This window comes from Xiphias gladius, chromosome 12 (assembly GCF_016859285.1).
Source record: "Xiphias gladius isolate SHS-SW01 ecotype Sanya breed wild chromosome 12, ASM1685928v1, whole genome shotgun sequence".
NCBI classification, from domain to species: domain Eukaryota; kingdom Metazoa; phylum Chordata; class Actinopteri; order Istiophoriformes; family Xiphiidae; genus Xiphias; species Xiphias gladius.
This window is the reverse complement of record NC_053411.1, coordinates 19544157-19607000: the sequence shown is the minus strand read 5'-3', so window position 1 is coordinate 19607000 and position 62844 is coordinate 19544157. Positions and strand designations below refer to the sequence as shown.

The window sequence follows — 62844 nt, the reverse complement described above, 5'->3', positions numbered from 1 at the left end:
GTACTGAAGCACAGCTTCTCGTAGCTGAGTGGCAGATTTCCACACAGTGAGTCCTAATCCCTCCACCAGACTCTGCCCCTCAGCACAGAGAGGGATGTTAGCGCTGACTACCAGCTTCTTCTTCTTGACTGTGGAGGTAAACTGCTGCCCTCCACAAGTCATATGTAGAACTCCACCGGTAACCCTAAATCCTTCTGTACAGTACAATAATGAAACACTTATGATAGAAGATGTAGAAAAATAACTAATAAATAAATCAATGAGGAATGAAATAATCTTCAGAGCTACAGTGTTGATTTAGGGACATGATTTAATTTTAGGTTTAGATTAAATGTATATTCGTTTTAGTTATGTCTCAGTCGTTTGGTTTTTGTCAGTTTTTGTCACAAAAACTGAAAACTAGTTATGGTTTTCATCAGTGAAATTTTAGTCGCGTGTTCTTCTTTGTTGTGTACAGTTACCATGGTTACAGCTGTTTACCTGTTGACAAAGTGTCCATGTGACTCGTCAGACCGACTCTCCTCAATAAATCCAGTTCTCATTATAAACTCCGAACCTAGCATTAGCATTAGCATGAGCACAGCTACCCATTCCCTCCAGTGGAGAGCAGTGTCTGGGTTTATCTTGATGAGGATCTAGATCGTTGGCCACTGACTCTAATCCTGAACGTACTCACTCCCTCTGATAGCAACATAACCCAGCTGACTGAAAGCAGTGTTAACGTTACATCCACATACACAGCTCTTCATGACGTTAGACTTCAGCTCTGCATTTGATACAACTGGTCAGGGCATTCTTCTCAATAGACACAACCTACAGATCTAGGAGCAGACAACTGTATTTGAGAGAATTAATTTTAAAGTCCTTTAACGTAACCTGCACCTTCATATATGAGTGACTGCCTCTCATTGTATGTTCCAACAAGAACTCTCAGATTAAATTCAGTAACGAGACAGAACCGGCACTAAACTGGCATTGTCATTAATTGCAGAGCAGCAGGTCAAACAGATAAATCCGCTTCTGAACAACAGATATCATTGATTATTGGCTGCTGGAGGAAGCCGTTTTACTGATCAAGTGCTACACTGTCGTTTACTTTGTATTCACTGATGAAAAATCTCAAACATTCTTATTTAGTTTTGTCGTTAAAAAAATGTCGTTGACAAATAATTTCCTCACAGCTCTCGTTTACAAAATTAACACCGATTCATCGTTGCGTCATCGTTGTTTTTATAAATATTCAGTCTTTTCAGACACTGCAGCAACACCTTTGGCACACACCTGTACAGGCCTGCTACCTGTACAGACAGGAAGTGTGTATAATATCACACTGATATAAAACCCTCTTAACTGATCTGAAGTCTGCTTAGGCTTTACATAACCACACAGTGATGATGTCATGTCTCCCATCATGCACCAGGGCAGTGGATGTTTGGCCTTGATGGAGACTGAAGGACACACACGCTCCTGCAAACACACACTGTTACACACTGATGCACGCACACAATAAACCGAACTGAGCGTGTGTTAATCTGGATTAACCAGAGAGTTGAGGTGGATTGGACTGTAATCTTTCGACACACACACACAAACACACACACACACACACACACACACACACACACACACACACACACACACTGGTCTTAATGTACTTTTGAGGACTGTTTTTGACATCATCTTAAAGGAACAGTACAACATTTTACTAAATGAGATGAATATGAGTTTTATCTCAGTGTGTCCAGTACTTCACTTTAATGGTCACATGACCAGAGTCAGAGGAATTAGTTTATGGTACAGCATGAAAAAAAAAAACACTCAATACACAATGATCCTGGACGTCACACCACTGTGCATTCATTGGGCCGACGTTTTTATACACAGCAATTTACAACACCCTGAAGTCGTTTTAACGGTGTTGCGTTCGCTGAACAAAGTGATTCATGATTTGTACTTCTTCTTCTGTTAATTTACGCTAACATTTTATATCACAACTCACAAGAACTTTTACCTCTGTTAATTCACTTCAGAGAAACTGTCACAGTGATGTGAAAAGTTGTGAAGGTTAATAACCAGGCAGGCAACAGCGTTCTGGATCAGCAGAGGCCAGGAGGGAGGGGCAATAGTCCAGGTGGGAGATGACAAACACCTGGATGATCACCTGGGCCTTCTTCCTGGTGAGGAAAGCGTTAATCCTCATGATATTGTAAAGGAGGAACAGACAGGAGCTGCAGATCTTTTGGAGCAGTAGGCAGTAGGTAGAGGGCTTTTTTTCGCCTGAGTTTCACCTCTCAGGCAACATAAAGGCTGCCCTACATAACCTATCGAGGTTGCTGGGGCTGTATGCACCCTGAAGGGAATACACGCAGACAGTACTTGGGGCTGAAAAAAAGGTTACTGCCATCTGCATTTTCTGATATTTTGATTTAAAGGAAATATTCTCTTAAAAGACACCAGTCAGAGATCGGTTTAGTAAAGATGCTAAGACAACGTTCTCTGTCAGAAAGTCTCAGGTCTCAGTAAAGGAAACTGGTTTACACTAACCTGGTTTCGGTTTGGTTTATTAACCACCGGAGGATACTACCATTATTATGATACTAAACCTTTGTCTAAAAGTACAGTGTTCAGACGAGGTCTGAGTTGTCCCTGATTCTATGAACCAGGACACATCACAAGGCTTCTGTCTGTCAAGACAAGGATCAGATCCTGGTCCTCAGGACTAATGTGATCCTGTTTAATCTGCAGCAGAGGACACGTTTGATGACATTAACTCTGCAGGAGGAAGCCTTTAACAGGCTCATCTCTCAGACTGACTCCAGGTCAGATTTAACGTTACTGTGTGGAGGGTCTTCGCAGTCTAATCCACTTGGAAATCTGCACATTTAAGTCAAGTCTGTAATTTAAGGACCAGTCTGAAACTCTCTGATCATACAGAGACTATATATGATAGAAAAACAGGTTTTATATTTGTTTACAGTGTGAAGCTCCACTTGAACTAGAATTTAGTCTGTAGGGGAGGTAGGGGGATTTTAATTGAGAGAAGGTCATTAGAAAGTCCAAACAGTTCTTCAGGAGGTTAAAATAGATCTTGAGCAGGTTGAACCTGTTCCAGTGGACCTTTAGGGGTCCAGGGCCATTCAAGAGGTTCAAGAGATCTTTGAGAAGACACCATCAATCCTTAAGGGGGATTCTATTAATCCCTGCGAAGGTTTCAGAGGTCATTGGGCCTTGAAGGGATTTAGAAAGTCATTTGAAACATTCCTGTGGTCTTCGAAAGGATTAAGGAAGTTCAAATGGTCCTGGATGTTTCAGAGGCAACTTTAAGAGGAATAATGAGTCTTTCAGTCAGTTCCAATAAATCCTTGAAGAGGTTACGGGATCCTTGAGGTCCCGAAGAGCTTGAAAAGTCCATCAAGAGATTCAGAGGTCATTGATGGATTCTCAGTGCTGCTTGAATCAATTCAGACAATCCTAATATTCCTTGAGGAGGATCCAGGGTCCTTGAAGATGTTCCTGGGAGCTTCAGGAGGTTTTAGGTGCAATTGAGCAGGTTCAAATTGTTTTTGAGTGAATTTCAGAAGGTGTTCCACACCTCAAAGGGATTCTGGGGTCCTGGAACATGTTCCTTTGTCAGAGTTCCAATGTTCCTGGAAGAGGTCCCAGGGATCCTTCCAAATGTAAGTGGTCACCTTGAAAGTGTTCCAGGAGTCCCTGAGTCAGGTAACTGTTCAGTCTTGTTGCTATGGCTACCTGCAGGTAAATGGTGAGAAAACTGATTTTTTTTAGAGACCTCTGTCAGCCAACCAGAGACCAGGATTCTCTGTTGCCGGGGTAACAACTGATGCATAATTAGTAAAAGCGATCAAGCAGTTTAAAGTGACTGAGAGAGAGCTGACAGAGACTGGACAGAGAGATTACACCCTCCCCCCTGTCCCCCCCCCCCCCGCCCCTCCATTTATATTGAATGTAGGTCATCAGAAGGGGGTGGAGCTAAATACAAGAGGATTATATAGATGACATTTGGGTCGGGGGGGGGGTGAGGAAAGGATGTAATGTACTTTACTGTATAATAACATAACTCCTGCTCTGCCTACCCACCCAGGTCTGATCCTGCTCTTCTACCTGGTCTTCTACCTATGCCTGGCAGGAATGTTTGTTCTCACCATGTACATCATGCTGCTGACACTCGACGACTACAAACCCACCTGGCAGGACCGCCTGGCCACTCCAGGTAAAAAAAAAATCAAACACACGTAAACAGAGAAAATATACCCCACCTCCAGCACCTGCAGTAGTCTGCCTGTACTCCAGTGTTTCCAGTCACCCACTTATCCAATTTAGAAGCACGCAGGTCTACGATAAAACACCAGCAGACAGGTGTAAATAGAAAAAAGTTTTGGATCGTTACGTTTACTATCAATTTATATATAATGATAATAATAATACAATATGTATCATTACTGACGATGTGTGATTCAGTTTGAGGAATTGCCACACTGTCGTGATTTACAGGGACACTGATTTATTTACTGCCACATTTCCAAATGCATTCATGATAGAAAAAAAAAAAAAAGGTCCTTGATATTAACTGATCACCACCGGAGCTGAAGAGGGGGGCAACTGTGGTGACGGAGACGGACGAGTGGCCCCTCTCTTGAGCTCTGGTACGATCAATGCAGGTTGATTTAAAACGCATTGCCACCAAGCAGCTGGGAGTATGGCGGACCCTATGGCAGAAAAGCCCAGGACGCGTCCAAGAAAAGTTTCTGATGCTCCAGATAAAATTGAAACTCGGCATTCGGAGGAAGGCTTACGGTCTGAAAAAGAAAGTGGTCGACGGCGACGAGAAACACGGATTGCCGCTGGGGTGTCTTTTCCTGGTTGGAGAGCACTGGAAGAAGGGAAGGGACCGAGCGAAGACACACTGACGTTGGACAGGTCGACGTTTGTAAACTATTTCGACGAGGCAGTGTAGCTATTACATTTACACTACCTAAATTATGGACAATTTTCTGGGAACTGTGTAAATTTCTTGGCAGTATTTGTGGAATTACTCTCACTGCCAGAAGGGGGAGACAAAAGTTCGACACTGCAAGTTTAAACTTCCTCATGCCCGCTGATCACCGTCGGCCCTAAAACCAGTTTACAGACTCTTTACAGCTGGACTGGTGTGGAGCGTCAGATTGAGGTGTGTACACACCTGTCTACTATCCGGCAGGGCTCAAAAGCCCAGGTGTGGGTTACGAGAAGCGTGATTGGTCAAGGAGACTCAGACTCTGTTTAGGGACGGGGTACCATTATCATTATATCGAATCTGAATCCAGTTGTGAATTTGCTCCTCAAATCTGAATCCTTTCAAATCCTTTTACCGAATCTTGTTCAGTAGTTTGTTTGGTGGAATAAAAACAGCTGTTATAAAATTTCAACTGTTTTTCTTAACAGAGGATAAAACGTAATATTTAAGAATCTGGCTTCTTCTAATCGGGTAATGACACAACTGGTCATTCTAAATGTGATTTATGGACCAGTTCCCAGACAAGACATCGACTCCAACAGAAACGACAGTATTGAACTATCAAACCTGAACCGTGGACGTTCTGCTGAGCTGACGGGTTGTAGAACTTTAACCGCATATTTTATCTCTGCTCTGGGACGTTCATTAACCCCGTCCTCGCTGGGGGCCTGTGCTGCAGCTGCACAAGTAAAAACAACACAGTGAAAATAATATTCTTTCTGTTTTATCATTCGGTGAATATCAGCTACATAAATCTCTGAAGTTTTGAAAGGACGCTCTTAACGTTACCCGAGGGTGAGCTGGTCGTTGCTACAGGTCACAGGCACCTGCGGTAGGCTGAGGCCGAGCACTCGCCCTCCTCAGGTTATCAGAAGTAACACAAGTTCTTACTTTAACATAATAAAAGGACGGTAAATAAATATTTAAACAGCGACACGTCGTTCCTCCCGTAGATATGAAAATTCCCGGTTGTTCCGTTGACTTTGAAAGTTTCAGCCGGTCGGCCATGTTTGTTGGTAACAACAGCGTCGCTGAGTTGTCACACGCTTGTTTACATCTTCAGCATTTTTTATTGGTCAACGTCTGTGGTGTCTGAGAATGGACAGAGACGAGAATGAAAGATTAAACGAGATCTGTTGGCTGCAGAGCCTGATGAATCAGGGTATTTTAACCTGGTTAGAGCGGCGCAGGCTGTGATTGGTCAACGAGGTTCAGGCTGTGATTGGTTAAGGGGCATGCTGTTTTCATGTTTCAGGGATGATGATTCGTCCAAAGGGCGATCAGCTGGAAATCACTTTCTCGGTCTCGGAGACTGAGAGCTGGGACGGCTTCATACACAACCTCAACACCTTCCTCTCTCGTGAGACACTCATGACTTAAGATTTATTTTAATAAATTAATTCAGTGAATAATTGATTCCAATGTCGTGATCAATATCAGTCAGGTTTTATATTGTAGTCTGTCTCTCTATCTGTCTGTGTGCAGCATACAACGACAGCTACCAGGTTCAGACCAATGATAACTGCTCGCCAGATCAATACTTCATTCAAGAGGACAGTGGAGAGGTGAACCTGTCTGTCTCTCTACTCGTCTCTCTTCCTAACTGTCTCATACTTTACCTGTCTGTCTGCCTGTTTGACTACCTGTCTTACTTCTCTCTACACACCTGTCTCTCTCTCCACCTGTATGTCCACAGGTGAGGAACAATCCGAAGCGTTCCTGTCAGTTTAATCGGACTATATTGGAGGAGTGTTCTGGGATTTCGGATCGTTTCTATGGCTACAACAGAGGTCAGCCCTGCATCCTCATCAAACTGAACCGGGTACGTCAACCTCTGACCTCTGACCCCGATTTTAAACCTGATCCAAGTTTCTACAGATGCAGACTGTGTGAGGAGAATTGGAGTCAGAAATGGTCCTGACTGAGTCAGATCTGAACTCACAGACATGAAACACATGTTGATATGATTCAGTGTGACGTCCACTTCCTGAGGACGTCGTGATCGCTGATGTCCCGCCAGAATAAAGCTCCAGAAATCCACTTAGAAACCAGAGGAAAAAGAGGCTGCAGAACTTCATTCAGAATCTTCCCGTTTTTAAGTTTCCTTCAGTATCGCAGTGACCCAGTGACAGTTGTCTGAACATCCACGGCTACGCTGAGAACAGGAGCTGATCACAGCTGATTCAGCAGCTTTTAATGGGACAGTTTGACTGAATTGAAACAGACAGAGGCTAAAAAACATGGAGTTTGGTGGGTGGCGTTGGAGTCACACACACAAGATGGTTAAAAAACCAACTGTACCAGTAGAACCTGTAGTATTCATGCGATACTACACAGTTTGTACTGACAGTTTGAGACTAACTGCCCTCTTCTCCTGACCTGTCCTTCTGTCTGTCTGCCTGTCTGTCTCTCCAGGTGATCGGTATGTACCCGGGGAAGGACGGCCAGTCTCCTTATGTCACCTGTGGTGCCAAGGTCTGAACATGTCTCCCTGTCTGTCTGTCTCTCTGTCTGTCTCACTGACTGTCTGACTGTCTTTCTCTCTGTCTGGCTGTCTCTCTGTCTGATTGTCTCCCTGTCTGTCTGTGTCTCTGTCTGACTGTCTATCTGAATGTCTCTTTGTCTGATTGTCTGTCTTTCTGACCGTCTCTCTGTCTGACTGTCTGATTGTCTCTCTGTCTGACTGTCTGTCTCGCTGTCTCTCTGTTTGTCTCACTGTCTGTCTGACACTGTCTGTCTGTCTCTCTGACTGTCTGATTGTCTCTATGTCTCTCCGTCTGTCTCGCTGTCTGATTGTCTCTGTCTGTCTCTTTGTCTCACTGACTGACTCTCTCTTTGTCTGAATGTCTCTTTGTCTGACTGTCTGTCTTTCTGACTGTCTCTCCGTCTGTCTCGCTGTCTGATTGTCTCTCTGACTGTCTGATTGTCTATGTCTCTCCGTCTGTCTCGCTGTCTGATTGTCTCTGTCTGTCTCTTTGTCTCACTGACTGACTCTCTCTTTGTCTGACTGTCTCTTTGTCTGTCTGTCTGTCTTTCTGACTGTCTCTCTGTCTGACTGTCTGTCTGATTGTCTCTTTGTCTGTCTGACTGTCTCTCCGTCTGACTGTCTCTCTGTCTGGCTGTCTGTCTCACTGTCTCTCTGTTTGTCTCACTGTCTGACTGACTCTCTTTGTCTGTCTGTCTCTCTCTCTGTCTGTCTGTCTGTCTCTCTGACTGTCTGATTGTCTCTATGTCTCTCCGTCTGTCTTGCTGTCTGACTGTCTGTCTCTGTCTGACTGTCTGATTGTCTCTCTGTCTGTCTGACTTTCTCTTTGTCTCTCTGGCTGTCTGTCTGTCTCGCTGTCTGTCTGTCTGTCTCTCTGACTGTCTGATTGTCTCTATGTCTCTCCGTTTGTCTTGCTGTCTGACTGTCTGTCTCTGTCTGACTGTCTGACTGTCTGATTGTCTCTCTGTCTGTCTGACTTTCTCTTTGTCTCTCTGTTTGTCTCACTGTCTGTCTGACTCTCTCTCTCTCTGTCTGTCTCTCTGACTATCTGATTGTCTCTATGTCTCTCCGTCTGTCTCGCTGTCTGAGTGTCTCTCTGACTGTCTCTCTGTCTGTCTCTCTGACTGTCTGATTGTCTCTATGTCTCTCCGTCTGTCTCGCTGTCTGATTGTCTCTCTGTCTGTCTCTTTGTCTCTCTGACTGACTCTCTCTTTGTCTGTCTGTCTGACTGTCTCTCTGTCTGACTGTCTCTCTGTCTGACTGTCTGTCTGGTTGTCTTTCTGACTGTCTCTCTGTCTGTCTGTCTCTCTCGCTGTCTGACTGTCTATCTGTCTGTCTCTCTGACTGTCTGGTTGTCTCTATGTCTCTCCGTCTGTCTCGCTGTCTGATTGTCTCTCTGTCTGTCTCTTTGTCTCTCTGACTGACTCTCTCTTTGTCTGACTGTCTCTTTGTCTGACTGTCTTTCTCTCTGTTTGGCTGTCTCTCTGTCTGATTGTCTCCCTGTCTGTCTGTCTGTGTCTCTGTCTGACTGTCTATCTGAATGTCTCTTTGTCTGACTGTCTGTCTTTCTGACCGTCTCTCTGTCTGTCTTTCTGACTGTCTGTCTTTCTGACCGTCTCTCTGTCTGACTGTCTGATTGTCTCTCTGTCTGTCTGTGTCTCTGTCTGTCTGAATGTCTCTTTGTCTCTGTCTGACTGACTCTCACTTTGTCTGACTGTCTCTCTGTCTTTCTGACTGTCTATCTGACTGTCTCTCTGTCTGTCTCTCTGACTATCTGATTGTCTCTATGTCTCTCCGTCTGTCTCGCTGTCTGATTGTCTCTCTGTCTGACTGTCTCTCTGTCTGTCTGTCTGTCTCTCTGACTGTCTGATTGTCTCTATGTCTCTCCGTCTGTCTCGCTGTCTGATTGTCTCTCTGTCTGTCTCTTTGTCTCTCTGACTGACTCTCTCTTTGTCTGTCTGACTGTCTGTATCACTGTCTCTCTGTTTGTCTCACTGTCTGTCTGTCTCTCTGTCTGTCTCTCTCTCTGTCTGTCTATCTGTCTCTCTGACTGTCTGATTGTCTCTATGTCTCTCCGTCTGTCTTGCTGTCTGACTGTCTGTCTCTGTCTGACTGTCTGACTGTCTGATTGTCTCTCCGTCTCTCTGACTGACTCTCTCTTTGTCTGTCTGTCAGACTGTCTCTCTGTCTGACTGTCTGTCTGTCAGACTGTCTCTCTGTCTGACTGTCTGACTGTCTCTCTGTCTGATTGTCTGTCTTTCTGACTGTGTTTCTGTCTGTCTTCATCTCGTGTGCTTTGTCTCCATCTTTTCGTCCCTCCATCTTCAGAGGTACAAAGTGGGGAGAGATGAGTGGGTAAGAACAGTAGAACATAGAACCTTTGACCCAGCGTAGAACCAGTGTTAGAACGTTGCACATGAGCAGAGGTTCTCCTGTAGTTCTCCTCCCTGTCTGGAGTGTTTAGAACAGTGTGTTATTTCCATGTCGGAGCAGAGTGGCCTGGTGTTTTCCTGGGACACTCTGAGGTGGTTTCCTCTGAGTGGTCGGGTGTTGGCTCTACCTGGAGTCATGCTGTCACAGTCAGACACAATTACACAGCAGATCTGAACCAGAACCAGAACCAGAACCAGAACCAGAACGTTGTGAAGCTGTGTTGTAATGAATTTTTCTACTTTTTCTCCTGCAAATCAACAGGCGCACATTAAAACAGTTCACACAGTCTCATGAAAAATCTTGGATCAATTAAAACTGCCCGCCTTAGGACTCTCAGTGTCTCCATCCCAAACACTTGGTGTCCGGGGCAACGGCTGCACATGTCATGGTTTTAAGGGTCTGGCCAGCGTAACACCTGAGCTCTGCATGTTTAATTACAGGACAGGTAGACAGGTGGATCATCACCAGGTGCACTTTTACAGCGCTGCATTCGCTGTCCCATCTGTGTGGATAATCTGCAGGTTATTGATGACTGACTGATCAGAACTGAAATTCTGATCTCTGTGTGTCTTTGTGTGTATACAGAGGGAGGACAGTGATAAGATCGGGCCTCTGGCGTATTATCCTCCTAATGGGACCTTCAATCTCATGTACTACCCCTACTACGGCAAGAAGGCTCAGGTAACACACTCAGTACACTCTAAACACACACATGATATGTGTATCCAGAATCCAGTAGAGCCAGTAGATCCCCGGTGGTGGTCACATTATAGCGCCGCCATATCTCTACTCTGCTGCGTCTCATCTCCCAAATATCGTTTTTAATGAGTGTGTGATGTGTTCAATGTCTCAGGTGAACTACACTCAGCCACTGGTGGCCGTGAAGTTCCTGAACGCCTCCCTGAACACGGACATCAACGTCGAGTGTAAAATCAACTCCAACACTCTCGCCGTCGGCAGCGAGAGAGACAAGTTCGCCGGACGGGTCTCCTTCAAACTACGAATCGACGACAAATAGACACACCTGCAAAACACACACACACATTTACACACACATGTTGAAGCTGCACTAACTCAGATGTTTAGTGAAACCAGTGAGTCTGTCCTCGTCCGCACAGTTTCCCCGTTAAAGCCTCAAACTGACCTGTTCACTTTTCATACAGAATCTTTTTTATTCCAGCTTCACGACGCGTTCACTGACAGTCTGAATTATTTTGTCACACGATCCCCCGTAGCCGTGCAGACACATATTTTGCATTTTGTCATTTTCTGTGATGTGATCCTACGACAGCCTCAGTGCAGTTTTAACTCGAACACACCCCGACCCTGAAACGGACCAATCAGTATGCACACACGCTCTGATGTCACCGCCACTGAGGAAGAGCCTAAAGAACGACAGACGATCTATCGTCCTATCAATCTGCATGAATCAAAAACCAAATGATTGATTATTTACTCATGTCTTTATTTATGTATGTATTATTTGTTCCTTTATCTATTTGGGTTATTTATGATAACTTTATTTTTTACAACGTTGAAAACATCACAGATCAAAGTTTAGATTGCAGAAAGTCAGTTTAACAAACTTCTGATGGGTTTCTGTAAATGTGACATCGGGTATGACTGGCTCTGACTGGCTGTTCAGAAACCAGTTTAGCGGTTCCCACAAATCTGGTTTTATCGGTCGGTTCGGAAACAAAACAAACAAGCACTAAAATCAGTTCAGAGACTAAACAACAAGCCACAAGAGAAACCAGTTTAGAAAACAGTCCTAAACCATTTTAGCTTAGAAACACTACAGAGTTACAGAGATGTCACAGACCACATCGAAGGAGAAACCAGTTCAGAGACACATCTACATATTGACAAAATGTCACAAGCCATTTGAGAAATTCGTTAATGAACCAGAACAGAAACCATATCATAACTAGTTCACAATCCAGAAACAGTTGACAAACTGTTACTGGATTCTGGAACCAGTTTAAACAATCAGCATAAACAAGTTGGGGACTGGAACAGAAACCAGTACACAAACCATATCATTTATAGTTCAGAATCAGAACCAGTTCAGAAATCAGGCCAGAAACCAGTTCATCAATCTAAACACTGCTGAGTTCAGAAGCTTGAACAGGAACCATATCATAATAGCGCAGAAACCAGTAAGAGTTGATCACAAACCATTTCAGAAATCATAGCAGAAACCAGAACACATATCAGTTCCGAAACCAGTTCAGAAATCAGGGCAGGAAGTAGTTCCTCAATCTAAACACAAACCACATCCTAAATAGTTCAGAAACCAGTAACGGTCGATAAACCAGATCAAATCCACCTCAGAAATTATGCCAGGAACCAGTTCAGAGGCTGGTCTGTCTCTCTCGGCCACCTCTTTAGTTGCCACGGAAGCAGGCGAAACCGATTGTAGCTCTAGTAACCATGGCAGCAGTGTTGTTGTTTGATGTCATATATTTTGTTGTTTTTCCTCTTTCATCTGTATTTTTTCTTTGTTGGTGCAGCAGATTGGTTCTTTAGTTAATTAGATAAGTCATTAGCGGATAACTTAACGAGTTAGTGAATTTAATTAATTGGGTAGTTAAAGAGTTAGGAAGTCTTTATTTGTTTACATGTTTGTTTTTGTTTACTATTGTCATCGTGGGGCTGAGTAGGACAACAGTTACCGTGACAACCGGGCCACGTGACACACGCACACTTTCTCCTCACCCGTCAATCACTCTGTCGTGCCACGTTGAAACGCCGCTCCCGCACCTGCACTGCTCTCTACCAATCGTCTTCCTTTAAAGATGGATCAGCCAATCAGACGGTCCCGCCGCAAGATGTCATATGCTTTTACTCGTTTGTGATTGGTTTATTTCTCCTGCCTGAAAATGTCCTCGTGTTTAACAGACGATGAAAACAGAAAAATTAATTAAACAGAAAAACAAAAAAAACAACGTTTCTGTGTGATTAATGTGGGTTAATGGACGACGGGGCCATGATACACACCGGAGTGTTTCCAGGACTGAGAAGGCGAAAACCTTTTGTGGCAGCTGCCAACGAGATGCTGCGGGACGGGCATCAGGGTCGTTCCAGGCGCACTCACCCAGAATTCAGAGCATTTCCCCAATAATATATGGGTTTTGATCTTAGTTCCTAAGATCAATATTTTGTCCAGACACATGGAACAGGATGTTATCATGTAGTGTGCAACAAACCAAACCATTACAAGCTGAACCCAATGAAAAACAGGCTGAGTAGGTATCACACAGAGACAGAAAACCTTGAAGGCAACATAGGACAAATATGTACGCATGAAATAAAACCACAGAATGTCAGATTACAGCTGTTTTCAAAGAAATGTAAATGATGGAGTAATAGGAGTTCTTTAAATCTTTTAAATAGCTGCAATGAATATTAGCAATTTCCCATAAAAAGTTTTAAGGAGATTAGAATAATCCTCAGGAAAATAAACAGTGAAAAAATCTTTGAAGCTTTGAAGTTGTATTTAGAAAAATCTGTGGCACTCAGTCTTTTATGCAGGACCAAGTAACTTCTAGACGTGATAGAACTTTATTAATACCACACAGAATCAAAGTGTGGCTGCAAGACGGTGAAAACTACTGGAGATATTAATTTTTGAAAATGAAAGATTCTAAAATTAATTTGATTATCGTAAAACAATCAGCAAGAACTATTTACATGAACACATGTTGTAAATGAGCCTGGGAAGAGAGTTTCTGGGAAGTTCGGTACAAACTTCAACCGAATCCAGTGAAAAATCAGCGACTGGTGAGGCTGAGAATACAGAGAATCACAGGACAACCTCCAAAAATTCATAACTACAAAAGTATTTGGAGCAGAGCTGTAGCATTTTTTTTTTTTGCAAGGTCCCAGGAATTTAATAGAAATTTCCCATAAATGTTTTCAAGAAAATCAGTGATGTGAACCGGGAGGTCCTAGGTCAGTCGGTGTGGAATGAGCCACAAACTTCTTATTTGGGGCAACTTGCTGCAGTGACACCGAATCTGCCTCTGACTGCGACACCTGCTGCGGCTGCTGGCGGGACGCCGTGGCCGAAAATTAGCAGCTGCTGTAGCGTGTGACAGGATCTGTGGCAGCTGCCATCGGTTTGACTGAACCTCGCCGTTGTTTGTCCCGCTCTGAGCCGAGCACCAAAATACCACGCTGAAGGGAAAAGCCAGTTTCGGGGTCGGGAAGACACTGAACAGGGCACTGCCGGCGCTGGTGTTATTCAAAGTGATGGCGTTCACAACAGAGCCACTAGGTTTTCTGTAGGTTTGCTGCAAGTTCATCATTACGCACCTGTTCTGTCAGGTGACGGGTACGTATGTGGTGAAGGTCTGCACGGTGAGCGGTGTAATGGGCTGCCGGGTCTGCCAGCTTATAGGGTATTAAAATGCCTCCCCGGGGTTTTTCTGTTGGAAGTAAATGGGCTTCTGAAATATGCGAGTTACCACAGGGATGTGGAGCTCAGACACCATGTCGGGGTTACATGGGTGGAGGAAATCTGGCAAAAGCCAAACCTGAATAAACTTCTTGCTTATTTGAGAGATGCCCACATTCCAGGACTCTCCGGGGTCCTAAAGCCAGAAAACACCAAACTCCGCTCAGACATGGTCATACATGTGTGTGTTACATAAGTCCAGCGGCAGGCAGTCTGTTACATAACAACATGAATTACAGAGCTGGGCATCAGGGAGAGAGATCGGCCCCGACTGCAGCAGCGGAGACCTCAAATGGTCTGGATGATGTATTACACCGGGTCAGACTGAAGAGTGTGGTCACATGAAGTGAGGAAATCTCCAGGTCGACCAGTCATAAGCACAAACACACAAGGAGCCTTTCCACAAACCAACACTGAACACTTAACGTATCCCTGAGTGCAAGACTGGACATAAATGCATGGATGTGTGGGTGATGAACGGTGGTCCTGTGCTTGAAGTCTGTTCTAGTGTGAACTGGCCCTTTATGCTGCTGACATCCATTTAGAGGAATGAAAACATCATCATGTGAGGACAGATTAACGCCTCCTCCCCCTCCCCTTCCTCCTCCTGTCCTCGTTTACCTGTCTCTGGACATTAATCTGTACCATACAGGAGCCCTGGGATCCGCATCAATAATTTGATATATAATTTGGTTTAATATATATTTTTAACGTGGCAAATACTGAAAAAGACTCACTAACATTCACGTAAAACCAGTGGCGGAGGAAGAATTTTGAATTAAGTAAAAGTTCCGGTATCACACAGTAAAACATCTATTGTAAGTTAAGGTTCTGCATTAAAATGTTACTTAAGTCAAAGTACATGAGTATGAGCAGCAAAATGTACTTGAACTACAAGTACTCAATGCAGTAAAATGGCCCCTGTGAGTGTATATGTTATTTTCATTATGGATCAAACTATTGGTTATTTTCCTGAACCGTTCATTTATTGTTTGTTGTTGTAAAACACGAGAAAATCGTCTTGTGTCTACAGATAAATACAGTGAAGGAAAAATAGTTCAGGTAAAGTACTGGAGTAAATGTACTCGGTTACTTTCCACCACTACACAAAGCTGCAGACGGGCCTTTTTCAGCAGCCCCTACTTTGGTGTCCTGATGAGGAAGTGTCAGCTCATCTTCTATTGATCCCGTTTCATCGATCAAATCCGATGCCGTTAGCTGTTTCTATGAAACACATGAACACTTCTGTGTGAGCCCAGACTTTTGAATAGTGGTGTATATTTGCACATGTATGTGCACAATGCACACATCCTGTACATGACCTCAGGTGCTGTCATGTGTGAAAGTTATTAAAAGCTACATTCTCTTATTTTGCTGTGTTCATGATTCAAAGATTATTTATCCGTTTCTATTCCTGTACATTTTCGTCCGATCTTACCAGTTATGTCGACATATACGTTGCGACCGCTTGTTCTTTGGCCTAGAGAACTGTGCGACGCACCTGCGTAAAGTCACCTGAATTACTTTCAAATCAGCTCCGTTGCTCCAGATGTTAAAACTCAAATTTAAAATAAAGTTAAGATTTCAGTCTAAACTACGATTTCTACAGGTTCAGCTATGTCTTTAAAAAAAAACCCCAAAACGAAGGAGACATTCATGTGCAGAAAATCAGTGATGGGTTTATAATTAATGATAAACTAAGTTAGGGCAGAGCTACGGGTTTGTTGTCATTTCTTCAATAAATCAGAAAGTGTGTCAGAGAGTTTTCTGATGGTTTATTGTGATTAGAAAATGTCCAACTCCAGTAAAGTGACATAAATCTGACCATCACACAACCTGCGAGCCCAAAATCAATCAAAGAACTGGATCATATTTGATTTAAATCCAGAGTCATTGAGGCAGTTTGTGGATAGAAGTGGCTGTAAAATATTGATTTCACACAGTAAAGCAGCATATCAGGGTTACGTGAAGCAGAGCTCAGATCCAGCTGGTACAGCAGAGTCCAGATCGAACCCGATCCAGGACTGTCAGAGTGATCGCCACGGTCCCGATGATGATTTCTGAGAAAACCTGAACATCTCAGATATTCAGTGCACAAACAGTGAAAGACAAAATGGTGAGACAACGACCAGGACTGTGGTGAACAATATGGCAGTCCTGGACCAGGTTTAGACCAGCAGAGACCATCAGAGAATCAGCTGTTCAGCCAGTCCAGCAGGTGGCAGCACTGAGGGTCTGCTGAGCTGTAAACAGAAAGCAAGTTGAAGCAGCAGCTGATTTTTCTTCCATCTGACAAACAGCGACGGTTGCAGAACCAGGACCAGGTCCAGGTCCAGGTCCAGGACCAGGACTAGGGCCAGATGCAGGATACAGGACCGGGCTCAGTTAGTGGGAACCAGGATCCGTCCTGGTTTAACGAGAAGAGAGAAGAGACAAGGACAGGGTGAACAACAACTACAAATACCACACGATTAAAACCGGTCTAAACTTGTCTGAACTGGTTTAAACTGGTCTTAGATGAGGTCAGGTTTCAGGATCCTGTCTCAGTTAGTGGAGACCACCATCTGCCCTGGTTTTAAAGCACCTCATGGCCCCAGTCTCATGACTACGTCCTCATCGACCTACAAGCAGTCCGAGGTCCTCGGGCAGGAACCGGTGGCGGGTCCCATGTCGATGTGGAAGACTAAAGGGAACCAAGCTTTTGTTGTTACGGAACCTCAACTAAGGAACAGTTGCAGACTGGGTAAACTGGTGTAAACTGGTTTTAGACTGTGTAAACCGGAGTAAACTGGTTTTGGACTGTGAACTGGTTTTAGACTGGATAAAATGGAGTAAACTGGTTGTAGACTGTGTAAACTTGAGTAAACTGGTTCTAGACTGGGTAAACTGGTTTTGGACTGGGTAAACTGGAGTAAACTGGTTTTGGACTGGGTAAACTGGTTTTGGACTGGGTGTCCTGCTCTGACCTCGGGCCTTCCTCCTGTAGTAGATGAATCCAGCCAGAGATAAGATCAGACCCAGGATCAGTCCTGAGGCTCCGATGGCGATCTTGTTCCTCTCTGACTCAGGCATGGACGGATCTGAGGACAGACAGGTAGAGACACAGACAGGTGAGCAGACAGACAAGTAAGCAGACAGACAGGTGTACAGGTGTAGAGACAGACAGGTATTTACCCCAGTCAGTAACCAGAGGTTCTTTCAGGCTGGCGTGCTCCACCACACAGGAGATCTTCTCTCCAGACCTGCTCCAACACAGACCAACACATCACTGTTTCTGTCACACTGCTGATCCAACTGGACCCATCCAGACCCAACTGGACTCAACTGGACCTGGACCTAAGCGCCCTTGGTCCAAACTAGATCTGAACCTGGACTCACCTGGGAGCGTACTCCAGGTGAGAGTGGATCTGGTAGTACCAATCACCATCTGCCAGCTCATCAGTGGAAGTGACATCAGAGGTGACTTCCTGTCCGTCTCTGCGCCAGCTCACTCTGATCTGTTTGGGGTAGAAGTCGAAGACGCTGCAGACCAACATGGCGGGATGTTTACCAGCAGGGGGCGTCGTAGAGTGCAGTCTGACAGAGGGTGCAACTGAAACACATTATTGTTTCTTTATTATTGTTGTTATCATATTATTCAGATGCATTAGTAGAAATATTATTAATACTACTAGTAGCAGTCAGTATTAGTATCTCTCTCTTCCAGAGTGACACACATGGAAACAACAGTCTATGATGGGACTGTTGTCGTCTTAATACTGACTTTATAATATAATATCCAGAGAGCTGGAGGTAAACAGGCGCCACAGATGGTTTTACAGCAGCCGGCGCAGAAGAGGCACCAGGTCAACTAGTACACGCCTGTATTTAACTACAACTATAACTAATATATAAAGAGGAATATTAATATTAAATGTATGTGAAATCTGATGTAGCAGCAGACAAACAGTGGACACGTTGTTGTGTTGTGCTTATTTCAGCTGAATTTGATCCAGACCATAACTGAACCGTAAAATCACCGAAGGTTGTGACCTGCACTCTTGCCTCCGCTGATGAGACAGAGTCTCTGGATGTATCTACATCAGTATTACCACCATTTGTAATATTCATAATATTGATATGATGTGGCATTAATGAAGAGTTGGAAGGATATAAGACAGAATGATGTAGAAATATGGTTTAGTCTGAATTTAAAAAGGGTTTCTGGGGAACTGAAGCAAGAAAGCAAATAATAAAATGATGATTATCGTTAACAGTGTCATGGACAGCAGCTGCCCTCCTGCTGTTTCCTGTAACATCTGTAGCTCCAGTAGCGGGGTTTCGCCACCAGGTGGCGACACAGCCCGTCACACTGCTATTGCAGATGCGTTTGCAGCGAACTGCCGCCGTTTCTCACTGTTCTATGAAATCATTTCTCGTGTATCAGGACTGACGAAGCCGCATGAATAATAAAAACATATCGGGAAGTTTTAAATCAGTTTCTACTGTGAGAAGTGTGTTAATGAGTCTGAGGTTTTAGGTGAAGATGATGATGGTACACAAAGAGACGATGGGATGCCTGCTGCATCAAAAGACGGTTTACCAGAAGTCTGAGGAAGAGCCTCGCGTTGCCAACGTGACAACAGCGAGTAAAATCCTGACAGAAGTTAGTTGGTCTTTCTATTTTCAACTGCACACTCACCGGACTTAGTCAGAGCAGCTTGGTAGTCAATTCCAACGTTGCGAAGACAGTACCTCTCCCTCTCAGCTCTCATCCGGTCCAACTCTGGACCACTGTTCCAGCGCTCTGCGTTCTTTACACCATAATCAGTGTATCCAACGTGCTTCCCCACAGTGCTGTTGAACCTGATGTACTCCATCTTGTTGTAATAGTAAGACCGGATATACTCGATGTCTTCCAGCTTAGTGGAGCTAAACAAACAGCTGGTCACCGTGTAGTGCCAAAATCCATCTGAAGGACGAACAGAGTCAGAGAAAAGTATTGATCGGTGATCAGTGTGTTGATCCTACCTGCTGCGTGGACGCTGATGAAGTATAACCGGTGTGTATTGATCGGTGATCAGTGTATTGATCCTACCTGCTGCGTAGACGCTGATGAAGAGGAGGGAGAAGCTGAGAAAGGGCGAAGCCATGTTCCTCTGTTCACTTCACAAACACTGACACAGTCTGACTGAGAGCTGCACTAAAAACCAGAGGACACGATCACGTGACCTGCGGCATCACCTGTTGCCAGGAAGACGACTCTGGCAGAAGTCGGGTCCTGCTACAGAAACACAGAGTCAGTTAATGTTTTCGTAAAGGTGAGATCATCACAGGAAACGTGGAAAGAAGCGTTGACACTCGCTGGTAACTGTCAGTGAAGACATTACAGCCAATGTGTGAGTTTTTTCAGTACAACACACTTAATTTTCCTCAGACAGGGAGAAAGTACAATCAGCTGTATGTCAGTGTATAATGTGAACATGCCGGAAAAAACCTGGAGGCTTTATCTCATAATTATGAGAAAAAGGTTCTGATGGTTACCAGTCATCACAGAAGACAGAGGCATGGCGGTGCTTTCACTGCCTCCTTGGCTCGAGACACGAGACATGGTCATAGGAGAATAATGAGGACGGTACCGTATTATTAATACGTCACCTAAAGTCACAAAAACATCACCAATGCAAACCAACGACAATTTAACATCGCACGGGATCAAGAAAACTGAGGTTAGACACCGTCCCGGGGATTTTTGGCTTTTGGAAGTTTCCTTTTAGAAACAGAAACGAAAAATAGAAACGTTATTTTGTTATAAAATGCAAAGACAAAAAAGCAAAAACTAAGCTGCGCTTTGATCCTGTTGTCAAAAACTTCTGATATTAACTTGAAATTAGACTTGATTTTCTTTCTTCATTTGTGATTTAAACAATGACAGTGCAACAAGTCAAAAAGTAAAAAAAGCAGCATTTTGGGTCATTTTTGGCGACAGGAAGTACCGACGTCACAGTACACTCGTGGATCGTTATGTCGTTTTCAGAATTGAAAGTGTCAGGAAAGAGGACGCGACCTCTGAAAATCACCTTTCAGGTGAAAAAAATCCGGTCAAACTTGGCTGCGTGAGTTAAGATAATATAGTCCAGGTTTTCTGTCATTAACACATTAACACAGAGCTAGTTAACGATTTAACTAGCTGGTTGGTAAAGTTGTCAGCTCGCTTCTCGTTTGGCGAGTCACATGACTAAGTCATGCAGTTTGTGTACTGTTTGGTTTATGTAACTGTGTTCATGTGTGATTAGTGTTAATGAACTAGCGTCACACATCAGTAACACGGCGCCAGGCGAGTCATGTGATACAGAGACTTGAACTCCTTAAACAGGTCTCAGCTGTGACTCCGTCCCCTGGCGGAGCCTCTGGTGCTTTCAGCACTTTAGACCTTAGTCCCAGAGGTCGCCATGAGGTCCTGGCCGTGGACCTCATGGCGACCGTGGGGGTGTCCCCCCACAGCCACTGAAACATTTCAGAGGTAGGCGCCTGTTTTTTCTGTGGAACATTTATCTGTGCTGTCGAAACTACAGAACAAGCCAAACATAAAGCGTCATAAATGTGTTCCCGGACGACGCGTTGGTAGGTGAGAAGTCAGCCGCTAAATAGAAGAGTTGGTGCTTCCATGTCAAAGTCTACCAGCAGTTTCAGCAGCAGTGAGAGAGCCGACTTATCATCCTCACTGCCCGCGGGCTGCAGAGCAGCACGACGGACTTAGTCCCCTGGAGGTCACAGCACGGCAGCCTGAATCAGGCCCAGTTGAAACCCATGTTCCCTAAAGCCGCCTCCACTCAAATCTGTGTGTTGCTTTTTGTCCCTGGTCGTTTGTCAGGATGTTGAATGTGCAGTTTGTGTTTTTTCTCAGTTAGTTGAAAGTTTCAGTTCAGTCTGCTCTGCACAGGTTTCACATGCAGCAGTTCGTACATTTCTCCGCAAACCGATTCTCTGTTCTTAGCTTGTCCTGTTCCGTTGCATTCTGGGGTTTCCGATCAGTAAATATCGATCATCTCAGTGATGTTCGTAGACTAACTGTTGTTCAAATTACTGACACAACCTCCAGTTTTTAAAGGAAAATAATACAATATGGCCCAGAGCTTTTCTGACCTGCATCCTCCTCCTGCTGTGGTTCCACCTGGACCATGAACAGTTACACAGCTTCTATTCAGACTCATTTTCAAATACAACAAGTTGTGTTTTACTTAATGATCGAGTCAGTGACGTGGTTGAGATATTATGCTCATTTGCTGACAGCTAAACTTTGATAGATTTACAGTAGATGTACATGGAAAGATACTCACCCGAGGCCAGTTTAAATCTGAATACAGACATTTTTGTGAATCAGACAGTAGCTTTGTCACAGCCCCACGCTGGAAACAGCTTCACAGATTTGTGTGATTAAAGGTTGTGAGGAGGCAGAGACTGAGGGATGATTACATTCATAATCAGAAAATATAAAATATAAAAGCTAACATTAGCTGTACACCAGGTCCTGCAGTCTTCTTCACCCCTCCCTCCAAAATCATCCCTGGTTCCCTGGACCGAACCTTTTCATATCAAATCTTTCAGTCATACGACAAACCAATCTCTAACATTATCATTTACTCAGTATTTCCTTCTTAAACCTGATTATCTCACACGTCTCATTTCATCCAAGAGAAGTTCAGCAGCAGCTGAAGTTCAGCCCATGGTGTTGGATGTCGTCAGGGTTTGAGGCCGTAACTTGTCCAGATGATAAATTACTGCACACTTTCACGTTCCACGGGAAGTAAAGTGCGAGTCTGGAAGGCTTCTGAATGTGGACTGGGACACGAGGGTCGGTTTTTGCTATGAGGAGGTAAACGTCAGCCGTCACGGTTTTACATTTACCTGCTGCTTTCAGGTGACGTCTGTCACGGCAGAAATCCCTCAAACCGGATCACAGATCCAGCTCACTAATAATCCAGTCATTTATTCACCGTTCTCACCGTTCCTCTACCACCACTTCATCTGTTTGTTGTTGCGTTGTTGTTGTATGTACACATAGAGTTCGACCTGTATAAATTCTTTACCACCGAGCTTCTTCACGGCTGCTTCCACCACAGAAAGATCAACACCAGTTAGGAACCTCTTCCTGGAAAGACTCGATCAGTGGACGAACAGTTAAACTGGGTGATGTGTAACGATTCTGATCAATAAAAAACTTCAGTCACAGTCAGCTGTGGCCCCTCTGACAGATGGATGTTGTTTAGTTATGACATGAGCTTCAGGAGACCGGTTTAGTTCAGCTGTCGTCGTCTCTGCAGAAGTTTCAGGCTGGTAATAACAAATCAACAAACTCTCAATCCATGATTTCTTGAATTGTAACCAGGTGTCACAGGCGCACGTCGTCTTTCTGTGCGGAGGTTGACATAATTTAATGAAAATCAGAGGCAGTATTGTTTGGTACCAGGGAATAAGATATACTGTTTATACACACAGAGAAAAATGAGGATTTAATGGAGACAAACTTAATGACATTGATTTCAAGCAGCAGCAGCTCGTGCCGTTTCGTTTTAGTTTTATTTCCAAAGCTGAAATTTATTGCAGCCGATCACAGACAGAACATCTGGTTTGGGTGATTTGTAAGAAGCGAGACACCCACTTTACAAGTGGGATGATAATAATGAGGTCTGATCTACACCAGGAGTCAGGGTTATTGTCGTAGAGCTCAGGTGTCGTGAGAGGATGAGACATCGTCAGATGGTGAAATCACTGCAGGACGATTCGATACTCAGAGTGAGCACCGACCTACTCGGAGACATAAAGCGGACAGAAGCAGCTTAAAGGCTGATAGGACAATCTACACATAAACAGAGACGACATCATCAGCCCCAGCCAATCAGCTGCACTCGTTTCCTTTGATGAGGAAGAAGGTGCCAGCAGCCACGCCGAGCAGACCGACCGTCAGACCCAGTCCACAAAATACCGCAGGTCCAATGCTGGGCTGCTTCACCTCCACATCTGGAGACAGAAACACACAGACATTAACTTCACCTCCACATCTGGAGACAGAAAACAGAAAGTCAGTCAGTTCTCTCTCTGATCAGCTGTAGTCTGGTCAGTTTTCTCACCCCAGAATCTGGTCAGTGGTTGGTTCAGAGCTGGATGTTTCACTGAACAGCTGTACATGTCTCCCAGCTGTGGGACGAACTCCAGTCTGGAAATCTGGTTGAAGGAACCATCTTTGTTAGGATAGGGAATGTTGATACTCGTTCCTTCAGTCACTTCCTCTCCGTTCTTGGTCCAGTAGACTGTGACAGGAGCAGGGTAGAAACCAGTCACATAACAGATCAGGATGTTCTTCTCTCCGAGCTCCACTTCGTCTCTGGTGTAGATCATCGGACTGGAAGGAGGATCTGCACAGGAAGACAACTCTTGTAAAATTATCGTAGTAACTAACTACTACTATACAGTATTAGTAGAGGACTCTTCCATACGAAGTCCCACCATAAAAGAAGAACAACAAGGTGACAAGAGGATGCAGTCGTTATGTCATTTATTAATTCATTTCAGCAGTGTTGAATACTATGTATCTGATGATGTAAGAGGACAAATCAAACGCAGTCGTTGTTGTTGGTACTGTTATGGTATCACTGCAAGACCACTGGAGCTCCTTCAAGCCCCTGAACCAGAAAACCAGGTCTTCATTCTGTGGTCACGAACCTCGCTGCACATTGTAGAGGTGGTATAGGCTGTGCCACCAGTACTTTAATACTGCAAGTACGTGATGTTACTTCTGTCGTCTGCCGTAATGACTGACATGTGACAGCCGCCTCAAAAATGCACATTTTATCTCGGTGCCAGTTGGGTGGCAGCGGCCCGGCAGCTGCCCCACTCGCACTCAAAGCCTCCCGGAGGAGTTTTGGCCACTAGAAGTGCCGTGGAACTGCTTTTATTATGAATGGGTCTATTTGTTTATCTCACGCACGCCCATGACGAAACACATGCAAGCAGGTGACGTGATACACGTTCCCGCCAACGCTGTCCCACTATCCCATCTAACAGGTGGAGGCAATGGCCCACGAAACCCTGAAGTGTTCTAGTAAAGGCAGAGAAGAAGAAGAGCGCGAGCTGGTAAACTTGGGCGTAAACAGTGTTTCTCTGCTCATGTTTTGTAAGGAAGTAAATGTTCAGCTAGGACTTTACCCAGATCAGTATGGGTTACCAAATTTTTTCGTCATGTGGTTCCTGCTTTACCTGATCAGTAGATACTTCTACGTGTTGATAAATGCTCAATAATATTATTAACGTCTTTTTCTTCAATACATTTTGCCTACAACTATGAGAAAAGCATTAGTCGCTGCTCCACCCCCCCTCTGACTCCATCTGAACTGTCAGATGTCAAAGAGCTTCAGAAGCCCACTGATGTTGTCACTGATGCCACGTGTGTCACTTTAATATAAATCTGGAGAAGATCCAAACTTGTCATCAGTGGTTAAAACATCCTGAGCATCCAACAACTTGATGTTGAAATTTTAAATGAGATGTGAGAATCTTTGGAACCCTCCATCCAGAGGATAAGAGCCGCAGCATGATGTGACCAGCACACGCTCTCGTCTGTCTGAAAGTTGCTGTTGCTCTCTGACGCTGTAGGGGGCGCTGTGGACCAGCCTACAGCGGACGTAGAAGAAGACCGCAAGCGAAGCTGAAAGTGACGGTTCGTTGTTAACATTTTTACAGTTTCTGACAACCTAATGTGACTGGAGCCTTTGAACCAGCTAATCGTGGCAGATCAGGCGGTTTATTATGTGTATTGATCCTGTCCCTGTGTGTGTCACAGAGCCCCCATAATCCCAGATGAATAAATCGTGAATTTGAGTTTTAAAACATCAACAATGAAGCTTTGGGATGGAGAGTGTCTTCAAAAACAAATCAAGATTAGAGTTAAATGTATCAACCATATGCCCTAAATGACTACGGGTAAATAAAGGTTTGATTAGTTCTTTCCACTTCTTGGTTGTTTACTGGGTCTGTAGCTGGTTGTATTAATCATTTATCTTAGTGTGGATGTAGTTCAGCTGTGTGGTGACATAGTGGTCGAGGTTGTTCTCAGGCTGGATTGTCTCTTAAATTAAAATATTTCCTATTATTTCAGGTTAATAAACTCATTGAATGGAAACAATGTTACTTTTCTATAGTTTGAATATCTGGGTAGATGTAAAGTGAGAAGTTGTAAATTTGATTTCTCTTTACCTATATTCAGTGCGAGGTCCTTCATACCGATACGGCCGTTCTTCAGGTTTGATTTGCAGATCTGTTGATTAGCTACAGCTCGTTCATAAGCTCCTTCCTCATAGCTGGTTTGATCTATAAAACCGGGCTGAGGCTCGACTCCTCTCTTGTTGATGAAGTCTGCGTACCACATCTCTTCACCGTCCAGTGCGTACATGTTCTCTCCATCAGTGTCTGAACAGCCAGTGATAGCGAGGTCCACATGCAGACCTGAGGAGAGAAGAGAGGGTTAACCGGCTGACTCTGTCTGTTGTTCAGTCCTGACTGTCAGTAAACTCAGTGTCTACAGACAAACACTTACTGTCAGCGGAGACACAGAGGACACAGGAGAGGACGAGGACCAGCTCTGACACCTTCATCATCATCATCATCATCTTCATCAGCAGCGGCAGGTCACTGAAAGCGTCTGAATCTCTGCGAATCTTTGTGAGGTGACTGACACCAACTGACACAAAGTCCAGCAGCAGCTGAGCTCCTACTCACAGAACAGCCAATCACAGTGCAGAGATCCCATGATGTCACCGGTGTCCAGGTAGACTCAGGCAGCAGCTGCTCACGCCTGAAGAGAAACTTTATCACACAGAGCTGGAGACGGACTCAGTCATCAGTTGTTTATTCATGAATGAACTTTATTGTTCAATAGTGAAACTTGGAACTTTTTCTAAGGAGAATTTTTCAGAACAAAAAACAGAGGATTTACATTCAACTGCTGATGAGCTTCCATCCCGGTTTCTTCTGTGACATTTAGACGAGTAAACTTTGCTCCCCACTTGTTTCTAGTTTTATTCCAATACAAAACTCAGCATTTCACCAAATGGCTTAAATTTCCCACAGATCATCCTCCACCTGTCGACTGGCTGCTGCATCACTTTCTCATAGAGTCAATAAAAAGCAGCAGACACAGTCGGACAGGTTTGTCTGCTACAAGCTGAGCGGTTGATCACTTTTCCAGAGGTGGAAAGTAACTGAGTACAATTACTCCAGTAGTGTATTCAGGTACGGTTCGGACATTATTGTACTCTACTTGACTTTATTGGACTTTTACTGCACTACATTTGTCTGACAGCTGCAGTTACTTTACAGATTCAGATTTTACATGGAAAACACATCAGTTTACAAAACCTGAGCCCAGTTGAAAGTCAAAGTTTGACTGCAGGACTTTTACTTGTGATAGAGTATTTCCACACAGTGGTACTACTGTGGCAGTACTGCGGTAGTGCTGCGTCAGCTACTTCTTCCACCACAGAGTTTGAAGACTCTGTGGTGATAAAATGATCATTTGAGTTTAAAGTGACATTTGAACAAACTACAATCACAGTGCAGAGATCATGTGATTTCATTTGGATGGACTTACTACTGATGTTCACACTGATCTACACCGGGTTGGTGTCGAGGTGGAGGAAGTCTTCATTTACGGAAGTAAAAGTACTTCAAACTAACTCACTCGTTTCTAATATCATGATTTTTAACTGTCCCTTGAAATGTCCCTTTTTCTGGTGGTTCATCAAAGATCAGGAGAGAAGACGTGTTTTATCCTCCGGCCTCTAACATCCTGATCATATTATATCCTGATGATATTTCACACAGCTGTTTGCTTCGACCCCTGAACAGCAGAAACAGCAGCTGCAACACAACATCTTTACAGGAGTTTATCTAAAGTCTGATCTACAAAACCCATGTTGTGTGAGACACACTCACACATCTGCGTTAATGTGTGTGTTTTCATCTCCGGCTGAGTCAGGTCTTTAAAAACCCGCCGCTGTAGGAGAAGTCCGCTCTGGTCTGGAAACATCACTCATCTATCTGACATCTGAGCCACACACAGTTTACACAAAGACACACAAAAAAAAACACAACACAGAGCAGCCCAGTCGGAATCCACAGAAAACACCTGATCGCATGAAGTGCACACGTTTCACTGTACAGATGCTGCACAGCTGGATCTGAATGATTTCTGATGATGACCCTCACATCCAACATGAATCACTGCTTCATGTGAGCACTAATGCAGTAAGTTAGTCTGTTTTATTTCTGGGGTCTTTTAGCCTGGAGCTGTGAGCGGATTCTACCTGAGCCGTTGGACGACTTAAGACACCTGTGCTCGTTTCACCAACATGACATCACTTCCTCTCCTGTTTCGCTCATCAAAACATGCACCATACTGACTTCATCTGGAAGGAAGCATTACCTGTAATTTGTGTGTGACAAACATGTATTAAACAATCGTGATCTTTGTCACAAATGAATTTACTTCACAGATGTGTTAGTGAGGACAGTTTACCAGAAGACGACCAGGACCTGGGCCTCAGTACTGCAGTCTGTCAGGCACAGGTGGATCTGTATCTGCCCCCTGTGGTCGTGTTAGAGGTGCACAGGATGAGTCACCGTCACTGCAGAGAAGCAAGGACTTATTTCAGCAGCCGTCTGCTTCATGTTCTTACAGTTTGAGAGTCACCTGTTGATCATCAGCTCACTAAGGAGATATCAAGTGGAAGTGAGATGGGACAGGATCCCCCAGAGACTAAGAACTGGTGGTGGTGGAGCAGAGCCAGCAGGTGGTTGATGGAAACCTTTGGACGAGTGTCCCTGGACCTCATGGAGGTTATGGTGGTGATGGGGAGGACGTGGGTTGCCCAATAGTAGGTCTAAAAAACCGACAGACAGAATTACAGTGATCTGTACAGAACGGCATCCAGTGATTGCTTGGCTCGAGGAATGTGGGCAGAAGCTCATTGGTCAGATATATTGATGTCTGGATTGTGATTGGTGGGATTTGACAGCGTGAGAAGGTGGAAGTGACAGAGAGAAACTGATCAGAGTAAAAAGCCAACGTTAACCTACAGACGAACAAAGGCAGAACGTGAGGGAAGAGATCTTCCTTATTGAATGTTCACCAAAGCTTCATATTTATCCTCTTGAATCAGTATATAGACATACAGCAACTTTTTCTAACAGACTACAATGTGGTTATAAACAGATCTAAGAACGTTTAAATGTTAATCTACAACTCCAGTATCCCTTAACACTTTTACGCTGATGACAGACTAATGTATTTGTCCAATAATTCATCAAACCTCCTGTTAACCTGCAGACAGTCTTGGATGTTCATTGGAAATTATATCACGTCACATTCAGCAGAAGCTTTTGGCCAAAAAAAACTAATGAAAATTACATTTAAACTCTGAAGGAACAAAAGTAAAATTAAAACTCTGTTCAAAAAACTATCTTTTATTTAGTTTGATTTCATGATCTTATTTACTTTATTTTATATTTCAATTACATTTTTATCCTGTAACTTGTTTATCTGACTGTAAAACTCTGTTGAAAAGTGTCGTATAGACAAAGGTTATAATAATCATAATAATAATAATTGTTTTTACAGTGAGCTTTATAAACACAAAAGCTGGTAATATCAGCTGTATTATTATTGTAAAATATGAACCAGTCATGTAGTCAGTAGTCACATGATTAATGTTAACAGCAGCAGTTTTCACTGATCTCTGTTCAGCAGTGTGTGGTTTAATTTACCATCAGTCACCTGAACTCAGCATCTCTGGGAAAGCCCCAACTCTTTACTTTCATTTAAAAAAAAAAAAACAAACAACTTTGATTTCCTGTTTACTCAGCAGCCAATCAGAGTCTCGGCTGCTAACATGTCATCAGTTGATAAGGGGCAGCTAGTTGTTGTTAAACAGCAGCAGAGAGACAGGGCAGCTAAGACGCCCCCTGCTGGATCATCACAGTAACATCAGTTCAGTCACACCTGCTTAGGTGTTTTTCCGCACTGCTGAAAGAACAACTCAGATCTTATTTAAGTGCAAAAGTATTAGCATCAATTATCAATCAATCAATCAATCAATATTCAGCTTTAATGTTGCAACTGGTGAAGGTGGAGCTGATTTAACTACTTGATAAACTGCTGGGTGATTTATCTATGATAATACATCATCATTTATTTGCTTATTAGAGTTTGTAAGAATGAACAAGCTGAAAAGCCTCAGACTTTAGTTTTTAAAATAAACGAGGGATTATTTAATACACAACAATGAATTTAGATAATTTTGTGAAAGAACCGTCTCCCCTCAGCATGTACTGAAATTCAATTATTGGAGTATTTCAGCATTGTTTGGTTGGGAGTTTCTTACGTTGGGACAGCAGAGGAATAAATGTGTGTATTTAATGTGATTACATGTAAACGCTGCCTCCCTGACATGTTCTCGTTTATTGTCTAAAAACAGAAACAAAAACAAAAAACCCCCAAAGAGCAGGAAATAAAAAACCTGATCATACCTGTCTGGCTGAACCTACAGTCTACAGGCCTCAACAGCCAATCAGAAAACCAGCCTCTGATGAGTCATCAGTTACCAGGAGCACAATGTTGTTACTGAACAGCAGCAGACAGTGAAGGAGCTGAAACGCCCCCTACTGGATCATCATCATCATGTCTGTCACTGCAGTCCACTGCAGATATTAATTTATTTTAATTCAATTAAATAAATCAGCAGATATTTAAATACTCAGCTGAGGAAAATGCGATCAGGACGTGACAGAAATTAGCCACATCTGCTGTTCTCTGTTATTTTTCTAACGGACTCTGGTGTCACTGTAAGGTTGTGTTGTGTTACCCTGACAACAGGTGGCTGGGGTGTAAAAAAAAACGGGATGAAACAAACTTTAGGAGAAAAACTGAACATTTAATATATCAACTTATTCAACATTAAAAGAAAATGAAAATAACAACATTATTTTCTGTATTTTCTGAATATTAAACTGACTCAGTTTGTCCTGTGAACATTAAATGAAGGCTGGATCGCCACCTGGTCATGACGTGGCCTGTACCTGTATGATGATGTCAGCCGTCTATGGCTCTTTGTATTTACACGTGCTCTCAGACAGGGATGGCGGTCAACACACACAAGAAGAGACGTCACAAACGCACTTTATCCATTTCTAAACCGTCCTGTGAGGGAGGGCCCCCTGCCGCCACCACCTCTAGCTTCAGTTAGAGTTTCAGTCAGGTGACTTTTCTTCACAATTATCGTCACAGCTGCTGAGGTCTGATCACAACACGAACCTGACCACGTCCAGATGTGGTCTGACTGATCTGATCACACTCTGTTTTGCGTTTTACCTGATCCAGACACAGACCACATGTTAATGTCAGGTGTAACAGTCAGTGTTGATACGCAGACAGGTGAGATGAAGAGGAGTCATCATCCTGGTCATGAAGTCTCTGTCTCCTCGACTGAACCTCCTCATCTCTGGAACAAACACACAGATGTCAACATCAACTCAGATTGTCTCCGGCTGAACTCCGGCTCAGTCGCGGCTCAGTCCCGGTTTCAGTGTCCAATAGAAACATTTCACAGGCATCTGCTCTTCAGCAGACGCATTTATAACGTAGTTTGGAGCTGTTTTAAAGCATCTGGTTCACATGATAACAGATAGTTTGTGGCTGGACTTCAACCTGAAAACCTTTTGTCGCTTCTATCTTTCTCTGCCTTCAACACGGCTCACCTGTCCGTTGTGTAGCTGACGCGCTCAGGTGTAGGGAGGTGAGCTCAGCTGCAGCAGACGTCTTGATAACTGCAGGTATAAACTCTGTCCAGTATAAACTTGGACAGAGGCAGGGGCACTTTGACGCCGACGCAGCTCAGACTTTCTTCCTTTAGCTGACGTTTCGGCACAAACGCGACTTCTTCAGAGCTTAAAGACCAAACCAGACCACATCGTATGTATATGAAGCTTCTGGGGCATCCGGATGTGCACGTCGGTCGGTGTAAAAAGGACAATTACGATGAATAAAATCTCACAGAACCATATATTCACTATGTAGCAGCTCATGTGTCCTTTAATCCGTCATATGTAGCGAACAGTGGGAAAACAGGGAAACTTCCCACAGAGCTGAACTTTGTCTAAGCTGATTTTGTCAGTGATCATTTCATGATCATTAAATAGTGATTTTATCTGCAGCAGCAGCTCGGTAATGACTGCTGGGTAACAAAGTACTCATGAGCTGTGATCATTTTCATCCTGGTTCAGTGTTTGACAACAGAAGCTGAGAACAACTATAAGTTGGATTCAGCACTGAGATGATGATCACGGAGCACGACGAACATGAAAAACTCGTTTCATTGTGCATGTGTGAAGACGGAGTCAGAAACGAATGGAATGCATCATTACAAACGAATCTGAGGTCAACTGCTAATTGTTTTATAGATTCACAGTGAATTTCAGGGTTCAAAGACAAGAGCTGCTCCAGTAAAAGACCTGAGTGTAAAGATTGTTGACCCTGAGCTGCGACTGACACCACAGTCGTATTATATACATCTGCTGCATCTGTTGTGAACTGACGGAGGAGGTTTCACGTGCGCGTAGATGACACTGCTCTGTATGCACCTGTCAACCACAGCAGCAGGTGTTTGACTGCCAACATGAAGAAAAACTGCTCAAACGGAGGGACGTCTTTCAAACAAATGCACTGAAAAGATGAGCCAACTTACCCTTTATCAGGACAGTGTGTGCGTGTGTGTGTGTGTGTGCGTGCGTGTACTCGTACATCTATCTTTGTGAGGATCAATGTTTCAGACCTTGGGAGAGAGGACGTGTTGGCCACGGTTACAGGCCAGGAATGCATTATGTCAGTGAGGTTCCTCGCAAGCATAGAGAGCCCAAGGTGTGTGTGTGTGTTTGTTACCCTCTTTTCTCTGGTTGTTGTGTTTCCTGCAGGTGAGAGAGAGCGGGCGACACACAACATCACCGCTGCACACACACGACAGGAAGTGGAGGAGAGAGTCATCATTGTCAGCGTCACACACCTGACAGACAGAGACAGGTAATGGTGCAGTACAGACCCTAACCCACAGACAGCTGCTAAAAACAGGAAGTGGTACTGACCAGGCTCCAGCCCCGGGGGTAGACTCTGATGTGACCTCTGACCCTGAGGGCCCTCTGAAGCGCCTCCCACTGAGAATCAGCCAATCCCAGCAGAGGACGAACCAGAGCACCTGAGAACCAGACGTGAGCTTCACCTGTCCCGTCGTCGATCACCAGTCTGATCGATACAGACAGATCGATACTTCAATCACCAATCTGATTAACACACAATGTACCTGTTTGTACCTGACTCCACAGAGCAGCTCTGATGTTAAACTGTCCAATAAAAACATGAAGCAAATATTAGATTCACACTCTGACACTGAACTTTATCTTCCACGAGTCTGCAGAGACACCTCACTGTTTTCCACAGGAGGATGACCATGCATGCTGACTGAAAGCTCTTGTCGGGAGTCCGGCTATTAGCTGCTGAGACCCGTCGGTCCTCGCGTCTCCGTGAATGTACAAACAGTAAAACTTAATAAGAGGGACATCTTAACAGCTGGAGGGTGAAAGTCAAAACAGCTTTGACTCGGATTCTCCACCCTGTGTGCAGCCAGCCCCTGAGAAAACAGACAGAGTGAGAGCTCTTCAGCGGATCTGGACTGAACTTATCTTCATGTGAACGTGAGCTGCAGTGGTTGGTTCGCATGTATATACAGATTATTACTGTGCCTGGAGTTCATGGCTGTTTCCAACAGATCGTTCTAAACCCTGAGCAGAGTCTGGTGGTCTCTGACAGGATATGAGGTTTTTCATGGAGATGAATTCAAATGAAACTGACTCGATTTGCCTCCTGGTTTCTCTGTGAGCTGATGATGATGATGATGTATGTGGTTTCTGGAAAACTGCAGGTGAAAAGACATCTACATGTCAGTTAAAACCTTCCATCGGGCTAAACTACAGTGAAAGGCTGCTTAAATATCAAGCTTATAAAACCTTTGACAGAACGATCACAACTCAAGGTCCACTCACTAGCTTGTTCCGGAGCTTTCGTCATCCATCAAACAGACTTCAGTAGTGGTTGGAGTTCTGGTTTTTGGGTTGCAGTTTATTTTTTTCCTGAGCACTTTAAGCACTTCTCCTTCGTGTCGACTCAAACGTTCACATTCAGTGTTTATGGGGCATGTGTTTGGTAAGAGCTCTTTACACAGAGTACAGATCAGGTTTACAGGTGAGACTGTAACGGAGTTATTTAGGTTCATATTAAATCCTCCTAAATGGGACAATTCCACCACCTGCTGTTGTAAAAATGTACCTGCACTGAGCAGAAATGTCTACATGCTCCTGGACAAAATAATGTGAGCTAACTTGTGAAGAACAGAGTTCAGTGGGTTTTGTCTGGTTAAGCATCTTTTTCTTTCAGGGGACGTTTTGTTAAATGATCTTTTTTTATCATGAACGTGGCGTCATCTCTCAGACAGCATCAGTCTTTATGCACTGAGGAATACAGATGTGGATTACGCCTGCCATAACCACAAACCTGACATTATACAGCGGGAGGATCATCTAAATCTAATGAAGCCTGGACTAGACCAACACATTGAAACCGTTTCAGAGCAAGAAGAGGATTCTTACTTCGCTTTGGACTGAAACACTGAGGAGGTCGAACGACACGGAGAACTGGAACAAGACTGTAGAGAGAGACAGAGAGTTCAGTCATTTCCAGGTTTCTTTGTAAACTGTTAAGAAATTGTTGATAAATCACATCTAAGGTCCTGTTAGAGTCCTCCACAGGCTGCACCAAACAGCAACATTCATCTGCTCTTACATTCTCAGGTAGTTGTAGAAGTTACCACCATAATTTCATAAAAACATGTATTTTCTAAACAGAGCTGAAACCTGCTAAACAGTAAAACACAGAGTAAACAATAAAAAATGCTCAAATAACATGGATCATTTGAAATCAAACCACAGAATAAACAGTGAAAGAATAAAACAGTGAAACAGTAAAAACGTGAAACAGTAAAAACGTGAAGCAGTGAAACAGTAAAACAGCAAAATAGTGAAAACAATAAAATATACGCAAACACCATGAATCATTTGAAATCAAATCACAGAATAAACAGTGAAAGTAAAACAGTGAAACAGTGAGGACTGAACAACAAAGTAAACGGAACAGATGAAAAGTTAAAGTAGTCCTGAGGGTGGCGCTACAGGACCTCTGAAGAAGACACTGTATTATTGATGTACCTGTTAGTACAGTGTGTGTACAGCGTGTACTCAGTGTGTGTACAGTGTATCATATATACCTGTGTGTACAGACTCCCGCACAGTGAGCAGCTCCACTGCAGCTGCAGATAGAGGAAACACACCACGTGACCTTTGACCTGACCCACAGTGCACCTCTCCTCCCTGCTCAGACCCCACAAACCCAGATGCATCATGGGAGCCAGAGGAGGCCAAGCAGAGCTGACAGAAAAATAAAAAACAATGAATAAATCAACAAATAAAAATATAATGTAAGAATCAGATTTTATCTGTCTACACTGTTACGTTACAGTTACCTTGTATCTCCCAGTGACATGACAGTTATTGAGCTGACAGGTAAATAACTGCAGTACAGACTTCCTGACCTGAAACACACAGGTACAGGCGCAGTAAGACGACAGAGCTGTGCGACATGCTGCGAGAAAGTGTCCAGCTGTTCAGACTTATGATGCGCTGGTCAGCTGATTAAAAACAACAACTGTAGGAAGGTCTGACACCCAGTCTGCAGGTGTGTCAGCCTACCTGCTTCCTTTTTGTGTGCACTTATACAACAGTGTGCGAAATTTCCACTGAGGGATGACATGAAACATTCTCACCTTATGTTTCCAGTTTCAGGTTGATGTTGACGTCACTAAAATCTCTAAAAACAGAGTCTGATCAACAGGATGATACACTGTTTGCTGGGCACAGACCTGCGGACAATACTCGGGGCTGAAAAACAAACTTCCTCAGCATGATTTTCAGCAAGCAGAATAATTATAATTTCTCCTAGAAAGACATCCGAGTTCAACAGAAACAGTAAAGACATCTTTTTTGTAAAGATGATTTTAAGAAGGATTAGTGGGTTCATAGGAGCACAACAACCCGTTTCTGGTGTGTTCTTTGTTAGATTAATATAAATGTCGTCTGCCCAGACCTGCAGGCGCCAGGACAGATTTTTCCTCCAGGCAACAAGGTTCATTAACAATGGTTGCCTGTCTGCCTGTGACACACACACACACACCGTGCAAACATTGCACGTTTGCACTTTTATATTAATATTATTATTGTATATTATTATTATTATTTTATTATTGCAGCAATGACAAGGAGCTGAAAACCAAGAATTTTACTCTTTTATACCTTTCTAACGGGATGTAACAACAAATCTTGAATCTTGAAGGTATAAGAAATGCAGTAAAACCCAACACAGTTTCTTTTTTCATTTTTGGTTAAGACCCTGACTTCAGACTTCCGGGATGGTGACAGACTAGGACTGACGCGTGGAGAGGAGGTCTGAGTACGGTTCCATATACTTATACATACACACACAAGTAACAAAGCTGTGAACTAACAAAAAGGCAAAAAGCAACGTCACAAAAAGGGAAGACTGCCTCCGAGCCTACCAAGCTGGCTGACACCAACGACAATTTGACGGGGAAATCAGATGACTTGGAGGAACGCAGCGGTCGAGAAGGACCATTAGCCGGTATGATTGAGTTCAGGTAGATGGGTGCAGACCAAGAAGTGACTCTGTAGTCGAGCATTAGTGACATGAATTCGATCCGGGTCGGCCATGGGCAGCCAGTAGAGGTCCATGAACAGCAGAGTGACATGTGCCCTTTTAGGCTGATCAAAACCAGACGCGCCGCCTCATTCTGGACCATCTGTAAGGGTTTCGCTGTGCGAGAAGGGAGGCCCACTAGAGGGACATCGCAGTAGTGGAGACGAGAGATAACCAACCCCAGAGTTGGGTGGCATACTGAGCCCCCCCCCCAAACCAAACCTACTTACAGTATTAAGAATTTAATGAAGTGAAAGTTCTGTAAACTCTACGTGCTGTTTAACGTAGAGCCTGTTAGACACATGATGGATTCAAATAAAAGAGCGTGTGTTACCTGGACAGCCTCCTCTGGAAAGCAGACAGCAGAAGTGTGTTGCCTGGCAACAGGCCAGGTGGGTAGGGGGTGTGGTTTAAGTCCAGGTACACATGGAGACTCCTCCCACTTTGGTCACACATGGTGAGGCGCACACCTGACGGGTTTTTATTACCACATCTTATATAAAATACACATGGTGCGGTGTGTGACTGCACTTTATTCTCACTGTACTTTATTGAAAAGATGTGTGACTGTGGGGAGCAGGATTTAAACTGCTTAATTTTACTCTGTTGTTTCCACCTGTTTTTGAGTCAAGTACACTGTTAAATACTGAGAACTGTGTGTGAGTGTGTTTATACCTGTGTTTGTGTGTCCAGACTCAGTTGTCCTGTTGTTCAAACTGATCCTGTCAGACACCAGACCCTGAAAACACACCAACTCTGAACTACACACACACACACACACACACACACACACACACACACACACACACACACACACACACACACAGAGTATTGACTATCCCCTCAAGATGGTCTGATTAGTCAAACTCTATGACAGAAACAGATTTCCGTGATCTGGATCCAACAGTGTGGACTCGTTGCCTCAGTACATGTTTAATAAAGAAGCAGCCAAAAGGGGGCATCAGTGTAGTATGAACAGTGGTTACCTGCACTCCAGGACCTCAGAGACAGACAGGACTGTGGGCGAGAGAGCCTGAGGACACAGAGAGAGAGAGAGAGAGAGAGAGAGAGAGAGAGAGAACAGGGGCCAGTAGTATGAAGCCAGTTCAACAAACCCAGGATATCTTTACGTTATCTGGCTTAACTGAGCCTGACAGCCTTAATCACGCTAAACGGTCACATGACGGTAGTTATCAAGTCTACCCGGGTTTTCCTGCATTCGCATGAAAGGGGCTGTGTTTACAGCATATGACCAATCACAGACACGGACACGTCTACTGGCAGCAGAGCGACATATTTGACGACTATAATTACACGTGTGTAAGTTACCATGACGATGTAACCTGGGAAGAAGTGAACCACCGTCCTAACCCTGACAACCCAGGGTTTAGCCTGAAGTTACCTCGCTAACACTAAATCCTGCTCCCTAGTCCGGGCCTCTGGTCTTTATCTCAGAATGTGTTAAACTGTGTGTGTGTGTGTGTGTGTGTGTGTGTGTGTGTGTGTGTTACCTCTCTCTCAGTGTGCAGCAGCAGTGGGCGTGTCAGTGTGTGGAACCTCCAATCAGATCTGACCTGTAGGGTGGAGTCAGTGCGTAGCTCCACCCCGCTCCGCCCAGAAACACCACAGCCAATCAAAACACTGGGATCCTGATGGACACACAAAGGTTGTCTTGTGTTTCTCTCCTTGGTTCAAGGTCTGAATTTATTCATGTAGTGTGAGCGGAACAGGTCCAGCCGAGTCTGGTCAGCTGATATACAAACAGCAGACTGACATGGAGACGACGCAACGTCACAATTAAGCCCAATAAATGTTCATGTCAAAGATCTGAGTAGTAAGTAGGTTAAACCTCAACATTAAACACAGATTACACATAACAGAAGAGCATCGCTGAAACAACTGCAGACTGAACACAAAGCTCTGACAGCTTTTTGATTCCCTTTACACATAATCACAGTATTGATGGCAATTGATGGTGATTCAGGGGATTTTTCCAACAAAATTCATATTGTGAGTAAAAACATCTTCTCTGCTCAAACGTAGCTGGTTCCTGTCTGCAGAGAGGAAACATCTCCGCAGTGCTGCTCAATGAGTCTCCGCATTGTGAAATGTCCTTCATCAGATTTCAACCAAAAACATCAGAGGAAAGTCACACCCTGCAGCCTTAAACCTCTGTCCCTGTCCTCACATCCACTACAGACAAACAGCTTCTTCTCCACTGTCTCGATTATTTCACCTGCAGATATAAAACAAACTGTACCCCCCCAAACTGGCTGGACATTGAGGACATAAGACTGGGGAGTCAAAACTCTCCCAAGCTCTGAGGGAACTCACTGCTGTCATTTAGACTCTGTTAGAATCTGTGTTACAACAAAGTGGAGAAGCAGTGTTGTTCTCCCTGTTATTCTTGTGAGAGACTCAAACCCTCCATCAACAGACACACAATAACCAGGTCTGTTTGTTTCACTCCTGTGCTGAACAATGATGGAATTCATCAGTAAAGTTTATTACTGCCTTTGAGCAAGGCACTGAACCTCGACACCTCCCCCACTACAGGTGAGTTTACCTGAGTGTTAGCAGCGATCAGTCTGTAGAAACATCCAGGCTGGAGTAGAGGGAACCATCGAGCGGACACACCTGAGAACATCAGGACCACCTGCACGGATGCACACAAACACACTAATACAGGTCACACACTGATCACAGGGGCATCATGGGATCTAACACCCACACAGGTGTGTTTCCCACCTGCTCCTCCTTCTCCCGCTCTATCTCTCTGTCTGTCATTGGTCCATTCTTCGGGTCCCGCCCCCAACTGACCACTGGACCAATCACAGCAGCTCTGACAGAGAAGTGTAGATCCAGCCCCGCCTCAACCTCCTCCATCCCTGCCCCCGTGTTCCTCCAGGCCACGCCCTCTTTCTGCTCCACCCTGAACACCATGGAAATGCAGGGCTGGGAGCCGCCGCCCACAGGGCCCGTCGTCATGGGAACAGAGGGGGCAGTGTAGGAGGAGTGTGGTTCTTCGTCTCTTCTTCCCCGCTTCCTCCCTGCTGTCTGACCTCCCTCTCTCTCGCCTTCTGCTTTCTGTTTCCTGTTTGTGACATCACCTCCTGTCTCCTCCCACCTGTGTCTCAGGTGCGTTACCATGGCAACAGACGGACTCAGGATGTGGAGGTGGTCCAGAGAAAACTGCAGGTAAACTCTGGCAAACACAGACACACACACATTTTTTTTCCCTTTGCTTACTTGGGGGGGGGCACTGCACAGTAACACACCGACACACACACACACACACACACAGGTTTTAATGTTTTAACGTGTGTGTGCTTGTTATTGTGTGTGTTACTGTGTGTGTGTACCTGCAGTGTTTGTGTGTGATGAACTTGTCCTGGTCCAGGTGTTGGTAGGAGGGGAAATCTGACTGGAGGAATCTCTCTGTAACCATGGTGAACTGGTGGACACACACCAGACAACCTGTGACACACACACACACACTTATTCAACCTGCAGTCTGTGACCTTTGACCTCTGTGTGTGTGTGTGTGTGTGTGTTTGTGTTGTACCTATCCAGGCAGTGTTGTAGGCCGCCGTCTGACCTCCCCCCTCTTCCTCGGTGGTTTCCGTGACGACGCAGTTCACAGCTGCTGTACCGTCTCTGAGCTGCAGAGTGTGTTTGTGTTCTGACGACTGTGACGGAAGCCCCAACACCCCCACAAGCAGCAGGGGGCGCCGTCTGTCAGAGCACAGGGAGAGCAATAACAAAGTGGTAAGAAGTCCCCGATTTCTCCAGTATAAACAGCATATAAACATGTAATAACTGGTTTATTTATCCCGTATAACCACCATGTAAACATGGTTTTCTCCACTGAGCTCCGACAATAAGAAGAAAGAGAGACAATGAATTTGTTACCGTTGCAGTTTAGGGAATTTTGCTGACCTCAGTGTCAGAACTCAGAGTCCGTCACTGGTCCGACCAAATCATTTTTCACAAACACTTGGAAACGCTGTGAAATACTGCCATCATAAAGGTGAGCAGGAGTGCAGCACTAGCATGGTAGAGTACAGTGATGACACATAGAGTACAGTAAAGAAAGGATTAGATTTTGATCTTCTTTACTTCAGATGATACTGATAAAATATTCCCAGATTGGCCCCAATGCTGATATTTAGAGTCTGCTTGTCCACAGGATGAGTTAAGAGTTGTTAAAAAATATATCAGTAAACACTTAGATCTGATGACACCTACATTATAGTCTGTTAGAAACCAGTTATTACATCCAAGAAGCGCTGAATCGAGGGCAACTGCACTTGGTTGCAGATCCTGAAGACATTTCACCTCATCGAAGAGGCCTCTTCAGTTCAGGTATTTAACCTCTGTGGGGCTGTTATCAAGGTCACTGATGTCACTTGGTTCGTTAGTGCCCCTGGCTGTTGTAACAACAGTCGTTAGAGTCTGAGTCACATGAGGTCGAGTATGAATGGTCGTTAAATGTCCTGGGAAGGGACGAAAGGACAACATTTTAGGTGGGGGGGATAAGTGGTGTCGCAGACCTCCTCCTCTGTTGAGGGATGGTTTCTCTACTTTAATGTAGATCGCCTACTTCACTCCTCTTTCAAACCACCTGTCCTCCCTATCCACAACATGTACATTGTTATCCTTGAAGGAGTGTCCCTTGTCCTCCAGGTGCAGGTAAACTGCTGAGTCTTGACCTGGTTGACCTTGACCATGATTTTATTTTTGTCTGTTCATACCAACCACTGAGTGGTTGAGGACTGTAGAAAAATTCTTTTTTTCGGGAAATATTACTCTCAGGTGCACCTGTATAGTTGGATACACCTGTTGAGTCAAACAGTCTCCTGTTCTGATGGCTATAATGTTCAGTTCTGTTCAGCTCTACTGAGCTCACAGTCAGTGATGGTGTAGTACTGTGCAGGTGTTCCTGATGTTCGTGCTCCTCAGGTGTATTAACAACAGAATCAGCAGCAGCTTTAACTGAGCTCAGTGGCAAACACAGAACTGAATTTACACTTTTCTGACAATAAAAGAACAAAACTCAACATTATAAACTTTATAAAGGCAGATGTAATGGCTGAGCTGTTGTATTGGATGACATTAGATTGTACAGGTGAACCTAATAAGGGGGCGTCTGCGTGTATATCAAAAAACAAAAAAAACATGCACTACTTTCAGGCTCTTTTCAACTGATGTGGATAACTTTAATGCATCTCCAAACAATCTCTGTAATCAAAGAGCACACAAAATGTAGATCTTCTGGAAGATATCATGAAGCACACTGTATGTTCTGTCAACTCTTTTTTTAAAATCATGATTTAAGTCACAAGGTAAGAACTACTATGTATGTGCAGAAGTCATTTCCCTGATCTGATTCAGTAAAGTTGTTTTAAAAAGTCTGTGCTTTAATTGTCTCTCGTTTTACTGGAGTGTCTGTGTGTAGCTCAGAGGCTGCAGATACTGTCCAGAGTGGTTCCTCGGATCAGAGGTCAGAGTTTACCTGAGTGTTTCTCCAGTCTGGGGGCTCTCCTGGGGGTCGGAGCTCAGAGTCCTGCAGGACCAGGCCAGTTCAGTGTTGATCTGAGATCGGGTCAGACTGGATCCACCAGGAGGCAACAGAGAGCTCAGAGAGACTGAAGACCAGCAGTCTGACTGCAGAGACTGACTGAGCTCTGATATACTGACGTACTGATGCACTGCAGGGTCAACACTGTACTGTAAAGACACAGAGGACACTGCAGAGTCAACATTGTACTGTAGAGACACTGCAGGGTCAATGCTGTACTGTAGAGACACTGCAGAGTCAACACTGTACTGTAGACACACAGAGGACACAGCAGGGTCAACACTGTACTGTAGAGACACAGCAGGGTCAACACTGTACTGTAGAGACACAGAGGACACTGTAGAGTACACACTGTACTGTAGAGACACAGGGGACACTGCAGGGTCAACACTGTACTGTAGAGACACTGCAGAGTCAACACTGTACTGTAGAGACACTGCAGAGTCAACATTGTACTGTAGAGACACTGCAGGGTCAATGCTGTACTGTAGAGACACTGCAGAGTCAACACTGTACTGTAGACACACAGAGGACACAGCAGGGTCAACACTGTACTGTAGAGACACAGGGGACACTGCAGGGTCAACACTGTACTGTAGAGACACTGCAGAGTCAACACTGTACTGTAGAGACACTGCAGGGTCAACACTGTACTGTAGAGACACAGAGGACACTGCAGGGTCAACATTGTACTGTAGAGACACAGGACACTGCAAGTTTTCTTTTCCTTTGTCATGTATTTTCTTTTATAAAAAATGTATTTACCTGTCATGTTAATTAAGCAAATTGAAAGGTGAAAGGTGAATCTACCTGAGTCAGAGGACAAGTGTGAGGCTCATCCAACATCTCTGAGTAGATATCTCTCCTTGCTCTTCCTCCTTTTCCTCGCCTCCACACAAACTCCATCAGCTTCCAGGACAACACACACACACACTGCTGTTTTAACACACTGGGAACGAGACTGGGGGGAGAGAGAGAAACAGAGAGACAGACAGACAGACAGGTTTAAATGGAGGATGTCTGTTATGTGAATGATCAGTTATTTGATCAGGGTAAACGAGGGTAACAGCCGATCTGTCGTAAAGTCTGTCAGTGACATCTAGTGGACTAAAGCATTATTCCCATACTGTAGATCACAACAGCTCCTGCTGCCTCAGTCACTCACTGACACTTTCAGAACCGTCTAGAACATCACTGGGACCTATCTGCCCCAATATCACTGATACCACTGCTATCGGTGATATCATCATTTATATTAGTGATGTCATCAGTGACATCAGGGAGATGAGATGCAGCGTTTCACAGAAACTCATGACTGAATCTCTTGCCTTTTCTTTTCTCTTATTGTATTCAGTTCTGTTGTGTTTTATACTGTGTAACACAATTTAATTTAATTTTATTCTATTGCATATAAAAGTCTTTCATGCTGCTGATTTTTTTGCCTACTTGTGCACTGACCCTGTATTGACCATCTTTCTTCAGTTAACTGTGACATCGTTAGGCTACTGAACATCCAATAAATTATGTTACAATGGACATTAAAAACTACAGATGACATCAGGTTTGCTCATGTGCACAAAGTCAAAAAAAAGTTAAAGGAAAGTGAGGCAGTGGAAAATAAAAACTGTTTGTCTGAAAACCAGCACCAGTCAAACGAGATGAAGGGGAATTAATGACAGAGAGATGGAATTTGGAAAAGATAATGTTGTAGATGGATTTTAATTCCTCACCACTGCAGCAGCAACTTGATGGAAAATGTAATTCCAAATTCAGGACTGCCGCATACAGAAGTAGATCATTTTCAGAGGGAAACTCACAGAGGGATGAAGGCCAATTCCTCATTTTTTCACATGATAGCACGCAAAAAAAACCCCCGTCCAGCATGTGGCGCTGTTGGACTGCAGGAAACAGCAGCTCCTCCACATTTAACTGAACATCCTCAGTGATACATTTACTGGACTTTTTATTTTCAATTCTATACTGATTTAGATGAAAATATTTTGAACATATCGTGGAAAGTGTGGCAAGTTTCACAGATCAGTGCGATGTGTGCGTCAGTCATGTGATGCTCATGCTCATGCTCATGCTTTCTTTAATTGGAAGCACTATGGTTTTTACTGCTACTGTCTTATATTTGGTTGTTGTTTTCTTTTACTTTAAATGTCTAACTTTTCTGCCTATTTTCTGTTTCTTAATGTTGTAATCCTGTTGAAAACCACATAAAGCACCATGTAACTTTGTTTTGAAAGTGCTCTATAAATAAATTCATTATTATTGTTATTGTTGTTACATAATTAAATAAAGCAGCAGCTAATTTGGTTTATGATGGAGAAAGAAAACAGCTGAAGTCCTGCCGAAGGGGGCTAATTAGCAGATCTTAGTAGCGGCTTCTCATTTTATGACTTAAATGAATTTCATGATGGTTCAGCTCCTTTAAATCAAATACTTAAATGTATAAAATAGTAGACCTGTGTGTTATAAACAGTTCTGGGACAGACAGAAACACTTGTTTGCTCTCAGCTCTGGTCTGTAGATAAGTGAGGAGAAAAGAGCTGCAGATTATCCAAGGGCTGAGTCAGTCTCTGAGTTTTCAGGTATTGAGATTTCTGGTAAAATAATCGGCCTAAGAAACTTCTAATCAAAGTATGACAAGCTCTCTGTCTGTTTTACAGTTTGTCTTCCAGCCTGGAAATTTGAATCCTTTTCTCTGACCTCCACTGCCTCTGTAGAAAACACCCCTCAACCTCTGCCAGTGTACCAGACACTCACTCAACAGTCAGCAGTAATTTCAGCTTTCAGACACAGTCGCTGATCTTCATCTCGTCACTGTGAGCCTCTGCTGTTTGTTCAGGTGATGGGTTTAATGATATCTCCTCACCTGTGTGAGAGCCGTGAGCTCAGGTGACACGTCCACAGGTACTCGGACACGCCCATGTTTTTCTCCAGCAGTAACCGTGGTAACACTCCATCACCCGGGCAGGTGGAGTCAGATGGACCCCCCCCCACCCTGCTGAAGCTGGTGACCCTGAGGCTGGAGCGCAGACAGGTACCGAGCATGCTGGAAGGAAAGTCGGGGCAGGGCCGGTACAGAAAGTGGACGTGTCGGAGCTGCAGGGAGGACATTCAATACAACTTTATCAACAACAGAACATTTGACTCAGACGTGAATCGGCTGTGTCTAGATCTGATTGTGGCTGGTTTGTTTCAGGTCAGTGGCTCCAGCCTGGTCCCATGTTCCCATGCTCCCCTAAATAAAGGCTACAATAAGAGGCTTCAGAGAGAGCAGTCAGAGCTTTGAACCAACATGAAAACACATTAAAAGAACTGACGCAGCAGGGAAAAACCAACTCTGCTAAACGATGAAATCGTGCTGATTAACAAGGACAGAGCAGTGCAGCAGCTGCAGAGCTGAAAGTGGCAGAGAAGTTAGAGCCGCAACATTTTCCCGTGTGTTGAGTGTCAGGAAAACCAAACGTCAGGCTGCCGTTCAGGTCGTACTGAAGCTGAAGCCAGAATTTATTCAACCTTATTCTGTTTCCTCACATTCATCCTGTTTTATTATAAATGTCACAATTATTATTATCGTGATTACTATTTAAAGTGAAGTACTTTTACTGTTAAGTTTTGCGTTAGGAGGAAGGAAATGGTACTTCATAATAAAAGCCCTGTCCCAAAGTAAAGGAATTTTGATCCACTCAGAATGGACACATGGTCCACTTTTGGACCACAAACCAGCCTTTGGGAACCAGTGTATCTGAGTAACTTCCTGAAGCCTCGTCATCAGCGTGAGTCCGTTGTTACTGTTGCTCTTCAGTTTTTGTCCGGATTGAACAATAGGGATCTAACGTGTCAGTCAGTGGTCTTCAGAGGACCCGGCAGGTGGATTTGGATTCCTATCTATATTTATAAAGTGATAGAAGATGATGTAATACCAACTGGTCCAATCACAGAGCAGCAGTGATCACGCCTGGACTGTGACTCACCTCCACACAATCTCCTGCTCTCAGTTTCCTCCTCAGAGTCGGCTGATAGGCCAGGCACAGACCCACCATCCTGTCAATCACATACAGCCCGGCCCCCTCACTCACCACCTCAGTCACTGTACCCTATCAGAGGAGAGGGGCGGGGCTTAGCACACAGGTAATTAAACAGGTAAAACTGAAACAAAATGTAACATTCCGACAGCCCCTCAGAGCTCAGTATCCTCTGTGTCTTACCTGGTAACTGATGACTCGGGAGTGTTTCATCCTCACGCCTGATTGGACGACATCTCTCTCAGGCTCCACCTCCTCACAGTCGTCATCATCAACGTGTGACATCATCGATGGTGGCATGTCTGACTGCGATTCACTGTGTGTGTTCTCTACGGGTGTGTGTGTTGGTGTGTAGTTTGTGTGTAATTCAGACTGGTCAGTCGCACACAGGATGTTGTTTCCTCTCCAGCCTCGTAGGACACACACACGCAGCGCCGTCACACACACACTCTGACCAACACACACACACTGAGACCACCACAACCTGCTGCTGTCCTGCAGACAGAGACCAGACAGGTTTTAAAACCGATCAGTGTCCAGAGAGTCTCCAGGTGGTTTTAGCAGAGAGTCTGTCCACAGTGAAACATCTGGACAATATGGAAACAGGTAAACCTCTTCTTCACCCTTTTTCAGTTTAACGCTAACACACCTGGTGAGGACTGAGAGTCTGTTACACTTGTGTTCAGTGACCAGCACAGTCTCTCTCACTGACAGAGTTTTCTATTTCTGTTGTCAGACACTGAACAAGGACCAGGGATTTAACCTCAGAAACACTTCATGTTGACCAGCAGTTGTTCACAACCTGCTGCTGATAGATTCAGTAACAAACAAACAACCGGACTGGGTGATTTAAATCGGTAAAAACACTGAATAAAGCGGTTTCACGTTAAAAATCGTCACGGAGAGGCTGCGAGCTGCTGCTGATGTTTGAGCAGCTTGTTTCTCTGATATCTTACGATCCAGACGTTCATAATAATACATACTGTATATTGCAGAGGAAGTGTCGCTGCATTCTTTAGCCCTGAGTATTATCTGCAGTAGTGCTGCAACTAACAGTTATTTTCATTATGATTATTTGATCAATTAATTGATTAGTCTATAAAGCGACAGAAAACAGTTCAATTTTCCATCCTAATTCCTGTTAAAGCTGACATCTCGTTTTGTCCAAAACCCGAAGACGTTCAGTTTACTGTAACAGAAAACTGAATAAAGCAAAAAATCTTCATACTGCAGCTTCTGAAAATAGAACAGCTTTGGGTATTTTGCTAACAAAATGACTGAAGCGATTAATCGATCATCAAAATAGTCGACTACTCGATTAATTGAAGAATCCTTTCACCGTAGTCTGCGCTCTTCCTCTCAGCCTCAAAATCCTCCACCAATGAGATAAAGCAGCCTCTATGTACCCTGAGAGTCTAAACTCAGGGGAAAAGACCTGCACAGACGTCCTGATGTGCTGCTGCTGCTCGCTGAAACACTTTGGCTCTCAGACGTGATCAGAAAACACGTCTCATGAACTCAAGTTTCTTCTGTCTCCCGTAGTTTTGTGCTTTTTCGTGTCTCTCCTCCCGTCCGTTTCTGCAGGTATTTCTGCCCCTGGTGCTGCAGAGTCTGGATCTGTGACTGCAAACCACCTACTGCCCCATGATCCTGCTCAACACCCACTGTTACAATTATGATGATTATTATTATTATATATTATTTTATTACAATTATACATCTTTATGTGGAACCCACATTGTGCTATGGTCTCTTGAATATATATTTTCATATCTGTCTCTAGTACTTGTGTTATTCTTTAGTAATACCACATATTTTTACTTTCTCTAACATGTTTACACTGAATACATCACACATTAGCTGCTTCTGGGACTTGGTTCAGTTTAAGTTAGTATGAGTAAAAATTTAGTAATATTTAGTAACAACTTAACAAGATTCATCTGTAAGACAGGATCTGTAAGACAGCTTTCCTACCTTTACGAGGACAGGTAGAGTGTGTTTTTCCTCTGTCAGTGTGAAGCAGAAAAAGGTTGTTCCTGCTACAACCAGCAGAGGGCAAAGTGAACCCACCTGCCCACAGACAGACACTCGCTGTCCTCTGACCCTGAAACAAAGAGACATAAAACAGACTGAGGCAGAGTCAGAGCTGAAATAGTCCTAATGAAGTAACTTGAAAAGTTTATCAGGTCAAACTGAAATCATTAACGATTTAAGGAAATTCACCGAGTCAGAGACACAGTCAGAAAAAAGACTGAGGCAGAGACAGAGACAGAAAACAGACTGAGACAGAGTCAGAGACAGAAAACAGACTGAGACAGAGTCAGAGACAGAAAACAGACTGAGGCAGAGTCAAAGACAGAAAACAGACCGGGTCAGAGTCAGAGACAGAAAACAGACTGAGACAGAGTCAGAGTCAGAAAAAAGACTGAGTCAGAGTCAGAAAACAGACTGAGGCAGAGTGGTAGTTAGAGTCCGGTGAAACCCACACAGAAGCTAATTAACAACAACAGGAAGAAAACTGCTATCATCACCAAGGACAATGCTCTTTTTTTCAGGACTCCAGCCTGAAGCTAAGCTAACCTGCTAGAGTTAAACAACAAGACAAAGTAACCAGGGAGCGCAGCTAAAATCAATGTGAAGAGCCACCAACGCCCCCCTTCTCCCTCCAGTGAAGAGTTCACAAGCTGACTACTCACCAGATTACACATGAAACTCAGAAAAAAAAAACTGTTTTAGAGCTGCAACGATTAATCGATTAGTCGACTAACAGAAAATTAATCCTCAGCTATTCTGATAATAATCGATTCATCGTTTTAGCAGCAGCCCCAGATAATTAAAGAAAAACTCCTAAAGGAGAAAACAAAGACACTTCTGCAGATGTAACTAAGGCTCAGTCTTTACATGGAAGGTCCCATCGTTTGTATACAGCCACACTACAGCCACCAATGCTGGTTGATAAACACCTTTGAGAGGGTCCTGGCTGATCTAAAGGAGACTATGATGGAGAAGCAGACTCAGAGTCAGATCTACGGCAGCACAACACAACACTGACCTGTGACCTCGTAACAACTGTCAGAGGTCAGAGGTCAGCTGACCCACCTGTTGTGCAGTAAACCTGCAGCCTCTCTGACTCCCACTGTTCTGCTAAGCCCTGCGCCTACTCCAGCACCAGCAGCAAATCCCGGCTCAGGACCGGGAGACAGCAGCACAGGAGAACCAATCAGCTCCACGCAGCCGCCGGCCTCGTCCTGCCCAGAGGCATTGTGGGGGATGTAGTTCCAGTGAGAGAGGAAGACAGGACGATTTAGCCACTGAGGAGAGGGAGACAGGCACTGCAGAGAGACAAATAGGTGTAGCTTCAGGTGACGAAGAATAAAAAACAACACTACAGTAGAAACAAAACATGTTCATTCACTCATTCATGACTGCATGTGTGGTCCCTCTTTAAAACCTGATTAGACTCAAGTTAAAATGACTACAAGGGATTTTAAGTTTTACTTTTCATTAATTTTGCCGCCATTTGGAGCTGATGGACTGCTGAACTGTTGAAAAGCTGTAAGTATCTGGTCTCTGATCCTGAACCTTTATTTTTATAGTCATGTCATAGAAACTGCCTCCTAATAATTCAACAGGATTTTAAACGATTAGTAATCAACAATTATCTTACAGTTAGTTTTGTTTTGTGTCTCAGTGTGCACGAAGACACTGAACATAATTTTGACTGAGTTTTTATTAGTAAACTCTAAAGAGTTACTGTTCAAAGGAGCCCAGGATCACAAGTGACTCCAGAGCAGGAACCATTTTATATCAGGCGTTATATTCAGGGTTATGCACATAAAAGCAGGGTCTGTTAAGAGGTTAAATTCCTGTAAACCCCTTCACACCCCAAATGGACCGCGCTGCAGGTGTCACTCAGACCCTGAACGCATCACGCCGCAGGCCACCTTCAGACTCACCTCACACCTGACACTCCCGCTGCTGTCCGTCAGCCTCCACTCTCCATCCCGTCCCTCTCTCAGACAGCCAATCAGCAGCAGGTTGACCCGGGGCAGAGCCTTGCTACCTGGCAGAGAGAGTTCCGCCTCCCTCACCCACACTCGCTGCTGATTGGTGCTCCAGGACAGGTGACTGACACAGGCCAGGTTCTGCTGGGAGACCAGCTCAGAGACAGACACTGGTCTGGAGACAGGGTCAGGAGAGAGGTAAATATAAATATAAATGTAAATATAAATATAAATATAAATATAAATATAAATATAAATATAAATATAAATATAAATATAAATACAGTGGACAGTGAGGTGAGCAGGTAGTCAAGCAGATACATGAATACAAACATGCTGCATGTGCAGTGTCATTCTCTGAGCGGTGTGTTCCTGGCGTGTTGCTGCCGTTTGACTGACCCTCATGTTCCAACTCTCATCAGCAGGTACTGATTCTCATCATGTCTAAGTGGGACAGGAGGACCTGGACAGAACTAGATCAGGTCTTTGTAAATCCTGTTTCAACAGCATATTTACCGTGTCATTTTACTGCCACATTTTGACAGTGTTGCTGCTGTTTGACTGGCACATGGAAACCATTTCACTGTCCACAGTCAGGTCCTGTGTAGAATAGGGTTGTTCCTAACAACTAATTTTCCCGTTGATTAAACAGAAATTTAAATTTAGACCAGTCAACTAATCTAAAAATAAGAAAACGATTATGTGTAACATCTTAGATGCAACAGTTAACCGGCATTGTAATTACATTAACCAAGAATCCTCTGAGAATCGGCACCTTAACATGTTGGAGGGGTTTGTGTGCCTCATCGATCCTGGGAGCTGTGTTATTGGGGGCTGGTAGGGTCTCCCAAGGCCAATTGGTCCCAGGGGAGAGGCAAGACTAAGAGAGATTCATGACCACCAGTTGAAGGGCAAACTTCTGAGCTGCATCACCTCGCCCACATCAGGGAAACCGGGGAACCTTCCTGGTGCCAGACCTGGGAAGGGAAGCTCGCCGGCAAGCGTCTGGTACCCGGGCCTTGGCCCATGGGGCCCGGTTGGACACAGCGTGAAGAAATTACATGGAGCCATCACCCTGTGGGCTCACCACCTTCAGGGCATCAGACTGGGGTGCACTGTGAACCGGGCGGCAGGCTGGGTCGGGGGCCTGACCGTGCCAAATCCTGTTGTCGCAGACTAGCTTTAGGGACGTAAAATGTGAAGTTTTCTAGGGACGAAAAGAGCCAGAGTTGGTGCGGGAGGTGGAGCAGTACCAACTAGATATAGTTGGACTCGCCTCCACGCACAGCACTGGACACTGAACCAAACTCCTGGAGAGGGGCCGGACTCTGTCCTTTTCTGGAGTTTCCCAGGGTGAGAGGTGCTGGGAAAAGTCTGGGGATACTCACAAGCCCCTGGCTGAGCGTTGCTACGTTGGAGATCTCCCCGGAAAATGAGAGGGTCGCCTCAGTGGGAATGCAGGTTGTTAATAGGAAGGCTCTGACTGTTTGTGCTTATGCACCTAACGACAGTTCAGAGTATCTGGCCTTTTTGGAGTCTGTCGGTGGAGTATCGGAAAGAACACTACCTTGGGACTCTACAGAACGGCCTACCAGATCTTAATCACCATAACCGAAAGCTCTCTGACCTACCTGTACAACACACACACACACACACACACACACACACACACACACACACACACACACACACACACACACACACACAGTTATCTAGTCGTTTGCTACACATCCTGTAAACATCGCACTGACTGTATGTTCCAAGTTAAATAAATAAACAGCGGTGGTATAACCCAGCACGTCACAATCAGCAGCAGCACCCAAAGAAAACACCAGCCGGAGTCAGGATCCCATGACTGATGCTTCATGACTCGACTCGTGATTTTGTCTCTGTGACACAGTTTGTGAAGCGGACAGGCAGTATGAGGCAGGGAGCAGGGAGACAGGAAGCAAGGAGACAGGCAACATGATAATGGGAACAGAGAGACAGGCAGCATGGGAACGGGAGCAGGGAGACAGGCAGCAGACAAACGCAGCAGTGACCTGTAGTCGTACCTGTAGCTGACAGGTAAAGTGTGTGTGGCAGTCATGTTCTCCTGCAGCCTCTTCACCACACACACACTCAGGGACACATCAGACCATACACTTCCTGAAACACAACAACAGCATCAGTAAACAGGAGTCGGTGCCTCACGCTGACCTCTGACCCGAGGCTTCAGTGAAACGCTGCGTTCTTCATCTGTCCGGCACAGTGATGCTGAGTTTTACAGGTGCAGTGCGTTTCTTTCTGCTCATTCGTGAAGAGTAACACTGGTGTGTTAAACAGACAGACCGGACACGTCATGATTCGCGTCAGCGCGTGAGCAGCTCATGTTGATGCTGGTTTGGCAGAAAACACCGTGAACAGCTGAATGAAAGGGTGTGATGTGATGACCTGTGTGATTTAAACTTCATCTCAGCGCTGTAAACTCTTCCAACAGCCTGCGTCTCTTCATGGCGGGAGGGCGGGATCAGATGTTGCAAGGTCTTTTTATTGTGATTTACTTGAGCCTTGTCTTCTGAATTACGTTCTGGAAAACATCAGCTTTCATTAGGGGGCCAAATATTTTTGTTGGAGGGACAGATGTGGCCCGCGGGCCACTGTTTGCCCACCGCTGACTTCCAGCTTCATTCAGACATGACGGTACATTTATGGAAAGAGACATAATGAGAGAGGGTGGGGGGTTAAAAATGTCCCAATGTAAAGGAAGAGGAATGTTTCTGTTCTCTCTCTGGCTGCAGCAGAGAATGAGATATGAAATGTGTCAGTGTCAATCAGTCCATCAGTCCGTCAATCTGTCCGTCTCACACTCGGTCCTGTTGAGAGAATAACTGGTTCAGGTCCCAGCGTCAGACCGTCACTGTGACTCAGGTTTTGATCTATGATCAGAGCAGCGTGTTAAATGAATGTCCGATTAAATTGGAGGGGCCCAGGTCTAAAGGAGCTTTTGGATGAAATATTCTCCTCCACGTTGTTGAGATAACCAACAGTTTCTTTGTTTTACTCTTTTAAATCCCATTTCTATCAGTTTTTTTTTTTACATAGTCCTTAGCTTCCTTTATGTCTTGTCTTAATGCCCTTGTATGTCTGCTCTAATAAACTTGCCTCAGGTTGTAAAACACAATGTGTCCAGTTAATGTTGCTGTTATGAGGAGTCCTCATCAAATGGACAACATCCCGGTAACAGAGTCTCTCTCGTCAAGAATATCCACCAATAAAAAGTAAAATGACTCTCTTCTGATGATTGTACCTTTTACGGGGGGGGGGGGGCAAGTTATACTAGACTTTAGTCTTCTTAGAGATTAAAGTCTTAATTCATTTTTGAAACCTGGTAAAATCTTTAAATAACGTTGCTGTTACATGTTCCTCACAAAAGACTGGAAATCAGAGGTTATACTGTTGGTGGCCAACCAGCTTTACAATACTAATAAAAATAAATGACAATTGACTAATTATATATACACACACACATTTAATATATATAATTATGATCTGTTCCAGAAGGACTGGATGACACCTCAGGTGTAAACCACCTTCCTAAAGTCAACCTAACAGTCAGAAACTCATTAGAGGGATGTTTAGGTTTGACTTCAGCTAAACGTGATGCAGTACAATGAATATAGAGCCAAAAAAATAGTCGACGGACAGGAAATTATTGCTCAACTAGTTTAATAACCAACGTCTTTTGAGTCACTTTTCAATCCAGGCTGTGTCCGATTTCCTGCGTTGCTGTCACAGTTTCTGAGTTTCTTTGGGTTTTGGATAAAACAAGACGTGAAGATGTCACACTGGACTCAAGGAAACTGAGATAGGCAGATTGCAGTATTTCCTAATGGACTAAACGAATTAATCAGAGATAGTAATCATCAAATAAATCTCCTCTGAGAATAATCATCAACTGCAGCCAACACAGCCGTGTGCACACTGTGCAGCTGAATTAAATATAATACAAATTAATGCATCAGATCCAGTGTAATCAATATTAGAGGATCAGAGATCATATAAACTGGACCTCTCTCCTTTAGTCTGAGATACAGCTTCATGCTGCACACACATCCTGTCTCATTCTTATGACGCGCCCTAGCTAATTCACCTGTCAGCAGGTATCTTCTGCACCAAAACCCGAGAAGCTGATCGGATGACTGACCTGTCAATAACTCGTCAGCAGCAGGAGGGGCGGGGCCGGTGAGCACCGGACACACCTGTTGTGTGATGAAGCTGAGTATGGCCTTTAACCACAAGACCTCCTGCAAGAAGAACGTTCACCAGTTTATTCAAATGAAACTGCAGCAGGAATGTCCGACAGCTCTCACCGTCATTAAACACAACACACAAACAGTCTTTGGAGAAACCGAGCTTCATACACACACAGAATGTTGCCAATTTCTAGGATCAGTTTCTACACTAACGTTATAAATGTACAGCTTTGATGTGAGGTGGATCACACGCAAGCAGAATTAGACAGAAAAAGTCCATAACTCTAACACAGTCTTTAGTTTACTTCTGCCATGTACCCAGCAGCCGAGAAGCTTAAAATCATTAAATTGACACTTTTCTGTACGGAGTTCCTTCTGTGGAAGCTACAGACTGAGGTGAAGTGAACACTGACTGCTTCACTGCTGCGTTTGAACTGATCCAGGAACAACTGCTGGGAGTCCATCTCTTCAGCCCGGAGCCGAGCTCAGTTTTTATCCCCAGGTAAAGGTGAAATGTGTCGCGCTTGTTCTTCAGTCCTCCATGTTGTCAACGAACCGCTGCCGCCAGAACCCCTCGAACAGCTTCCTACTGAACTACGGTGAACGGAGAGGGTCAAATCAGTCTCCGCCGCGGAGCCACACAGAGGCGATGAGCCGGGGAGATAATCAATCAATAAATCAATCAGTCAATGAGTCAGTCGGTCAAAACTTTATTACAGACTCGGGGTCCAGATAAAAGACAAGACATTACACTGTGGTTAAATAGGAAAACCCCTGTCTTTGTAAAGGATGGAGAGACAGTGGAACTACATTCAGACTGTTTCTTTATTACACACTGTGCTGACAACAACACAACAGACCCGCTATGCCGTTTTCACCCGGTCTCTGCAGGACTTGTCCCGAACCGCTCTGCAGGCATCGGGTCACTTATCGGCAAGTGACCGGGGGAGAGGCTTCGCACCTTTTGCTTGGAGACCGTGTAATGTTGCCCACAGCAGGTCTGTACGTCTCCTGGCGTCGGTCTGAGGATCCGGAGAGCAGACAGGTGACAGGTAACCGTTCAGGTATGTGAGGAAGTCCTCCTGCAGGTTTAGTGAAGGCTGGTTCCAGATCAGCAGAAAAGCAATCATGAGACAGGTCCTGTTCATCCACTCAAGTCTCAGTCAGTCCTCAAACACTATACTTACACATGGACTCCCACCAGTGTGCAGAGGCTCTGAGAGCTCTGTCCTCCCTTCTTATTCTAATGAGTGAGTGAGATCAATAACTTCATCTACACATTATCTCGTAGATATCATACCTGCTTTGTTCAACTTTGTGCTCATGCGTTTATATCGAAGGTTCACAGATTCATCTTTTTTTACAACAAAACTGCTCTGGACTGTCCCACCCTGTACCTGTGTGTCGGGACTGTGGACCGGAATGAGGACCTGTGGACCTGTGGACCAGACTGAGGACCACTAATGTTCCCCTGACACTCAGCTGCACACAGACTGAACAGTGGTAACAACCGTCTTTAACATGGTGCTTGGATTTTATTTATGTTGACGTCCACTGTAAACCTGGTTTGTTGCGATGTAGGGTTTCAGACCCAGGGACAGAGGAATGGCAGAAGGCCCCGGGTTCTTCATTCCTCTTTTTCCCATCATTATTAGGATTAATGTGGTTACACGTTCTGGAGACAGACTTTGTGAAACGAGTGACTTCTTAGTAATATTGTTATTCAGACGCGTGAAATAAACAGGAAGCGTTTACACAGAAAGTGCAAATAAAAACACTGTTAAACTATGAGCTCAGTGTTTTTGTCTTTGTCGTCAGAGCAGCTTGTGTAAGGGAGACAGTCACCTCTGCTGAACCCTCCACACTCCAGAGAACCCATCACTCTGGAGGAGGGGACCGAGATGGACACTGGCTCCTCAGCTCTGTGCAGGCCAGGATGACTGTGGTGTCCGCTTAGTCCAGATCAGTTAATCTGGTATCCAGATCCTCAGTGATCCTAGGACAGTGTGCAGAAAGCTATTCCATGTTGGGATGGTCTGCCTGACTGTGTACTGGTGGATTCCACATGTCTCAGCTATGCAGTTAAGATCAGATCTCTACCAAACAGACCCTACATTAATGCCGCAGCAGCCTCAGACGAATAGCAAACATCCTATATAAACACAAACTGTTAATGTATTATTATATTCATGAATTACAGTTAAGGCAAATAGGCACTTTCTACAGTACTAACGTAAGAGTTAGCCCCACCACCACAACTGTATGTGTATGTATGTATATATATATCCATATATCAAATATCAAATATATATATATATATCAAATATATATATAATATATATATATATATATATATATATATATATATATATATGTGTGTGTGTGTGTGTGTGTGTGTGTGTGTGTGTGTGTGTGTGTGTGTGTGTGTGTGTGTATATATATATATATATATATATATATATATATATATATATATATATATATATATATATATATATATATGCTTGATAGCTCAGTGGTTAACACTGCTGACTTTGGTGCAGGTGGTCAGGGGTTAGGTAACACATATCCAGTGTGGATCCTTAAGCAAGGTGCTTGATGCTGCTGGCCTACCTCAGTATGAGTAAAACCGCAAATTCGAGAGTCATATCGGCTCGGTAATGATTCTCTTAGAAAAACTATTTTCCCTATAAATGAATCAGGGGGGTTCATGAAGGTGAATTGATGGATTTAAAAAACATAATCCAGCTGATCCAGTTGGATTTGCTGTTCTTCTCTATAAGGAACCGAAAAACTAAAACATAACTTCATTTACCTATAAGACAACCTGGGTGTTTGATCCATTGACAGAAGGGAATATTTTTGATGTTTTATCATTACATGTAAATTTAAGAAATATGTTTTTTTTTTTCCAGTCAAAATTTTTTACATAGTAAAGGTTTAGTCAAAATGTTACCTCACTAAATCAAAATTATCACCTAGTAGTCTCAAACTGCTGCCAGGCCCCCAAGGTATTTTCAAAATCCTGAAAGGGTTAAGTCATTTTTATCATGCAGCAGGTGGAATATTCTTTCATCAGATTCTGGAAATAATGTTGACAAACCAGCTTCTGGGTTTGAGCTCTGTGCCCCACGTGTAATGATAGAACCACACGGCAGAAGCTCAAACTAGAGCTAACCGTGTCATTAACTGGAGGAACGGGGCACATAGGAACCACAAAATGAGAACGCTCCAACGAAGCAATGTTTTTGATTAAATTCGGTATTTTGTAATAAAAGCATTGCATTTTACTTTTTTCTAGTTAGATTTGCTTGTTGTCGTCATCTTAAAATATAATACATCTTAATTAGGGTTGCAAACTAAAGATTATTTTCATTATCGCTTAATCTGCCAATTTCTGGATTAATCGTTTAGTCTATTAATGTTAAAAAATAGAGAAAAAAGTGAAATTTACAGTGGCTCAGAGCCTAAGGTGATATATCAAGTTTGCTGTCATATCTGACAAGGAAAAGCAGCAGATCCCCACAGTCAGAGGCAGAAACCAGAATATCTATTCTATGACTGAAACGATCAACTCATTGTCAAAATAGCTGCTGGTTAATTCTGTGTTGATCGACTGAATAATTAATTGATTTACCGTTGCAGCCTAAGATTAACACTACTCTACAGGCACAGAAATACAACTGTATTTATACAATCTCCATCTTCATTCCTCGCACTGCTGCGCTATGTCGACCCTCCCGCACCTCCTCACGGATTGGCCGGTCGATTTGACCTACACCGACTCTGACCAATGAGATGCGTGAACACAGACTAGACCTACCCTGTTGTAAGCGTAGTATTCCCGCCCTGCTGGCGTTGCTAGGCGGGCGGAGCCATGTAGCAACAAGCTTTGACTTGCGGTCCAGTGAGCCAGTGACAGGTGAGTATTCAACCAAGCCACGCCCACAAAGGCCGACCGTGTCCCCGCCCCCCGAACGGGCACAACCAACGGGGGCGTTGCTGGGGGGCGGGCCAGGACTTGAGCTCGACCCAGTTTGAAAGTGAACCAACGGCTCCAGTCGCTGCTTCAGTCCCCAAACAACAACAAGAATCCAGGATCCAAAACCCGAGAACCGGTCCGAAGTCTGCCTTAGCCCGTAGCCGGTCCTCCTGACGAGTGAGTACCGCGGTTCATCGTCTTACTGCTGGATACTCGTTAAATTTATTTAACCGTAACTGACAATGAGCTGGCTTTGATTTGCCGGTTGGGTTTTTTACTTACGTGCAGGATCCTGTGATAAAAGGTCCGTGAATGAGGCTGTAAAAGAGGAATAAAATGGCCGTTTTAACGGCCAGAATGTGGCGGTGGTGAGCTTTGTTTGCATTTCTAAGCCTTTCTGTGTCCGCACACAGGGGACTCTTCAAAACGTGTTGTTGTAAACACGAAACGCCCATTTTGGAGCATGAATGCCAGGAAATAGCCCTGTCCCTTACATACAACGTTGACCTCTCCGGAGCATAACCGGAGCCCTTCGTTGAAAATGCGTAGCTGTTGTACTGACTCCATATTTCCATTGCAACTGCGGCCGGTTGGTGTAAAAACGGTGCTTCGGTGAAATATAAAATACTCTTATTAACGGAAAGTCTCGCATTGTGTTTTCTAACGTCCTCTGTGGTTTAAATGTCTTTCTTTTCTTCCTAGCCGCTTAGCCTGCAGCTAGCAGAGGGGGATGGGGCGGCTAGCTCTGCAGAGGGCGGGAAGCAAATGGTGGCCCATTGTTCTGTCGGAGCTAGCCCGTTAGCGCGGCTAGGCTAACTGCACCAGCCATAGATCTCCATAGAAGACACGGCTAGCTTTAGTTTTCGTTCATCTCTGCCGCTCATAGACTTCCAGTCACAGGCGGAGCAGGGAACTGGTCTCCCGCGCAATGTCCCAGCACTGTAACGGGCAGAGAGAGGGTCCAGCCCGGGTCGGCGGGCCTCCTAACTCCTTAGTTGAGAAAATGGATCCCCACTCTGTTCTTTGTTATTCCCAATCACAGCACAGTTAGACTGCTCATGGGCCGTTATGTGCCCGTTTCACTGATAATTGACGGACGACTTTCTAATGAAGAATGAAGAAAGTTGGTGGCCTTTGTGTTCGAATATCCATTTTAATAAAGCACATTTAAACATCCCACAAGGTTAAATTTTGATAATGAACAAAACGACACGTAGGTTAAAGGGTCATTTCACCCAAATACATTCAAAGCTTTTCTGTTTGGTACCTGTAAAATACTGATGTACTTTTGTAAAAATTTTGTACTGATTAAAAAAAACTTTCAGTTTTTCTGTTCATGCTCTGATTTGTTTGTTCAGTGGGTGGTGTCAATTTCGAAGATGTTACCAAGTATAATGGGTTATCAGTTATTTTTCCATCCATTATCTGTTTGTTTGTTGTATATTTTCAACTAATTGTTTAGTCTACAAAGTATAAAAAATGATATGGCCCTATTAGAGTGTTCCATCCTTTTAATTTTGAGGATTTGCTGCTTTTCTTTGTCATATAGGATTCTTAACTGGATATTACCTGGGGTTATCGGAAACTGAGTAGGACAGCTATTAGTATTTTCTGACATTTTGTAGGCCAAATAATTAGCTGATTAGTATATAATAAAAATATTCATTAGCTGCATCCCAGGGCTGTTTAATTTATTTTATCAGTGGAAAAAAAAGTCATCCACTCTCTGGTGTGATTCTCCAGTGTGTCAGATTTTTTGTTTTTTCTGTTGTGTATCACAATAAACTGAATATCTTTGGGTTCTGGGAAAAAAAGGCATTTGAAGATATCACCTAGCAAACTGAGATGGATAGGCCAAATGATTAATGAATGATACGTGATAATTGACTGTGTGACTGATAGTGAAAATAATGGTCTGTTGCAGCTAAAATCAAATGTACTTTTACTTGCCCTTTGAGTAAATGTGATAAAAATGTCCACCATTGAATGTGTTTATGGTCCGTAACACCATAATTTATCTTGAACTGAAATGATGGAAAAAATAAGTAATGAAATGAAAATTGTTTTTAGAGGCATTGATCAACTATTTAACCTGTAATATTAAAGCTGAATATAATTCCCCTTTTCTTTTTATTTGTGCCTGTCTTTCTCTACCCTCTTCCTGCTTCGCTCTCTCTCTCTGTTTCAGGCCGCAAGTATGATGCGTAAAGACGTCAACAAGCCGAAGGGGAAGACGTCGGCGTACGCCTTCTTCGTCCAGACGTGTCGAGAGGAGCACCGGAAGAAAAACCCTGAACAGTCGGTCAACTTCGCCGAGTTCTCCAAGAAATGCTCTGAGAGATGGAAGGTAGGAGAGTGAGATGCAGACGAACAGAAGGACAGGTGGATAGACAGGCAGAAAGAGAAACAGTCAGACTGAAGATAAAAACCATTAACAATAATGAAGTCTGGATAAAAATAAAAACAGGATTCCTGTGGCATCTTTTCAACAAACTAACACCTATACCTATATATTATCTATATATTACTAATATATTATCATTGATAAATCAGTACAAGTCAAATATAAAAAATATATATATATATATATATATATATATATATATATATATATATATATATATATATATATATATATATAAGAAAAAGAAAAAATATATATAAGATATATATATATATATATATATATATATATATATATATCTTATATATATATCTTATATATAAGAAAAAATAATTGAGACTAACGATGCATGTAAAATTAATGTAAAATTAAGATGATATGGTCACCTTTTAAAGTTTCCCGTCAGCTATGATTTAACCTTTTGTAAAACCATGGTGGTTGTGTTTTCTTAATGTTTAGAGGGAACTCGATGAACCTGAAAGAACAGACACCATGTTGGTGTTAAAAGTCAACAACTCCAGTCTGACAAACGCACAGTGCATAGTAGGAGTTTGTGTGATCGATACTGGTATACTGACCGGTGGGGCAGAGGTGATGTTAAATTTGAAAACAGTACAAGCATCCAGACTGGCATCATGCAGTTTATATTTGTTTCATCAGAGGGCGCCGAGCAACGATCCACTTAAGAGCTCTGGGTCGCTAGTCGGTCAGAGACTGTAGCTCATATATAATAATTATATTAGGTAAAAGATAAATAAAAGGAAATGAATAAATCATCCACTTACTGCTGTCCAAAGAGTCTTCCAGAGTTGCAGCAATTAATCAGTTAACTGAATATTTGATGAAAAGGAAATTAATCAACATCTATTTTGATAATCGAATGATCATTCTAGTTATTTTTGTCTGAAGTGTGGTTGTATTTTAGTTTAATAAGAGTGCTGAGTGGAACTTGATCAAAGATAGTCACCCTGTCTGCAAAACATGCGGAAAAAACACTGCCAAAGGCGGAAACACTCTGAATGCACAGCAAATTAACTTTTAGCTTAATGCAAGATTTGGGAACTTCAGGATGGGGGAAAATGTCACGGTTTGTCTGCTAATAGCTTGTCAATAATGTAAAGTGAGTACACAGACAGTAGAGAGGGTAAATACAGTAATACTGAGCTTTACTTACTCAAACAGAATAAATGATTCACAGTATATCCTGTTTTCAGTCTTTTTTGTTAATGAAATGTAAAAACACAGTTTTAAAAACCCTCTAGAACAGTATCATTTAAAATGTGAACATGTGGTTGTAGTAAAGAAGACATGAGTAGACGCAGAAGAAAGAGCCCAAGCAGTTTCATACAGTGAAGGATGCGGATGATTTATTTAAAAAGATGTTTTACTAATGCACACAAGTCAGCATCTTTTAAACTTAGTAATTTTCTTTCCTGTATTGTTATTCTTTTGTATGTATTAGCTCTAATATGTACAGATTAGTTCTAACTGGTTCCATGTTCCCTCGGACATCAGTCCACACAGCTACCAACTTCATCCTTCAGTCTGTCACAGGATTCAAACGGGAGCTTCATACTGTGAGGAGACAGAGCTAAACACTCTGTTTAATTCACTACATGAAAACTACAATAAGAAGCTTTAGATAGTGCAGACGGAGCTTCACAGCAACATTAAAAACACAGCAGTTAAAGCTAATTAGCCCTTTTCAGACATTGCTTCTTCATCAAGCGTTTACGGAATCAGATTCAGGTTTATTTATTTGTCATTCTAGCTAAATATATAACATACAGCCAGTTGAATGAAAAGCCATTTTTCATGGGACGATGGTGCTAAGAAACTAACATGAGATTTACAAACAAATAAAATCAAAGAAAGTGCAAGTAAAAAAAAGTGCCGGCTTTGTCTCATTCAGACTTTTCCACTAATCTTTCTTATTTGGACATTTCATGACTGTTACGCAAAAAGAGCCACGGTGCGTTATGTGCAATGTTTGACATCTAACACGCAAGACTAGAGGCGTAGATAGTCGTAATCTTATCCGTACCTATCCATCAGTATGCATCCATTCAGACTTGATCTGTGTTGGAAGTGATAAGGAAATGTTACAGGTCCAACCTAGTAAGCCTGCTGTTGTGACTTCTGTAAAAGTGGTTCAGGTGTTTATGCAGACACTTTAAACAGTGGTCAAATAATCAGAAAGGGGCCGTTCCGATCTATTAAGGCTATTAAAAAGAACAGAGTGGCTGCATTGAAGAAAAGTAAAAGGAAATACATTTTTAAACATCAATATTTTAAGCTCTAAAATGTTTTTG

General features: G+C 43.7%; 5 protein-coding genes across 12 annotated transcripts in view; 2 read left to right on the top strand and 3 right to left on the bottom strand.

Annotated features, from left to right (window-relative positions):
- atp1b2a (ATPase Na+/K+ transporting subunit beta 2a) overlaps positions 1-12832 on the top strand; it is a 15594-nt gene extending 2762 nt beyond the window's left edge. The window contains exons 2-8 of the mRNA XM_040140336.1: positions 4103-4231; positions 6270-6374; positions 6500-6579; positions 6711-6836; positions 7430-7489; positions 10518-10613; positions 10786-12832. Of these exons, the coding sequence (XP_039996270.1) occupies positions 4103-4231; positions 6270-6374; positions 6500-6579; positions 6711-6836; positions 7430-7489; positions 10518-10613; positions 10786-10950 (761 nt within the window). The 3' untranslated portion in view covers positions 10951-12832. The remainder of the gene's footprint in view (positions 1-4102; positions 4232-6269; positions 6375-6499; positions 6580-6710; positions 6837-7429; positions 7490-10517; positions 10614-10785) is intronic.
- A 3312-nt stretch (positions 12833-16144) lies between these two features.
- On the bottom strand, positions 16145-19620 carry LOC120797339 (H-2 class II histocompatibility antigen, E-S beta chain-like). Its single transcript, XM_040140908.1, has 6 exons — positions 19469-19620; positions 19073-19342; positions 17770-17983; positions 17566-17633; positions 17358-17471; positions 16145-16798 (listed from the first exon to the last, which is right to left on the bottom strand). The coding sequence occupies exons 1-6, from the start codon at positions 19521-19523 to the stop codon at positions 16773-16775; spliced, it is 747 nt and encodes a 248-aa protein (XP_039996842.1). The 5' UTR covers positions 19524-19620; the 3' UTR covers positions 16145-16772.
- Positions 19621-22867: 3247 nt separating this feature from the next.
- On the bottom strand, positions 22868-26138 carry LOC120797022 (mamu class II histocompatibility antigen, DR alpha chain-like). 2 transcript variants are annotated; one of them, XM_040140233.1, is made up of 4 exons: positions 25964-26121; positions 25624-25872; positions 23502-23786; positions 22868-23391 (listed from the first exon to the last, which is right to left on the bottom strand). In XM_040140233.1, the coding sequence occupies exons 1-4, from the start codon at positions 26040-26042 to the stop codon at positions 23270-23272; spliced, it is 735 nt and encodes a 244-aa protein (XP_039996167.1). In that variant the 5' UTR covers positions 26043-26121; the 3' UTR covers positions 22868-23269. The 2 variants fall into 2 exon arrangements, with proteins under 2 accessions (XP_039996167.1, XP_039996168.1); XM_040140234.1 differs by having other exon boundaries at positions 23266-23432; positions 25964-26138.
- A 4252-nt stretch (positions 26139-30390) lies between these two features.
- Positions 30391-54673, bottom strand: ctc1 (CTS telomere maintenance complex component 1). Of its 7 annotated transcripts, none has more exons than XM_040141053.1 (25): positions 54560-54673; positions 54098-54197; positions 51966-52059; positions 49864-50086; positions 49007-49239; positions 47882-48011; positions 46091-46402; positions 45857-45979; positions 44752-44981; positions 42684-42834; positions 41808-42022; positions 39858-40027; positions 39655-39769; positions 39041-39497; positions 38859-38948; positions 37804-37941; positions 37279-37325; positions 36968-37053; positions 36627-36762; positions 35046-35114; positions 34791-34950; positions 34117-34172; positions 32560-32716; positions 32360-32480; positions 30391-30923 (listed from the first exon to the last, which is right to left on the bottom strand). In XM_040141053.1, exons 1-25 carry the CDS (start codon positions 54608-54610, stop codon positions 30823-30825), a joined length of 3765 nt encoding a protein of 1254 aa, XP_039996987.1. In that variant the 5' UTR covers positions 54611-54673; the 3' UTR covers positions 30391-30822. The 7 variants fall into 7 exon arrangements, 5 of the variants coding, with proteins under 5 accessions (XP_039996987.1, XP_039996992.1, XP_039996991.1 ...); XR_005708512.1 differs by lacking the exons at positions 30391-30923; positions 32360-32480 and adding exons at positions 32867-33101; positions 33323-33386 and having other exon boundaries at positions 32625-32716; XM_040141057.1 differs by lacking the exons at positions 30391-30923; positions 32360-32480 and adding an exon at positions 33323-33386 and having other exon boundaries at positions 32715-32754.
- A 3499-nt stretch (positions 54674-58172) lies between these two features.
- Positions 58173-62844, top strand: part of LOC120797412 (high mobility group protein B2-like) — a 10046-nt gene continuing 5374 nt past the window's right edge. Inside the window, exons 1-2 of the mRNA XM_040141059.1 lie at positions 58173-58305; positions 60317-60475. Of these exons, the coding sequence (XP_039996993.1) occupies positions 60326-60475 (150 nt within the window). The 5' untranslated portion in view covers positions 58173-58305; positions 60317-60325. The remainder of the gene's footprint in view (positions 58306-60316; positions 60476-62844) is intronic.

Excerpts from the sequence above, each read along its gene's own strand:
- ctc1 (XM_040141053.1), bottom strand. The coding sequence starts at position 54,610 with ATGGACTCCCAGCAGTTGTTCCTGGATCAGTTCAAACGCAGCAGTGAA. Across the intron at positions 42,023-42,683 it reads ACACTTGTCCTCTGACTCAG|TACAGTGTTGACCCTGCAGT; the intron begins GTAGATTCACCT and ends GTGTCTTTACAG. Across the intron at positions 36,763-36,967 it reads GTCTGGACACACAAACACAG|GTGTGCGCCTCACCATGTGT; the intron begins GTATAAACACAC and ends AAAACCCGTCAG.
- LOC120797339 (XM_040140908.1), bottom strand. The coding sequence starts at position 19,523 with ATGGCTTCGCCCTTTCTCAGCTTCTCCCTCCTCTTCATCAGCGTCTAC. Across the intron at positions 17,984-19,072 it reads AGCTGCTCTGACTAAGTCCG|TTGCACCCTCTGTCAGACTG; the intron begins GTGAGTGTGCAG and ends AATGTGTTTCAG. Across the intron at positions 16,799-17,357 it reads CTACAGGAGGAAGGCCCGAG|GACGGATCCTGGTTCCCACT; the intron begins GTCAGAGCAGGA and ends TCGTTAAACCAG.
- LOC120797022 (XM_040140233.1), bottom strand. The coding sequence starts at position 26,042 with ATGAAGATGATGATGATGATGATGAAGGTGTCAGAGCTGGTCCTCGTC. Across the intron at positions 25,873-25,963 it reads CCTCTGTGTCTCCGCTGACA|GTCTGCATGTGGACCTCGCT; the intron begins GTAAGTGTTTGT and ends TTCTCTCCTCAG. Across the intron at positions 23,392-23,501 it reads ACCACTGACCAGATTCTGGG|ATGTGGAGGTGAAGCAGCCC; the intron begins GTGAGAAAACTG and ends TTCTGTCTCCAG.